This window comes from Malus sylvestris, chromosome 10 (assembly GCF_916048215.2).
Source record: "Malus sylvestris chromosome 10, drMalSylv7.2, whole genome shotgun sequence".
Classification (NCBI taxonomy): Eukaryota; Viridiplantae; Streptophyta; class Magnoliopsida; order Rosales; family Rosaceae; genus Malus; species Malus sylvestris.
In genome coordinates, this window is record NC_062269.1 from 1,730,115 (window position 1) to 1,802,203 (window position 72,089).

Consider the following 72,089-nt stretch of genomic DNA (forward strand, 5'->3'; position numbering starts at 1 on the left):
CTAAACATAACTTCAACTTCGGCATATCTACGATATATCAAAATTTGAGGGTTCATCTGCAAATGCATTTAAAATGACTAAAAATATTTTCGAGGGAAATATTTTTAGGACTAAACTTAGTGAAAACTCAAAAGAATTCTGAAAAAAGGTTTAAAGTGCTCTCTCAAAGAAGCACACTACTGGAACTTCTTCCAAGAAATATTTCAAGTGGTTTTGAAATTTAAAAATATTTTCTTCAAAAACATTTTTAGTCATTTTAAATACTTCTAGAAGATCCTGAATCGTTTACTCATTAGTAAACTTAACACAAAATTACTTAGGCAAAAACAAGTGCGTGAGTAGAATTAGTTAACCATTGACACATACCTCATAATTCACCAAATATCTTCTCTTTTGCCACTGTTCTTTTCCTCTCTATCTATAATTTTTTAGTAAAATATAATTAGAATTCGTTTGAATATACTTTTAAAATAATTGAGAGCGTTTTTAAAGAAAATGTTTTTGGTTCCAAAAGCACTTAAAGTGCTTTATACAAGAAGCACTACTAGTTACGTGTTTCTTCCAATAAACACTTTAAGTGTTTTTCCATAATTTACTTGCATTTTTACTAAGGATTGGTTCCAAAAATATTTTCACTAAAAACGCTTTCAATTATTTTAAAAGTACATCCAAATGAGCTATTATAACATAGTGTGTTTCTTATGTGTGTGCCATGTAGGCGTCAGGTGGGCAGAAAAATAATATTTTTTTTAAATATATTAACCACAAATTAACAATGAATTTCAACAGTAAACTGGGCCACACAAACATACAAAGAGGGCAAAGTGAGAAAATATAACTATCATGGGGTAAAGTAATACTCAAAGACACTTTCAGGGCCACTAAAGTAATTAAGCCTTTTTGTTTTGACCCCGTACAAAAACGAGTTCTTCTGGTTGTGGTCCGAACACCAGTTTCTCAAACCCTTCGTCTCCTCTCCCTCTCTCTCTCTCTCTCTCTCTCTCTCTCTCTCTCTCTCCCCCGAGACATGGTGGCATCGTCCTCATCGTTGTCTGAGTACTCCTCGGACTCCTCCTTGTCATCTTCGTCTGCATCTCGCCGTCGACATCGTCGCCACAACCGCAGTCGCCGAGACAAAGACCAGGAGAAAGACAAAGATGCCCTCAAGATACGAAAAAAGATCAGTCGTTCCAACACCAAACGACGCCGCAGACACCGCCACCGCTACTCCTCGTCGGATTCTTACTCTTCCTCCTCTCCTTCCGATTCCAGGTCAATTGACAAAACCCTTCTTTTGTTTTCTGGGCTTAGATGTAAATATTTGTAATATACGATGGCTTTAATTTTGTTTTCAGTTTTATCCTCTGTTTGATTAGGGTTTTGAATTTTGTGAGTAGTTCTGAGAAACCCTAATTGGGTTATTTTATTCCGTGTTTAAGATGGTTTTTGTAATTTATTGCAATTTGTATGCAATTTGGTGCGTTGTGTAGTTCCTGTAGCTAACATGGAAAGTATCGAAACGACCCTGATGGGAAAATTCGTTTGTTTTCAGCTCAAAGTTAAGGTCCCTTACGTTTTAATTTAGAAAAAAAAAATGCATCAGTTGATTAAAATCAACAACAACAACAACAACAAAGCCTTTTCCCACTAAGTGGGGTCGGCTATATGAATCCTAGAACGCCATTGCGCTCGGTTTTGTGTAAACTGAAGCATGGTTTTCAATCCGGAACTTTAGTTGTCAAAGGGAAAGTAGTGGATTATATCGATGATGTGCGGACCTTGTGAGGTGCGTCGACTAAAGGAAATTGATAAGGGGTATATGGCAATTAGGCAAAGATTTTGAGTTGCTTAAGTGAATCATATGCTTTGTTATTGGTTTTTCTGCTTTTAAAATTTCAATTTGAAATTATTATGTTGCTGGGCAGTGCGGTTTAGACGCATGTTAGAAATATTAACGGGCGACGATTGATGGCTCTGCTTTTTGACATATTTCTTTGTTTGTTTAATGCAGAAGTGATAGTTCTTCGGACAGTGAGCTTGAAACATCTAGTAAGTCAAAGAAGCGCAAGAAGAGTGACAGACATAAGAAGGTGCTTGTTCGGCATTTCTTTGTGACGTAATTATATTACTTTACATTACATTTTCTGCTTGTCCTTTGGTCTCATTTAATTGATCCTTTCTATCTAGAGCAAGGAAAAGGACCAGAGCAAGAGTCATCGCCATAAACATCAAAGGAAACTCAAAGAGGTAGGCCAGTATGTTTTATGTTGCTCTCTTGCCTCCATATGATTGCTCTGTTAAATTGTCTTAAGGCTGTTATCATCGTCCTTTTCTAGCTTATTGCTTAAACAAATTATTTATTGTCAACTCTGCACCATTTGTTAAAATTGCTGTACATCCATTGTGCTCCAACTTCAGAGAGTAATAGAAAGATTTAGAGACAGTAAGACAAGACGTGGAAGTTGATCATGCATCTTGCCTCCATTTGATTTTTTGATAAAATTTGTGATAATTTGATTCATTATATGTTCCGGACCATGGCTTAACTAAGATATATGCGGGAACTCTAATGCATTTATTTATATAGTTCTGGATGCATCTTATCCAGCTTCAGAGAGTAGTAGATAATTTTAGGATGGCTAAACAAAAATTGCATGAGGAAGTTGTACATAGGAAATTTTCTTTTCAAACTTGCCTGTTCTGTTCTGCTAATTAAACTGTGACACGCACACACAGTTTCTTGCATTCACAGTGTTGGGCACTGGATGCATATGATGTTATGTTTCAATTGCTGAGGTGCTTATAGTACTTTCTGCCTGTTTTATGGATTGGCTCTTCGAAATTGGAGCTGGGGTCTGTGGCATGGTGCTGGGTACTTATTGGCTTGCCTGGATAATGTGTCTGGATTGTGTTTTTTCCTGGCAATGGGAGCCATATATAGAAACAGAAGAATGAGAGAAGTAGCGGCCCTGTTCAGCTTTCAAAGGTTTTCATTTCACTCTCTTACATGGACACGTGGGCAGGGAGACAGGCAACTATGGAGGTTTTCATGGTGGCCATGGTTTTGGGGAGAGAAACGAGGATGGGGAAGCTATCTTGGATTTTGCAATGGCATATGATCTCTTCTTAGCCAACACCTTCTTTAAGAAGAGAGAAGAACATGTGATCACCTACAAGAGTGGGTCGTCAAAAACACAAATAGATTTTCTTCTAATGAGGAAAGGGGATCGTATAACTTGTAAGGATTGCAAAGTTATACCAGGAGAGAGCGTGGCTAATCAACATCGCTTGTTGGTGATGGATGTACATATCAAAAGAGTAAGACAAAAGAACAAGACTTGGAAGTGCCCAAGGACTAGATGGTGGAATCTAAAAGAAGAAAAACAAGTCATTTTCAAAGAGAAGGTAATCACCCAATGTGTGTGGGATAGAGAGGGGGAAGCTAGCCAAATGTGGGATTCCATGGCTAGTTGTATCCGAAAAGTAGCAAAAGAGGTATTAGGAGAGTCCAAGGGCTTTGCCCCACACCAAAAGGAATCTTGGTGGTGGAATGAGGAGGTACAAACAAAGGTGAAGGCTAAGAAGGAATGTTGTAAAGCCTTATACAAGGAGAGGACCGATGAAAATGGTGAAAGGTATAGAAAAGCGAAGCAAGAGGCGAAGAAAGCTGTCAGAGAAGCTAAGTTAGCGGCTTACGACGATATGTATAAACGACTAGATACCAAAGAAGGAGAGTTGGATATCTATAAACTATCTAGAGCAAGGGAAAAGAAGACAAGGGACCTAAACCAAGTGAGGTGCATCAAGGATGAGGATGGAAAGGTTCTTGCTACAGAGAACGCGGTTAAAGACAGATGGAGAGGTTATTTTCATAATCTTTTCAATGAAGGACATGAAATGAGTGCTTCTTTAGGGGAGTTGAGTAACTCAGAAGAGTGTAGAAACTACTCTTTTTATCGTCGAATCCGGAAGGAAGAAGTGGTTGTAGCTTTGAAGAAGATGAAGCATAAAAAAGCAATAGGCCCAGACGATATACCAATCGAAGTGTGGAAACTTTTGGGAGAGACAGGTATAACATGGCTCACTGACCTTTTCAATAGGATTTTGAAAACGAAGAAGATGCCAAATGAGTGGCGAACGAGCACTTTGGTGCCTATCTACAAGAATAAGGGCGACGTACAAAATTGCATGAACTATAGGGGTATTAAGCTAATGAGTCATACAATGAAGCTCTGGGAGAGAGTCATTGAGCATAGATTGAGGCAAGAGACACGGGTTTCGGACAACCAATTCGGGTTCATGCCAGGGCGCTCAACCATGGAGGCAATCTATCTCTTACGAAGATTGATGGAAAGATATAGAGATGGGAAAAAGGATTTACACATGGTCTTTATAGATTTGGAAAAAGCGTATGATAGGGTCCCAAGAGACATTCTTTGGAGGATTTTAGAGAAGAAAGGAGTACGAGTAGCATATATCCAAGCTATAAAGGATATGTATGAAGGAGCAAAGACTGCTGTAAGAACTCATGAAGGACAAACCGAAAGCTTTCCCATAACTGTAGGATTACATCAAGGCTCATCCTTAAGTCCTTACCTTTTTGCGTTGGTAATGGATGAGTTAACAAGACATATTCAAGATGATATTCCTTGGTGTATGCTTTTCGCAGACGATATAGTGTTGATAGATGAAACTCAGGAAGGGGTAAATGCAAAGCTTAACCTTTGGAGAGAAGTGTTGGAATCTAAAGGTCTTCGCCTAAGCCGATCAAAGACAGAATATATGGAGTGCAAGTTCAGTGCAAATGGAGGCCAAAACGAGTTAGGGGTGAGGATCGGAGATCAAGAAATACCAAAGAGCGACCGTTTTCGTTACCTAGGATCTATCTTGCAAAAGAACGGAGAATTAGATGGAGATCTCAACCATAGAATACAAGCTGGATGGATGAAGTGGAAGAGTGCATCCGGCGTGTTATGTGACCGCCGTATGCCACTGAAGCTCAAGGGAAAATTTTATAGGACGGCAATAAGGCCGGCGATGCTGTATGGCACAGAATGTTGGGCGGTGAAACATCAACACGTACACAAAATGGGTGTAGCGGAGATGAGGATGCTTCGTTGGATGTGTGGGCACACAAGAAAGGATAAGATTAGGAATGAGGATATCCGGGGTAAAGTAGGAGTAGCCGAAATTGAAGGAAAGATGAGAGAAAATCGGTTACGGTGGTTTGGACATGTGCAAAGAAGGCCTACTGACGCTCCGATTAGAAGATGCGACGATGGGACAGAGGTTCAGGGCCGAAGGGGTAGAGGAAGACCTAGGAAAACTTTGGAAGAGACTCTAAGAAAAGACTTAGAGTACTTGGATCTAACGAAGGACATGACACAGGATCGAGCACAATGGCGTTCTAAGATTCATATAGCCGATCCCACTCAGTGACTTGGATTTTCCAAGTCTCCAACCGAGAAGTTTTCCTCACTCGGAAAATTAAGGGAACACTACCCCAACCTACATGCTCCACTCAGAAAGCTTCAACATACAAGCTTCAACAAAAGAAAATTCAAAGAACTTAGCGAAGAAGGCTTTGGTGTATTTAACACAATACGTTGAAATGAAGGAAAGCTTATTTATTGATATCCCCGATAAGCTACAAATATGTACATATACATGAGTCAAAATAAACACACAAGAGGGAGCCTTCACAAAGGTTGCTTAGGAGAAGTCTTAGCAGTCGGTAGAGCCCCAGAAAGAGAAGGCACCGGAGGGGGATCATTTGGAGCCTCAGTACTGGACAGAACCCTAGAAGGAGGAGGCATCAGAGGTTGATCATTTGGAGCTTCATTACGCGGTACAGCCCCAGAAGACGAAGGCAATAAATGCCTTTGGAACAAACCTACAAATCTCTGATGATCAAGTAAAACCTGACCATCAGTTTCCTTCATCTGGTCAAGCTTCCTCTTCATGTTTGTAGCATAGTCATGTGCGAGCCGGTGCAACTGTTTATTCTCATGCTTGAGCCCTCTAATCTCCTGTTTGAGACTCATCACTTCAGCCGCCAATGATTCAACTTGGCGGGTTCGAGCAAATAGGCGTTGGGCCATATTAGACACAGAACCTGCACACTGAACACTGAGAGCCAGCGAATCCTTAACAGCTAACTCATCAGACCGTTTGGAAAGTAGTCTGTTATCTTTGGGAGTGAGAAGGTTCCTGGCCACCACCGCAGCGGTCATATCATTCTTCATCACGGAATCCCCAACGGTAAGAGGACCAGTAGGGGAGACGAAGGATGGGCGCCATATGTTGTCTGGAGAAGGCGGGGCTGCCTCTTCAACAAGGTTCAAGTCAAAACGACGGTCGGAGGGGCCAGACATTTTCAAAGGTGTTGAAGAGAGAAGAGGTCGGACAAATCAAGATCTTAGAAGTGCAAGAATGAAGCTTCTACTGGTGGAGATTCAAGTGTGCTTTGGAACTTAATGCCAGCCCTTATAAAAATCTGCACTCGACGGAGCTTCAGAAATCGAAGAGGCGCCTGCTCAGAAATCGAAGAGGCGTTTGCTTTCTCAAAAGCTGGGCTGCTTAGAGATCACGAGGGTTGATCTCAGAAATCTAAGAGGCGTTTGCTTTCTCAAAAGTTGGGCTGCTCAAAGACCACGAAGGCTGGTCTCAGAAATTGAAGAGGCGCTCGCTTTCTCAAAAGCTGGGCTCCCCAGAGACCACGAGGGCCGATCTCAGAAATCGAAGAGGCACCTACTTTTCCAGCCTTGTCAGCACCTGTCACACGCACACTCAGCTTTGCGGAAATTATGGGCATTCTGTCGAAGACTTCTGGGGAAGTAGAAAACACATGAATCTTACTGTTCAATCACCCACTTCCCACACGCAACAATAGCTCATGGGTACCACAGAAAACTTTGCCAAAGTTCTCTGCCAAAGTTGAGCACGTGAAGCTTGCAGCTCCCACTACATCGCTCTGACCAAGAAGGGTAAAAGAATAGCAAAGAAACAGCACTAACAAAGTTTAGACCCATAAATTTTGAAGGTCTAGCTACCATATTATTACCCACAAGGGTAAAGGAACAGTACCACTGCTGGATAATTGGACAGTCCCTGTGTGTCAACCTCTGTGCTTCGTGGCAAGGTAGACTAGCAAACATGCCCAACCTTTACTCACATTCGAGAAAACACTCCCAATAAGATTGCTTGCTCCAAAATCGAAGAGGCACCGTCCTCCGAATCTCGAGAGCCAGACTCCCAACATGACTACTTTCTTAAAAATCGAAGAGAGGGTAAAGGAACAGTACCATTGCTGGATAATTGGAAAGTCCCTGTGTGTCAACCTCTGTGCTTCGTGGCAAGGTAGACTAGCAAACATGCCCAACCTTTACTCACATTCGAGAAAACACTCCCAACAAGATTGCTTGCTCCAAAATCGAAGAGGCACCGCCCTCCGAATCTCGAGAGCCAGACTCCCAACATGATTACTTTCTCAAAAATCGAAGAGACACTGCTCCCCGAATCTTCGAGAGCCAGACCCCCAGCGTGACTGCTTTCTCAAAAATCGATGAGGCATCGTTCTTCGAATCAATCGAAGAGGCGCTCGCTTTCTCAAAAGCTGGGCTGCTCAGAGACCACGAGGGCCGATCTCAGAAATCGAAGAGGCACCTACTTTTCTAGCCTTGTCAGCACCTGTCACACGCACTCAGCTTTGCAGAAATTATGGGCATTCTGTCGAAGACTTCTGGTGAAGTAGAAAGCACATGAATCTTACTGTTCAATCACCCACTTCCCACACGCAACAATAGCTCATGGGTACCACAGATAACTTTGCCAAAGTTCTCTGCCAAAGTTGAGCACGTGAAGCTTGCAGCTCCCACTACATCGCTCTGACCAAGAAAGGTAAAAGAATAGCAAAGAAACAACACTAACAAAGTTTAGACACATAAATTTTGAAGGTCTAGCTACCATATTATTACCCACAAGGGTAAAGGAACAGTACCACTGCTGGATAATTGGAAACTCCCTGTGTGTCAACCTCTGTGCTTCGTGGCAAGGTAGACTAGCAAACATGCCCAACCTTTACTCACATTCGAGAAAACACTCCCAACAAGATTGCTTGCTCCAAAATCGAAGAGGCACCGTCCTCCGAATCTCGAGAGCCAGACTCCCAACATGACTACTTTCTCAAAATCGAAGAGAGGGTAAAGGAACAGTACCATTGCTGGATAATTGGAAAGTCCCTGTGTATCAACCTTTGTGCTTCGTGGCAAGGTAGACTAGCAAACATGCCCAACCTTTACTCACATTCGAGACAACACTCCCAACAAGATTGCTTGCTCCAAAATCGAAGAGGCACCGCCCTCCGAATCTCGAGAGCCAGACTCCCAACATGATTACTTCCTCAAAAATCGAAGAGACACTGCTCTCCGAATCTCGAGAGCCAGACCCCCAGCATGATTGCTTTCTCAAAAATCGAAGAGGTATCGTTCTCCGAATCTCGAGAGCCAGATACCACAGACCACTTTTTCAAAGTGCTCTGACAGAGCTCCCACTACCGTGCTATGACCAAGCAGGGTAAAGGAATAGCATTACTACTTGTTAGGGAGACTCCTATATATGTCAACCTCCATCCCCAACGGACAGGCAGACCTGCAAAAATGCTCAACCCTTCATCATATCTGAGAGGGCACTCCCAACGAAGCCTTTCGAAATATTCAGCTTTCTTTCCCCCCGATAATACCTCTGCAAACAAGCTATACTAGAGCAAGAATATCTCATATCATCAGGGTTAAAAGCAAGAGTATCCCATATCATGCTTTTTCCCTGTCTTTTCCTTTGGCCTTGTTTTTACCTGCAAGACAAGGAGAAAGAGAGCAATCAGTCAGCACTTGGAATCAAGCTTCCAGCCAAGAACTGACTGCCTGGAACCCCTTACCTGATTACTTACCTGGCATTGCTCTCGAGTACTCATCTTCAACATCTTATGTTTCCAGGGAAGATTCCGCATCTGCTTGAGGAACAGATAGGGCAAGTGCGAAGGATACAAGGAAGCATGTGGAGACAAGCGTAACAGCACACGTGCCGATACATCCATTACTCTGTCAAAAGCAAAAGTATCCCATATCAGCAGGGTGGAACGTACTCTAGATTTGATGGACTTGTTTTGACCCTCAAATTCTTCAGTAGGCCTTATACTCTGGAGGAAACCAGAAAACCCTCCAGCTCAGTTCAAGAATAAGCCTGTGGAAAGTTACTTCTTCAAAAGCAAAAGTATCTCATATCATCTCTTCTCATTTTTCTTCTCTTTATCCTTCATGCTGCTGCAAGATGGGGAGAAGGTGAACAATCAGTCGGAGCTCTGATTGCTTACCTTGTCTGTCACCTCTTTCAGCAGACCCCCTAGCTCGGCGACTTGGGGGACTCCTACTACATGGTTTGTATCGCGCTTGACCAAGCCTGAAACTACAAGTAAGCTTCAAGTGAAATTGATACATTACCTTGTGCATCTCCACCAGTTAAAGATACCACCCCTGGATGGAGGAAGAGTACTTCCAGAGAAGATGCCACATCTACCTATGAGACAGATAAGGCAAGTCAAGACGACTCCACACTCCGATACTTAGAAGTTTCGTGATTACGAGATCATTCTCCCACAATATTTCTTAATGTCATTTGTACTAAATCATTCACTTGTACTCACTAAAGGAGAGCTTGAACCTATGTACTTGTGTAAACCCTTCACAATTAATGAGAACTCTTCTATTCCGTGGACGTAGCCAATATGGGTGAACCACGTACATCTTGTGTTTGCTTTCCTATCTCTATCCATTTATATACTTATCCACACTAATGACCGGAGCAATCTAGCGAAGATCACAAAAAGCGACCGTTTTCGCTACCTAGGATCTATCTTGCAAGAGAACGGAGAATTAGATGGAGATCTCAACCATAGAATACGAGCTGGATGGATGAAGTGTTAGAATGCATCCGGCGTGTGTGTGACCGTCGTAGGCCACTGAAGCTCAAGGGAAAATTTTATAGGACGGCAATAAGGCCAGCGATGTTGTATGGCACAGAATGTTGGGCGGTGAAGCATCAACACGTACACAAAATGGGTGTAGCGGAGATGAGGATGCTTCGTGGGATGTGTGGGCACACGAGAAAGGATAAGATTGGGAATGAGGATATCCGAGGTAAAGTAGGAGTAGCCGAAATTGTAGGAAAGATGAGAGAAAATCGGCTCCGGTGATTTGGACATGTGCAAAGAAGGCCGAATGACGCTCCGGTTCGAAGATGTGACTACGGGACAGAGGTTCAGGGCCGAAGGGGTAGAGGAAGACCTAGGAAAACTTTGGAAGAGACTCTAAGAAAAGACTTAGAGTACTTGGATCTAACGGAGGACATGACACAAAACCGAGCGCAATGGCGTTCTAGGATTCATATAGCCGACCCCACTTAGTGGGAAAAGGCTTTGTTGTTGTTGTTGTTGTTGTTGAAGTAACATTTTGCTTCCTACAGTTATTGGGGCGTGACAAAGATGATGGAGTTCGTCGCAGTGCTGTCTCTGGAAAAAAGGTAAGACTTGCTCGGTAATATATATGTTTACTGTTTATCAAAGATTTATTAGAGATCTTAGGGGCATCTACGCTGGTCTATCCCTTGTTCTTTTGTCGTGGCTAAAAATAGAAAGAGAAATCCGTGTTCTTTCTTTTTGCAGATTCTACTGAAACTTGAGAAGACAAAGGAGGACAAGGCGGCTGAAGACAAAAGGAATGAATTGCTGAAGTTCTTAAATGCTAGTTTTGATTGATGTTGTGGAGTCCATGCATGGAATCAACAAGTGAATGAAGGAGTTGAGTAAGTTCCAGCTACTCGCTTATATCTTAATGATTTTGAAAGGATTTTCTCCGAGTTCGAAGTGCAGTCATATCTTGTACTTGTGCTTGCCAATTAGAGTGGTTGAAAAGCTGTGGTTTGGGCGTTGTATTAGTATTCATTTGGTACTGTCATTATATATTATTTTATATCGAGGATTCACCGAAGTAAGCTTTCAAATTTGATCAATGTAGCAAACTTATTAACTCTCCTTGATGATTTGCCAGTGCAGCATGCTACCAACGAGATTAATTGATGTATTTGTAAGGAGTACTTTACCGACTTCTATTATTTCTAGCGATTTGCACTACCGGTTGGTGAAACTTTTCTGGTAGTTCGAATCGCTATGCTTTGCTTGTTTCTATATGATAATATGTGCCTTGGTTGCTGCGATCCCTGCGGATAATATAAAGAGTGAAGAATGAACGTCCTCTAAACAAAAATGTGATTTGAGTGCGACTCTAGTGTGTGAGTGAAAGGCGTGACAAGAGCAAGTTGGACTTACGAACGATCGACAAGTGGATGACCGATCCGTTTGGGTCAATACCGAGAAAACTCAATGAAATTAGAGGCTTTTCAACCCATGCAACTATGTTTTAGTTTTAGTGATGTCAATGTTCAACAAACATTTATCATGTATTCAAAATAAGTGGTAGTCCACTTGGTTCGACGGTAGCCCCAAACTTCCAAACCAGCACTTCTATGGGCTCCAGCTCTCAAGAAATCAGTCTAGGATTTCTGTTTTCAGTTCGCTGGGATTCTCTTTCCACACCTTTCTTAACATAGCACATCTGTCTATCTTTTTCATTCTCAGCTTAGCCAAAAGATTACTTACCCGTGCTTGACCTGCTGCCTCTGGCCTTAACGTAATATGCACCTTGGTTGCTGCGATCCCAGCGGATAATATAGAGTGACCAACGAATGATCCATCAAACAAAAAAAATGATCGAGTCTGACTCAAGCGAGTGAAAGGCGTGACAAGAGAGTGGGCTCGACTCACGAACGATGGACAAGTGAAGGATTGATCCTTTTGTGCCAGTATTGGGAAAACTCAATGCAGAGAGATTTCTCGTCTCATGCAACTATATTTTAGTCTTAGTGATGTTAACGTTCAATAAACGTTTGTCATGTATTTAAAATAGGGGTTTTAACGAAAAGCCTACGGTACTGTTCATTTTAACGAAAAACTATATTTTTACACTAAAAAGTCAAACCTGGTACTATTTATTTTACCATTTATTTTGTCTTTATCGTTAAAACTCAAAGTTTTCAAACAATTTTCATTAGTTTTATTTTTTTAAAAATGCACTACCATCCAATAATCGATTGTTGGATACAAGTGACAGTCTACTTGGTTCCACGGTAGTACACAAGAATTTGTCTTGCTTGATGGGTTACAACTTACAGGACTCCAATAAAAGGTCCCATTCCCAAAGTCTAATAATCCTAGGCATTTTAAGAAAAAAAGATAGTTTTCCAATTTGTGGGACAAAATTACAAACAAAACAAAACATTATAAAAGGATAAATCGTCTTATGGAATTCGTGGGGACAAAATAGACATTTAAGATCAGCCTTAGCTCCTATATAACTCCCCCTTGCGATATTAGGGTTAACAACTTACCCAATGGCTTTCAGCCTCCACCCTATCTCTCTATGCCGTTTAATATGTTTGATATAGGGTTTGTGTGTTGTTTAAATATGTGGCACATAGTTCTTCTCGGAATTTTATTCTCAGTGAAAATTGGTTTCAGGATTTTATTTGTGCGTAAATCGAAATATCCTTTCTGCTTGAACCTTCTCCTTCCAATGGAGATGTGTTCCAATGTTTATTGGATTACAACTTTTATTCTTTCTACATTTTTATTTTTTTCCTTTTACCTTGTATTCTTCGTTGCTACCATGTTTTTTCCTTCTTTTTTTCGCAAAATATTCTGCTTCCAAGATTGTGTTTGCAAGAACTAAAATTATCATTATTTTTTATTGGGAGATTTCATATGAGCAACTACTAATTCATCTTGCAGTTTCTTGATAGGAGGATTTTTGTACGGTGAAACTAATATTTGGACCACAATTGTCCAGCCCAGGTTTAAAAAAGGTGAAAAAGAACAAATTTGGTTGGACGAGAGTTAAAGGAGATCCTGAACTAATTGTTATTTTTTCGAATCCCTCTGTCTGGATAGTAGAATAATTTGCATAAGAAAAATGCTAACGAGAGACCCTCCGACATTTTGTTTTTTGCACAATATTTTATAATATTGGCACGAAGAATATGAGACGGCAAAGAGTTTATGAATTTTCACTTTTGAGAATCTTCTTAGTATTTCTCTTTGCTTAATTCTAATCCAACCATCTCTAAATTATAATTTTCAATAGAGACGCTAGCTACCTTCCTCATTTGCCCTTCTATATCTACTTTTCCTACTCATCACTTAACACGTGTATTCTACTAATAAATTAAACTATATAATTCATGCTTTTAAGGTGGATATAGTAAAACACAAGGTTTATTTTGACATTTAAGCCTTAATAGAATACACGTGTCAAGTGATTACTGGGAAGATAGATAGGGTGCATTAATTATGTTTTATTAATTGAATGTACGTGTGAAGTAATTAGTGAAGAAAGTAAATAGGAAAATGCATATGGAAAAGGTAGCTAGCATTCAAAGAGAGTGAGGATGGGACGGGACGGTTGGATTAGAATTCAATACTAAAAAATGATAATTGCTAAAATAAATATTAAATAAACGTTAACACAAATAATTATTTACAATAATTATAACTATATAATTATAATTTAAAATGTATAGTTTGAATATTTTAAGAACCGACTCAAATTATATTTAAATGAATTTAGAACGTATCAAACAAAATTTCGTATTGTTCATGTCTAGTCTCTATCTAATGACTAGTGAATTTTGTACCCGAACCATATGTTACTAATTAACACTAATATAGGCTATTATATTAATGGAGATATTTTTCAATGTACTGAACACGGGACGGTACGCTGTAGGCTATTATACAAGTGGAGATAAGTTTTTTTTTTCCGAGTATCACTCCACTTGTATAATGCCATAGAGCGTATGTACCAATTTTTCAAGCCCACTGAAAAATCTCTTCAATGTGAGAGCTCAGCAGAAATTAACACTAATATAAATTAATAATTGACTACTCGCTCCATAACATATCATGAGAAAAAAGTTTATTGTATTATATTAGTATTTATGTATATGCCTGCCATGGTATTCCTTTCCATGGCAATGTAACAGTACTAAACTTCTAACTATATGGGAACAAAAATCGTAAATTAAATGAAATTGACAACAAATAATTAATCAAATGCTTGTAAATTTGTATCCACTTAAGATCGTGAGAAAACTTCAAACCCTGAAAATTCAAAGGAGCTCCAATTATCGCCACACAAATTGGTTGATATCTTCATTTGATCATCGTCGGATGGTAGTGAACAGTCCAACTCTTGCAGATCCATCATAGGTTGCCATGTAAAACTAGCAGTGCTGCTCGTCAAAGACGTCGTTGCATCATCGGACCAAAACACATCTTGCACCACTTGTTCATCATCGCCTAGTAAACCCTGTAACTCAAATTCATGAATGTTCATATCATCATTGTGATTAATTCCCATAAAAGTTTGAACATTTTCTTCTTGTGATTGATGTCCTTCAAGTAAATAATGATGACCAACTGCTTCAACAAGATCATCAGCAGCCTTTGAAGAATTATGCGAGCCGTCACGATCGTTCAATGCTGAACTTGAAATTACCAAGTTGGGGTCATGGTCATGACCATCAGGGGTAGTGGAATTGTGGTTCAAGAATTTGGCAAACACCACAGCTAAATCAATATCTGGTACATTAGATCCACCTGGCTGAGTATTTCCGGCCAGATCATCTTCAGTAGTAGTTGATGAGTTGTGATGCTGAAAATAACTTAATGAACCGCGGTCAGCCTGTGAGAGCCTGGCTGCCTTACCACGGCGGTTCTTGCGGCAGCCACCACCAACGGGGACGTTGCGTAAGGAGCCGCCTTTAGTCCAATATCTCCTGCACCCTTTGCAGAAGTACCTTGGCTGTGAGAGGCTGTAGTTGTTGTAGTAGCAAAATTTTGTGTTGGAAGAGGCACATCGAGGGCAGTTTGGGGCAATCTCAATATGGGATTTGTTCCATGGTGTCTTCATCTCCATCATCATGAATTGCTCTTGCCCAGAGGGAGGGCATTGTAGTATTTGTTTAACGCTAGGAGCTATGAACATTTTGCATAACCAGTTGTGATCACAATTTGGAAGTGGGGTTATGAGGAGAGAGTTTTGGGGGTATATAAAATATAAGAGGGTTTTGGAGTTTGGAGGGTATGTGTTGGAGTTAGTGCAAAAGCATGTGTGTGCGTGTGTGTGGGAGTGAAATTTGTATGTGAATCTCTTACTAATTTGGAAGGTGGGGTTGGAGATGAACGTGGGCGGTTGGGGAAGCGTTACGACCAAGGAAGGGTGTGAGATTGAGATTGTCTCTAAAATCATGATAACAATCACAATCACAATCTCAATCTCACGTGATTAATATGTTATTTTTTTAATATAGGAAGTATTTCATCATACATTGATGACCGAATAATTTATCTTCCCATGTAATTCTGATACCATATAAAGTGATATCGTACTTTTGTTCTCCGAATCAAAATGATATGCAAAACAAAGCATGTGACCCAAAAAAAATGCATACCTTTAATTTGATCTATTTCCCACTAGATCAACTTCATGGCATTATGTAGTTATATGGCTCGTTTGGAAGTATTTTTAAAATAACTAAAACCGTTTTTGTCACATCCCCGCCCAGGTCCACCACATCCTGAGCCTGTTCCACCACCGTAGCACGATATTGTTCGCTTTGGGCTTACCATTCCCTCACGGTTTTGTTTTTGGGAAACTCACGAGCAACTTCCCAGTGGGTCACCCATCCTGGGAGTGCTCTAGCCTCTTTCTCGCTTAACTTCGGAGTTCCTACGGAACCCGAAGCCAGTGAGCTCCCAAAAAACCTCGTGCTAGGTAAGGATGTGAATATATATTTAAGGATCACTACCCTGGGCGATGTGGGATGTTACAATTTTTTGTGGAAATATTTTTGGAATTAATTCTTAATAAATATGCAAGTGCTTTTAGAACCCAATAACATTTTCTCTAAAAGCGTTTTCCATTATTTTAAAATCACTTCCAAGCAAGCTCACAATTCTATTGAAATTATAACACAAAGTTTATTGTGTATTGATAACCCTAGAAGTGAGGCAAATCAACTATGTTAATATCACATATTATAACACTTAAATAATACATTACATTACAAAGTATTCCTTATACACATAACAAATTATCATGATTTTGATATTGTGAAGTGAGTTAATTATCTTCATGTTTACATGCATGTTATGGTATGCTCTTTACTAGGCGGGTTAGTCGTGGTTCTTTTGGACTCATGTGTTGTATCTTCATTGGGGAGTTGATATGAGGGTGATTGAGGTTGATGAGTCAAAGCTTCTTCTTAGTTGTCATGGTTAGCTGTGTCTCCAAATTATAAAAATGGCCTTGCCTTGCCTCAATAACGTATAGAGAAATGCTAAAGAGACTTTCTGTGAACTCTTCGCCACCTCATGTTTTTGGCACAAATTTGTGCCAAAATTATAAAACATGAGGTTGTAAATAGTCCATAAAGAGTCTCACTTTGAGAGAGTCTCCTTAGCATTCTCTAACATTTATTATATGGTCCCTAGGGATTAGAGAACTTGGAATTAGGGCAATGAGTTTGAGGAATAAATGATTAAGTATAACTTAAGAGGGTGAAGGTTATTAGAAGCATGATTAACATGAGGAGCAAAATTACAAGTATACCTAATTAGCTTAATTAATTAAAAAGGATGAGGGTTATCACTAGCTTTAATGATAGGAATAAAGTTACAAGTATACCTAATTTGGCAGTGTATTTTGTTAGCATCATGTGGACCATGACATAAACACAGTAATTGAATTCAATGGAGGCAATATGATTATGGTTATTACGCATATTCAAACTCAAAGCATCTGATTCCTATATTTGTATATAAATCAAATTCACTGTGAAAGACCTCCTTCAGCAACGTATAAACTATAAACAGGGTGACTAAACTAAACAGTCATGATTTTTTTTTTATTTGTATTTTATCCCTCTGAGTTTGTAAAATCAATAAAAATAATTCAAATAATATATATATACATATATATATATATATACATATATATATATATACACACACACACACACACATATATATATATATCAATCTTAATAACATATGTGTGTTTTTTTTTTTTAACAAACGATATTATTTACACTAAGGGAAAGAGGATGAGCTTAGCTTCACAATGTGGTAACAATAATATGGTTCAAAATAGCATGCATGCTTAAATGTAAGAAAATGTTGCAAATGGTGAAATGCTCTGATGATTATGGCCTTTTTCTTTAATTATTGTATTTCGGGTTCAAGCTTTTTCTTAATTAGATTAGTGCATATTATTGCTTGTATTTAAAAAACAAATTGTAAAAAAAGTTAAAATTAAAGTTAATATGTATTAAAGAAATCTTCATCAAAGTCAACAAATTAATTGTCTGCATGAAATGCATGTATGGATTATGCAGTGTACGTTGCTTTGCTTCTCGTGATTAACGAGGAATGAGTGCAACTGTGCAAGGAGATTTCCCTTTCATTGATCAAATCATAATTCATAAGGCTAACGTCGCGGGTGCGTATCTTGCACATACGTTGCATTTCACGTCCCATAACCCACATGCCCCACTCTGTTAAGTGGCACCATTTCATTTCCTCTCAAATTTTTAATTTTACGTTAATTAATTAAAAGCATTAATATATTAGGTCATCTGTATGTGCTGGTCCACAACTTTATTTACGATTAATCTTTTAATTTCATAATCTTAATCACAGTCAACGTATTTGCTGCTCTTTATATATACCAGCCATGCATTTACTTAAGTAATCTAACTACCTTTAGTTGCTACTGCTGCTAGTTGTTTGTATATTAGCTAGGTGTGCTTCATAAATTTCAAGTAAACATATTATATAAAGGGAAAATAATGAAATTTACGAGTTTTTGTTAATGCAATGGAAGAGAAACGATCAATTTTGTGAGTTTTTAATAATGCAAGGGAAGAGAGAAATCGAATTTTGTATCTCTTCCAATATTTGGAACTGAAATATAACCAAGAATTAGTTGGTAACATTTTTTTGAACAAATTTGTAATTAAGTATCACTAGGGAAGAGCTAATTTTAATTAGGATATCAAATTGCACTCATCATGCATCTAAACTTGCAATTCTTTTGCTAAGTTAGAAATCGACCTTGAACTTATATATCATTCTCATTACCACATCCTCCCTCGCCAATACTTGAAATTAATATCAAAGACTTACGCATTCCTTTCCGGTGTTCGGTGCCAACAATACTTCTAATTCAAACTAACAGTGTTATAACATAACTTCTGTGCACATAATCAGAATATAAAAGAACATTACATAATTTAGGTACATATATATATATATATATATTTCAATATATAATCTCAATTCTTTTTTTGTTAAGTTTTTAGTACCTACGTGGAGAAGGCCATTGGCCCAAACCTCCATATATAATGTTCCAAAAAATTTATACATGTAGAAATATAGAGAAAGTTTTAGAAACCTACACTGGTCCCCCAAATATGACAGTATCTGCATTATAGGCATCCCTAAACGTATAATGCAAAGACTTTCAAGAACTTACATCATTTGACAGCATATGCCTACCAATGTTCACACGCGCGCGCATATATATGTGCGTGTGTATATAACATAAGAACACAACTTCACATCCTTCGATCGCCTTTAATTTCCTCATTTGAATTTTTCACAAATGCTATTTCTAATTTGAGTTGTCCAATTTCCTATCAAGCACATTCATTTCATTTTCATGGCCATATACATAACATGCTGTATTATAATATTTTGGGTAGTGTTATCCACATACCCATTTTTACTTCTTACACACTCCTCTCAACTTTTGGTCCTCAGATCGAATGAATTAAAGAAGATCAATGACCAAAAATTTAACAAAGAATGTGTGAAAGGTAAAAATGAGTTTGTGAATAGCACTGTGATAATATTTTGCGTTTAATTTCATTAAAGTAAAGATTTGACGGGGTTTCATTTGCGAAGAGATTTAAAACTTTTTACGGTATTCATGCATGTATCACATGATAATTATACTTTGTTGATGCACAAAACCGGAGGTCTTGGAACAACGTAAATCCGACCGTGAATCTGCAAGAAATGTAAATAACACAAGATGTATCGTGGTTCACCCCAAGGTTTAGGCTACGTCCACACTGATTATGTATTTATCTGAGAAGTGAGGGAGAGAGATTCAGAGCCTCTGAGGGAGAGAGTGAGGTCTCTGATGGCCTAGGAATTGGCCTCCCCTAATTGTGAGGGTGAAGAGTCCTTTTATAGAATAAGGGCTCCTCACTTATTACATATTTGCCACTTCCTTTATTATATAATTACATTTAAGTCCCCCGAGTATTTGTGCGAGATCTAAATACAGAGGCCCTAAATATGGTATAAACAGTAGTCCCCCAAGTCTTCAGTCAAGAGAGTCTTTTGGCTGGAGACTTGAAATTCAGTCCATGTGTGGGCCGAAGTAACTAGATGTTGTCTTGAACTGACGCTCGATATTAGGCGGTGCTTAATCTGAAATGATGCTCAACTAGAAGTAGCACATGCTGCAAGGCTTCTCGGCTCGTGGCTTATGTTGCCTTGGTTGACTTGGCTTGTGGCATTGAAGGTGAGGGAGTCCCTTTTATAGAATAAGGGCTCGCTCCTCAATACATGAATGATGGGCTAGAGTTGAGGCTCTCTAATGATGGTGTGGGAGTCCCTTTTATAGAATAAGGGCTCGCTACTCATGAGTGATGATCAGTACATGAATAATGGGTTAGAGTGATGCTCGCGGCGAGGCGGTTGCTCAGCAGGCGGCGGTGCTCTCTAATGATGGTGAGGGAGTCCCTTTTATAAAATAAGGGGTCGCTCCTCAATACATAAGTGATGGGCTAAGTCCCCCAAGTATTTTTCATGAGGCCCAGTTGAGGCCCAATATATGGTACCTAATGTAGTCCCGCAAGTATTCGGTCAATAAAGTCTGTTGGCTGGAGACTTCAAATTGAATCCATGTATTGGTCGAAGTGGCGGTTGTTCGGATGCGGTATATGTATACCCTGCATTGAAGTTTTATAGGTAAAGTTTTGCAAGTGAAGCTTTGAAGCTGGAGCTCTGTAAATGAAGATTTTGAAGCTAGAGCTTTGTAAACGAAGCTTTTGAAGCTAGAGCTTTTGTAAATGAAGCTTTTGAAGCTGGAGCTCTGTAAATGAAGCTTTTGAAGCTAAAGCCCTATAAATGAAGCTTTTGAAGCTGATTGACATAAGTGATGCTCATGAATGTTTATGTTGATTGACATGAGTGATGCTCATGGATGTTGACATGAGTGATGCTCATGAATGTTGACATGAGTGGTGCTTATGAATGTTGTCATGAGTGATGCTCATGAATGTTTATGTATGATTGAATGAGTGATGCTCATGAATGTTTATGTATGATTGACATGAGTAATGCTCATGTATGATTTTGGAGTACTGGACGTACTTTTGATCACCTGGTTGGTGGTAATAGCGGTAGGTTGCTGAATAATTGTGGAGTACTGGGCGTACTTTTGATCACCTGGTTGGTGATAATAGCGGCATGTTGCCGAATTTTGGGCTTATGGGCCTTCACCTTCTACATTACATTCCACCCCATTTATTTTGGACTTTGCCGTTTTTTTTTTACCTTCTGATGGGGTTTATACAGATGTCTCCGAAAGATATGAAAAATAAATTACATGTTTTTAGCATGTTGATGGGCATCTTCCGGTCCAACAGAAAGTGGAGACAGGAAACCTTGGTGGGCATCTTCTTACCTTTAATCATGTTATCCCGTGGGATAGTGGAGTAGTGGAATATGGGAGCATCTTATTTTCGGCTTTTCCTTTTCTGCTTTCTGCTTTTCTTTCTGATTTTCTTTCTGTCTCTTGACCCTGATGAATATGGCAGACAAGAAATGATAATAGATTTAATAATAAGAAAATAATCTTATCTTCGCTTTTGCTTTGCAAAAGCGTTTGCTTTCTTCTTTTCACTTTCCTCTCTTTCTGTCTATGAGCTGTCATGCATGTGCACCCTTGAATCTGCAGGTTGGCCACGATGGTGATGCTTCATATTTTAGGGACAAATCTGCAGACTTCTCACTAGATTTTCTGATGAGTTCATTCATTTTCTCGGAAGTTGATGCTGGCAGATTAATCAGTTTTTCCATGCTCTTTTCCATATCATATTCGCAACCATCAAGAACTTGCCGAATCCGATCCCTCTTTAGCTTGAACCCAACTCCAACCATATTGAACAGAAAATCCTCCATGCCCTGGTGGAGCCGTTCATCCCTTGAGGAACGAGAATGAGCATGGCATCGGGAAGGGCCCCGAGGATGGGAAGGAACAAGCCTCCGATGATACCGGGGCCGAGAATCTCAAGCAAGAGCTCGCTACCAATTCCTAATGCTAAACCAAGTAGAGCTCCAATAACGACAAGTGACTTGAGCAGCATTTGAGCCTTAGGCAAACTACGCTTTACTCCATATATTAACTCATGCATAAATGATTGTGCAGTTTGAGAGATAGGTTCACCCCCCACCGTGCAAATGAAGAATGTTTGAATCATGACTTGATGAGCAGCAATGATGTTTGTTTATACCACCTGTAGATAGGATTCTAAGTTCTGGTAACTCGAAGCAATGGCAGCAATAGATGCATCAGTGATTTCAGACCCAAGGACAAGAGAAAGTATTCTCAACCCCCTTAGCTTTGTCGTTGTAAGAGCAAGCACAACAGCGTTGGAAAGCCGGATTGATGCAATGTGTATGTTTTGTAACCTTGGGAAATTCCTTCCCAGCACATCAGCCATGGTAACAAGATCAGTATTATCATTTTCTTCGTGAGAAAAGTCATATGTTCCACCTGAGGTTGTTGCTCTGCGGGTGCTGTTGCATCATGAAAAAACCATAGATCCCGAAATGGGATCTGAGAGTAGGCAAGCTTAAAACTGGGAGAAGATGCACCTGATTTCCATCTTTTGCACACTGAAGTAAGGCGGAAGAAGGCAGATGTTGGTAGTCTCGACAGCACCCTTTCAAGAAGGTCTTAACCCATCCCCGCTATGGCCCCTTCGCAGTGTTAACATTAGTAGACATTGCGCCACCTGTCTAACTCATCGACACCGTCGTTTAGCTGGAGAGACGAGATTCCTTTGTCGACCTAATTGACAGTGACACCATTAGAGTGCAGCTGGGAGTGGATTGGGATAGCTTCTTTTCCGATCTGGTCTTCGTCGTCTTCGGAGTCGACGGCGGAGACTGGCTGGTAGAACTCGACGGCGGGTGCATCGTCGTTGTCGTCGATGTTGGTGTCGGAATCGCTCCCGTTCTGGTAATCTGTGACTTGGATGACGTCAGGCGGAGCTGTGGCGTTCATCGTTGTCGTTCCAACTTCCAGCGGTGAAGAGAACCAAAAATCTGAGAAGAGTGAGAGCGTTTTGGGGGAAATGGATCGGAAACAAAGCCTTTTTCCATTTCCCCCATTGCAGTGAGTAGCGGATGCTCTCAGGCTCAGATCTGAACCAGAACCTCTCAACTAAAACGACTGAATGGGACTCCCCTCACTGAACCAACTTTTATATCTATACATAAATATATAATTCGGTGGAACAAACTACAAAGCAAAGGGAAAGAGAAGAAAAGAGGAATATTTGGTTAAAGAATTATGACAAATTGCTTCTTAAGAAAGAGTGAGTGAGAGAGAGAGGAGAGAGAGCTCTGTGAGGATGAGAGCTCTCTGAATGTGAGTTCTCTATGTCTGTGTCTCTGTGTGGGTTTTTGCAGATTCACGGTGGAAGTTAAAAAATGAAAGAGAACCGACACAACTTTTCTTATCGATTCCCACAGACGGCGCCAAATGTTGATGCACAAAACCGGAGGTCTTGGAACAACGTAAATTCGACTGTGAATCTACAAGAAATGTAAATAACACAAGATGTATCGTGGTTCACCTCAAGGTTTAGGCTACGTCCACACTGATTATGTATTTATCTGAGAAGTGAGGGAGAGAGATTCAGAGCCTCTGAGGGAGAGAGTGAGGTCTCTGATGGCCTAGGAATTGGCCTCCCCTAATTGTGAGGGTGGGGAGTCCTTTTATAGAATAAGGGCTCCTCACTTATTACATATTTGCCCCTTCCTTTATTATATAATTACATTTAAGTCCCCCAAGTATTTATACAAGATCTAAATATGGAGGCCCTAAATATGGTATAAACATACTTCACACAAAACTGGCACTCTAACAATTGGCATTTTTGTGTTAGACAACACTATTACGCACTGGTGAGGCTAGAAATTGTTAGGCAGAGGGGGCGGGATTTTAAAGGGTTGGCCTAAAAAATTTTAGACAACCAAATATTTTTAGATAATAGACAGTATTAATGTCTATTATAACCCGTACCTAAAATAAATGTTTTTAGTGTGAAGTGACCAAAATACGCCTGGTAAGAGTGTCTTGAATAAATATAGGTTGAGTTGTGATTTTTGGGAAGAGCAAAGGGGCGGACCGTCACTCATGGGCTTGATTTCCGGCGTAGCTTCGCCACTCCTATTACATGAAATTAAAAATTAGCATTTTCGTGTTATCTAAACAGCATTATTCTTTATGTATTGTACATACATCAAACTAAATCTTAAATGGGTTTTCATCATATGTGATAATATATGAAATAAATAATATGTTTGGGACTCTGATGAATAAAATATTAATTCAGGGTTTAATGATTTTATTGCGATACGTGTGTCATAGCTGACAGAGAGAGTGATGAACCCGTCCATTTACCAGCTACAACTTTGTTTGGCTAATAGATAGTGATCAACCGGTCCATATACTGCCTAGATTTTTGTTTATAAGCCATGGAAAATCCTAAATAAAAACCCGCAAATGCAAGTAGAAAAATTGGATTAAAAATTTTCAAAACAACAATGCTAGCCAAGAAAACAAACAAAGTCAATTCAGATGACGTCCTCGTGAAACATTCTGGATTTCCTTTGCATATTTTAATATTCCCCTCCCTCCCCCCCCCCAAAAAAAATCAATACAGTTGAATGTCACTATTACTGCAAAACTTAAGTTTAATTGTGGGCAGCTATCAATCTCACACGATCAGGAATTGCAATATATCAATCAATTCTATGGGATTCAAACCTTTGATCGTGGGTTAAATCACGTGGGGGGTTTGGCGTCGCTTTCACGATATAGATGCGAAGTAGAGGATCAATAGCTTCCACGTCTCTACCTCTCCTTAGTTTTTTTATTTTTCAGATACACAATATCACAAATGATCACGAAACAGAGTGCTTCATATCTTCCTCGTTGCAAGTTGCCAAGGCTGAGGGGAAGGATTTATATATCGTGAGCAATACCATTATCATGATGTTCCGGACTAATAACATAATAATAATATACATAAATTTTTATTTATATGTCTTTACATTATTAATACGGAACACGTGCATGCATATCATGAAAGTTGTTGTCGATCCTTCTTTTAAATTAATAAGAGATCATGATCAATGTGCCTTAAACTAAACGCAGCTACAACCGGCGGAGTAGCACGTGCACAATATAACAATCTGTTGCATGCATGACCCGTATGACTACAGTTCAAGTAACCTGTGTGATGATGATTCATTATCTTCTATATATGAAAAAGTAGCTAGACATGTATGCATGCTTAACGCAAGCCAGATAAGGTTTTGGGTAGGACATTATATATGTATTACTATATGACCTGGACCAACCTGGTGAAATGAGTAGTTATGTCTTTCAATGTCACCACTTGATGGTTGCCTAAACGCATGCAGTTGATGTATTCCGATTGAGATATCAATTAAGCTCTTGGTGCAAAATCCTTTACAAGTTTTTCATGTTGGATTATTTATTATAAGAACAATATTTGCATCCATTCCATGAGGTGCACTATCTTGTCCACTTCTTTGTATTAATGTATTTTCACCGCAATTTTAATAATAGAAACTGTAGATCAATTTCAATTTCATAATTATAAACAATTAATCAAACCAAAGTTCCTTTAATTATCTATATGTAATAGTAAATGGATAGTTCATCGTGAATATCTTACTCGGTGTCAACATTGTCTATTTGTACAACACATATGGATGATTAAACAATATATCTCCGATTTGATTAAGTTTTTGTAAAGATGATATTTTCATGATAACTAAAAAAAAAAAATTCGATTTGAATTTGATATGGTGAAAATATGCTAATCATAAGTGGTAAACAGGATGAATCACCCCCATTGGATTGTTGCAAGTATTTTATTATGAATAGTTGTTATGTAAAAAGTATAAGTCTAAATAACAAGCTTTGAAACGTCAAAATTAAGATTTTAGGAAAAAGAAACTCCCACATCACGGATGTGACACTAATTTATAAGTTGTAGCCTCGAAAATCAATAACCATGCATGCAACTTTTTCTACTTCTCCATTGCCTCCTGGTTAATCTTGACAACTGATTTTCAATTCCAGTTAGCATTCACATTTGCACTTGCCCCTGCAACAGTGGTGGCTTTTGATATGTCAGGTTCGTTACTTACAATAGTTCTTACTTCACCGGGATCAACTTCATGGTGTTTTTCTCTGGTCAACGAGGACAAATGGCATTCACCGTGTTGACTGAAATATCATGAAAAAGATCAATGTCAATGCCCATGAGGAATTGGATTTTTTTAGCATCAAACTGTCCATTTTTATAGGGCTCGCTTAAAAAATTGAAAACATTTTGAATGAAAATATTTTTAGAACCAATTTTTAGTAAAAATGCAAATGAATATTGGAAAAGCATTTGGAGTGATTTTTGCAAGAAGCACATAACTGGACCCACTTCACGTGCTTTTGGAACTAAGATTTTTTTTTCCTTTCTAAAAGCGTTTTCAGTCATTTGAAAGCATTTCCCAAACAAACCCTAATCACCATGTAAATTCGGGGAGAGTGCTAGCAACCTTTGTACTAACCTTTGCATTTGGACTTTTTCACTTTATCAAAGTCATGTGAGTCTTCCCAGAAGAGGCTAAAATTTATCTATGAGTCTTCCCAGCCCCTGGAATGGTGGACTGCCGTGGCAAAACCACCGGCTGGTCCACTTTTTTTATTAAAAAAAAATCATGTGTCAATTTTTATTGAAAATATGCCCCAAGGGCCATTAATGAGATGATACATTGCATATGTTTCACATATTAAACTAATTTACTTTAACCTAATCAGGGCAAATATTATTGTTTTAAGCTATCTCGCTAAGTGTTGTATGCCTAAACAATAAGTTCAAGGAATATGTAATAAAGAGAATGTAATATAAAGAAATTAGATTCAAGAGACCTTTCCCTTCCATACACATACCCCAAATGTCCTTGACCATAGAAGTTAATTGGGTATTAACAATCTGGTAAGATCAGTACATACTATGTCATTTCTTTTCAGAAAGTGACTGGTCTTGTCACACTCCGATCCCGAGAATACGTTCAAAATTGACATGTGACACCAAAACGTTCATGTTCCACTAGCATATCTTGCTTCCGAGACATGAGAAAGAAAACAGAGACCAACAATTCAAAAGCTTAATAACTTTTATTTTTATTTCATGGCTGCATCTAATCCTTAGATTAGACTGCCTACGTACCCTAAACGGGAACCATTCGTAGTTCATCTTTTTATTTTATTTTTTTATTTAAGGTTAATCCCATGAACCATAGTCAACCCAATTTTCATATCCAACAACTATTGAAGGTTTAATTCTAATTCTACACAAGAGTGTTAATGGTCACAGACATATAACATAATAAAAATGATTGAGTGAAATTCCAAGTTCAATTATATATTATAAACCATAAGCAATGGTAGAAGAAGGCACACGGATTTAATCAATTATAAATTAAGCTCAATGTAAAGAGAAATTGATGGTCATGATCAGTGATAGCTGATCATCAAAAGCCACGAACTTCAAGTAAGTTCAGCTTACATTCTGATGAACAGTGAGTCTTAGCTCAGACAATGAAGATCTACGTAGTCACATTCTGATGAACAGTGAGTTGCCTTCTTTCTCAAGTATATGTGCCATTATTCAACGTGAAGAAACTCGAAGGAAAGTGATGAACCTTGAAACCAAAAACAGCTTGCCTGAATCTAGGGCATATGTTTCCAATCACAAGTTCTCAGATGATAGAAGAGACAAGGGTACAAGGTTTGACCTGAAGTGCAAACATTGCAACTATGGTGGACATACCATTGACAAATGTTAGATTCTCCATCCAGAGCTCAAGCCAAACTTCCAGAAGAACAAGAGGTTCTAGAGAAACTCACAACCATCATTGTACAAGGCTAATCATGCAGCTTTAGCTGCTCATTCTTCCTTAAGCGAAAGCTTGCTTGACTTCACTTTAAATCCAATAAGTTTGATCAACGAGTTTGCTGTTTATTTACAAGGAAAACAAAGAACTGGAGATCTATAGAATACAACTGAGACTGGAATCGAAAACCTTACTGCATTACTGAGCAAATTTGTTGGGTTTCTTGCTGATTCTAATCATGGAGGCTCAAGTAACCAGATTCCAAGTATATTGAAAGCTTTCTCCACTGCTTTAAATGCTAGTCTTGTGCATGATTATTGGATAATAGACTCAGGAGCCACATACCATATGATAAACAAATCTTCACATTTACATAACTTCGAAAAAATGAGAAACTCTTCACAAGTGTCAATAGAAAATGGTAAGGGTGTTTGAATTGTTGGAAAAAGGGAAAATTAAGTTAATCTCCAATAAATAGAGTCAACAGCCTTGTATGTTCCTTCTTTTCCATTTCAACTTTTGTCAGTAGGAAAAATCACAAGACAACTAAATTGTCATGCTATTTTTTGTCCTGATCAGGTCGCCTTTCTGGACATAGTCACCAAGAGGAAGATTGGTCTAAATGGGTTGTACTATCTTTCAAAGGATCCCCCAAAACCTAAGAGTCTTTAAGTCAGCTCAAGCCTTTCTCAGGAACAACTACTTTGGCATCACCGATATTCTCATCCTTCAAATCATGTTTTGTCCATTTTGTTTCCCACAATGTGTAAAAGTAGTTTGGAGTGTGATACTTGTCACTTCTCAAAATCTACTAGGTTACCTTTCAATTCCTCAGTGTCGAGCTAGTAAATTGTTTGAACTTGTTCATTCAGACATCTGGGGACCTACATTTGAATCTTTTGATGGTTATAAGTACTTTGTAACATTTGTGGATGATTATTCAAGAATTACTTGGTTATACCTTTTAAAGTGCAAGAGTGAAGTCATGACTGTTTTTAAAGATTTCCATAAACTTGTAACAACTCATTTTGGTTGTCATATTTACACTTTAAGGTCTGACAATGGCACTTTGTACATGTCAAATAACATGTCTCAGTACTTAAGTTCCCATGGGATTTTTCATTAAACAAGTTGTGTTGGCACTCCTTAACAAAATGGAGTGGCCTAGAGGAAAAATAGGGATTTGCTTGAGAAGACTAGAGCCTTAATGTTGCATATGAATGTTCCCAAGAAGTTTTGGTCCCAAGGTGTGCTTTCTTCTACCTATTTGATCAATAGATTGCCTAGTAGGGTGCTGAATCAAAAATCATCCTACGAAGTAATGAAAGGAAGAAATATTGACTTGTCTTATTTGAAAGTGTTTGGTTGTACTTGTTATGTTCATATTGCTTCAATACATCGTGACAAACCTGATCCAAGAGCTAGCAAATGTGTTTCCTTCGGATATTCTTCAACACAAAAAGGTTACAAGTGCTACAATCCTTCTTCAAGGAAAATCATTGTCTCAAGGGATGTGAAGTTTGATGAAACTACACCTTTCTTTAAACAATCAGTGGAAGATTTAAATCAATGGAAAACTAATGAAAAGGGCTTGAAAACTTTGAGTTTTAATGATAAGGACAAAATAAAGGGTAAAGTGAATAGTACCAGGATTGACTTTTTAGTGTAAAAATGTGGTTTTTCATTAAAGTGAACAGTACCGGGTGCTTTTCGTTAAAGTTCCCTTAAATCAAGGGGAGAATGTTTTTGAAAACTTCCCTTTACCAAGTTCAACAACCAGTGATGAAAGTATATCCGTGTCCACTAACAGAGAATATAGGAATCCTCTAAGTGATGAAAAGGAAACTTTGCTAGAGTCATCAATTCAATCACCTACATCTCATTCACCTTATAAGGATCCAGAACCATCACTTGTCTTTCCTTAAGGAAGAAGAAATCTTCTCATGATCTTCACCCTCCTTCAAGGCTGCTGGATTATGTGACTTACAATGCAAGGTATCCAGTTGCTGGGTACTTTTCATACCAAAGAATGACACCTAAGCATGCAGCATTTCTCAATTCCATATCCAATGCTTCTGAACCAAGAAACTTTCAAGAGGCAGTACAACAAGATGAGTGGAAGAATGTTATTGAGGAAAAGTTGGAGGCTTTGGATGACAAGAAAACTTGGAGTGTTACCAAACTACCACCAGGAAAAAAGGTAGTGGGAAGTCGATGGGTGTACAAAAACAAGTTTCACTCTGATGGCACCTTGGAAAGACATAAGGCTAGACTGGTAGCTGGTGGTTTTACTCAAACTTTTGGGGTGGATTACAAGGAAACATTTGCTCTTGTAGCTAAGATGAACATAATCCGAGTATTGTTATTTGTTGCTATTAACCATGCATGGCCTTTATATCAAATGGATGTAAAAAATGCATTCTTGAATGGTGAACTTGAAGAAGAAGTTTACATCAAACTCCCTTCTGGTCATCCTCAATCCAGTGACTCTGAGTTGGTCTGCAAATATAGCATCTAATCCTGTTTTCCATGAGAAGACCAAACACATCAAGGTTGACTGCCATTACATCCATGAAAAGGTCCATCAAAGTTCATACAAACTCCTTACACCTCGAGCTCTCGACAGTTTGTTGATCTCTTCACCAAGCCATTGGCAATTGTTGTGTTTCAAGGCCCTTTGTCTAAACTTGGATCAATCCATCTCCTCGATCCAAGCTTGAGGGGGAGTGTTGGAATAGATCAAATCACAAGTATGGGTTGTAATTATCACTATAGCTAAGTTATGGGTTAAAGTGATGACTACAACCTTCCAACTTGTCATCTCATTTCTTATTCAACCATACTTCTCATTTGTCAATGTTTCTTTCCCTAAAATCTGGGATTTCCTTACTTGTATATTATTTTTGTTTAGTCCTTGTTTTGTCTGGTTGTTAGGGAAAAAATCATGGGATTGTGTAATGGTTGAAGCCAACTGTTTGTAGTCAGTTTCTTTGGCTCTTTAAAGAGCTTGGATCTCTCTTTGTAAAAGTTTATGATCAATTTACAAACCATTGAAATTCAATATCATCAATTATCAAAATATAGCAGATCAAGGTGGAGAGTGAAGAGGAAAAAGAACCTTGCAAATTGGACAGCGGATTATGAGAGCAACGACTTCGGCCTCAAACTGAGACCCTTTTTTCCTTTTGATTATTCTCCGCATTTCGTTCTGGCTTCCCTCCTCTGTTTTTTTTCCGTGCCTCCCTTTTCTTCCTTTCGCCTTTCTTTCTTTCCTTTCTTTCCTCATTTCCCGTTACTTCCAGAAGCCTCCCTTTATTTTATTTTTTTCTTCATACTGATCAATGCTTGTCGAGTTCTACAAAGTCGTTCTGAAACTCTATTTTTTTCTTGCTAGATAGCCATGAAGGGTTTTAAAACCTAGCTATAAAGTGTACACTTCGAGCCAATGTTGCCTTCATAGCCTTATAATTTTATACTGAAAACTCTTCTGTTTCCTCTTGAATTTGGGTTGAGTCTTTGTTTGGGCACACTACTAGACTTTGAATTTCTTGGTTAAGAATTGTTTTGAGTGCATGTATACAAATTTCTGCCTTTTAATTGTTAATTTCTCTTTGTATGTTGCTCAAATGATCTTAGTTTTGCCAAAATTTGCCTTCAATTTTGTACCCAAAAAAGGACCTTTCAATGATTTTAGCTAGGGATTGAAGATGAAAAACATAAAATATAATTTCAAATGCAAAGGCTAGTGCAAAGAGGATGCTAACATTTTTCTAAATTTAATTCTTGAATTGGACACCTTTTTAGTGGAATGTGCCTAGAAACTATGCCAATTGAAGTATTTTCTTTTAATTTCTTAGAGCTTAGGCACCTTTTGGTTTGAATCAGGTTTAATCACTTTATGGGCCGTTTGGTAATTATCTTATTTTCGTTTTTTTTTTTTTTTTGAAAACTGAACTCTTCTTTGATAACTACCTTTTATTTTCAATTAAAAATATAATAAAAACTCAAAACCAAAAAGTGAAAACTCAATGCTAAATTTAAAAATCACAAAAGAGTAATTTTAGAATTTTGCTTTTCAATTTTCATTTTCTTGAAAACTAAAAAGTGAAAGTGGACACACCCCGACCTGGGAAGTTCGAAGCATGTTGGCCATCACTGTGAGGTGACATAATCATAAGGGTAAGTGATGTAAATAAGTGAATAATTTCAAGACTAATTGAAACTAATTATACTAAATAGTGAAAGAGTGCGCAATCGTGGGAAGAACCCACTTCAATTATTCAGAGCGTAATAGATAGTGAGACTACAGAAGAGTAGTCAAAGTAACTAAAGTACACTTATTACATAACATTGATAAGGTCGTACATCTAAACAGAAGAGAATGTCAGAACTGCCGAGATTCCTCGAGTGCCACAAAGAGTACAACTATCTAGGTCCTGGAGGGGCGAAAAACAAAGTTGAGTGGGTCAGCAAAGCAATGCTTATATGAAATCCTATATTTTCGAATATACTAACCCCTCGCCGTAAAACAAGTATAGTTTCCTTAAAACATACTACGTAGGTATGTAAACAATAAATCAACAACATTATAGTAGTATTATAACCAGAAATATGCCAAGTCATGATGTATCAAATGCCACAATAATATAATCATGTGATAATCAAGTATAGCTAAGTGCTCATCCATCTAGGCTAACACACGAGTTCGAACAAATAATTTATGACACAAACAGGACTGGATGTAATCAATATGCTCTAGTACTACGATCATGTGAAGGCTGGTGCAGGAGCACGGTCACATACAAGTCGGATTGCCTAATGTTATCTACCCGACATGACTGGCACCTAACTTGGATCAAAGGAGAGCGAATGGTGCGATGTGAACATACACGTGAAGGACTGGCCCTGGCCCTGGGGCTAGTATTAACACCGGTGCAGCAAGATGAGCATGTACAAATATGTATGAATGTCATGACTGTAATATCTCAACCATATAGCAGCATTTATCACAATTATATCGCAGTCATCAATTATTTGGCAATATATACATAAAGTGATGTATTTATGCAATTCTAGAAACTATAAATACGTATAGATATAGAAATAAACTGCTCACTCACAAGTACGTCACTGGGTGGTAGCCCCCGAGCCTAGCTTGGCCTCGAACGTCCTCGGGACACGTTTCCCTTATATGTGAAATAACTAATTTCGAATTAATTAAAGCACATATACGTAAACCTAAATAAAACCCTCATAGTTTGCTCAAACCTAGGGTTTAAATATACCATCGTGACCTACTCGACTCCCTAAATTTTGAAAATAATTTTTGGGCAGCTCACGCGGCCCCACGCTCCAGCAATGGCATGGCCAGACGTGCCTCCACGCGCAGGCACGTGTCGTCAGTGTGACTGACGCCATTAGGAATATTCCATGAAATATTCCATTAAATGCTAACAAAGATTAACGATGTTACCTGATGTCGTCAGGAATATTTCATCAACTATAACGGAATATTCCGTCACCTTCTCCGATTGTCCTCACCGTCCACGCCGCCGTTTGCAACTAAATTTTCGTCGAATTTCTGGGGAAATTTCAAATTAACCTAACTTCTTCATTTCTCATCCATTTTTAATCCACTTTATATGGAGTTGAAGCTAATGAAGTGTAGAATGGCGTTATACCTGTTTAGAGTGCAAAAGTGGATGGAGGTAGCCGAAAAAGCCTAAACAATTCCGGCCAAAAGTGAACTCCTTGAAACTCGGTCGTTTCACGTCGACCTTCTTCCAAAACAAGCCTAGGACCCTTAGAATGTTATGTAGAAGCCTTCCCAAGCTTCAAAACATCCTAACTCGTTCGAAAACACGTCGAACCTTCCGAGTTAACGAGTCAAAACTCGTCTAAACCAGGTTTTAAGGACATAGTTGTGATCGTGGGACTGAGATGAGTACAATGGAGTAGTTTTTAGGTTCGATCTAAGAAGTTTAGGGTTCACTCAAGGGGGTTTGCAAAGAGGAAGAGTATACGGAAGAGAGAGAAAATGAAGAGAGTGTCCATTTTTCTCTTTTTCTGATTGGTGGACAAAAATGAGGGAGATATGAGATTTGGTTGGTTTGAGAATGAATTGAGGAGATTGATTGGTGAGTATAATAAAGGGGGATAGGGCGCACGAGTAAGTTTAGGGAATCTAAAGATACGGTTTTGGATGTTCTCCAGTAAAAGGAAATCGAAGTATATCCGAAACGGGTATTGCTACACTGGTAAAATCTACGCAGTCTTGTAATAACGTGCACAATTTATTTACGAAGACGATAAAATAAAGAATGAGGAAAATAAACACGTCCACTTCATTCGCCACTAAGGGCATAACCGTCAATACATATACTCGGGGAGAAATTACATAGGAAAATTAGGGACGGGTTGTCACAATCTACCTCTTTTATAGAAATTTCGTCCCCGAAATTTCATCCTTGATTACAGATCAAAACCATAGAACAGATGTGGATACATATCTCGCATGTGCTCTTCTGTCTCCCAAGTAGCTTCCTCAACTGAGTGGTTCATCCACAAAACTTTCACCATCCGCACGGTCTTGTTCCTAAGAACCTTATCCTTCCAATCAAGGATAGTCATTGGAACCTCATCATAGGTCAAATCTGGATTGATCTCTAGCGGTTAAGGAGGGATCACGTGTGACGGATCAAATACTTACCTCCATAGCATCGATACATGAAACACATTGTGCACTCTAGCCAACTCTGGTGGCAAAGCGAGGCGATAAGCAACTTCACCAACTTATTCAACTATCTGGTACGGTCCGATGTACCTAGGGCTGAGTTTCCCTTTCTTTCTAAACCGCACAACACCTTTCCATGGCAATAATTTCAAGAATACCCAATCACCGACCTTATAAACTATGTTGGTAGAATGTTTGTCGACGATACTCTACTTCCGATCTTGTGTCGTTTTTAGGTTAGCCTTTATCACCTGAATGTTCTGTGTCGTTTCATCCACGATCTCCGGGCCCACCAAAACTCATTCACCTACCTCGGACCAACAAAGTGGAGTACGACATGGTTTCTTATACAACGCTTCAAATGGTGTCATACCAATACTAGAATGGAAGTTATTGTTGTACGCGAACTCTATCAACAATAAGCGTTTCTGCCAAGCGTCTCCAAACTGTAAAACTCACGATCTCAACATATCTTCCAATGTCTGGATAATTCTCTCTAACTGCCTATCAGTTTGAGAATGATAGGCAGTGCTGTAGAGTAATCTCGATCCCAAAGCTTCTTGAAAAGCTACCCATAACTTCGAAGTAAATTGGGGGTCCCAATAAAAAATGATACTAACTAGAACTTCGTGGTACTTAACCACTTTAGAGATGAACTGTTCGGCCAACTGACTTAACGAGTAATTCTCACGAACGGGTATGAAGTGTGCTGACTTGGTAAGCCGATCAACTATCACCCAGATACCATCAGAACCATTTTACGTACGAGGTAATTTGTACACGAAATCCATCATAATATCTTCCCATTTCCATTGGGGTATCAGGAGTGGTTGTAACAATCCAAATGGCTTTTTCCTTTCCGTCTTAACCTGCTGGCAAACTGCACAACGACTAACATACTTTGCAATTTCTCTTTTCATACCTAGCCAATAATAGAAGTGTCGGATGGTATGACACATCTTGGTACTCCCTGTATGCATTGCATAAGCAGAAATATGCACTTCATCCAATATGTCTCTCTTTAATTCCTCAACATTTTGTACATACATCCTCTCACCTTTCATAAGCATGCCATTAGGATCTCTAATCCTGAAGTCTTTCTTTTTCTAGTCTGACACAGCTTGTATCAATTCTTGAGATTCTGTATCATTCATCTGGTATTCGAGAACATGATCTAGCAGAACCTGTCTGACTTGAAAACTAGCAATTAGGGTTCCTCGTCGCTCGCTTTCAACGCTACTCCAGTGGATCTTAGATCGGTCAAAAAAGGAATGCGATTTGTATAAAGAGCATTAAGTTGGCCATGAGACTTTCTACTAAGAGCATCAGCTACCGAATTGGCACAACTTGGGTGATACTCAATGGTGCAGTCATAATCACTGAGCATCTCTACCCACCTCTGTTGCCAGAGATTAAGATCTGGCTGAGTGAAGATATACTTAAAGATCTTATAATCAGTGAAGTTCTTACACTTTTCCCCATAAAGATAGTGCCTCAAGATATTTAAAGCGAAAATGATTGCTGCCAATTCGAGATAATGAGTATGATAGTTCTTCTCATGGGGCTTTAATTACTGCGATGTATAAGCAATCACCTTATCATGCTGCATTAACACACATCCAAGACTATTCAGAGACGCATCACTATAGATCTCGAAGTTTCCACCATCATTGGGAAGTGCTAAGATAAGTGAATGAGTGGGAAGGTACTTCAATTACTGGAAACTTTGTTCACACTCATCACTCCACACAAATGGAACATCTTTTCTAGTCAATTTTGTCAGAGGTAGTGCTATTGTTGAAAAGTCTTTCACGAAGCTTCAAACTTCCATAACTGTCTGAGGTTGTTCCCAATTCTCCACAGTTGCTACTTTCTGAGGATCCACAAGCACATCCTGAGCTGATACCACGTGCCCTAAGAATGACACTTGATCCAGCCAAAACTGACATTTGCTGAACTTAGCATACAACTGATTTGCCTTTAACGTCTTTAGAACCAAACGTAGATGCCTGGCATGATCAATATCATTCTTCGAATGCACCAAAATGTCATCTATGAAAACAATGGTGAACCTGTCAAGGTATGGATGAAATACTCGATTCATCAGGTTCATGAAAGGCGCTGGTGCATTAGTCAATCCAAATGGCATCATAAGAAACTCGTAAGGACCATATCGAGTTCTAAAAGCTGTCTTCGGAATGTCGTTGCTTCTAATCTTCAATTGGTAGTAACCAGACCTTAGGTCAATCTTCAAGAACACACAAGAACCTTTAAGCTGGTCAAAGAGATCATCAATACGAGGTAACAGATAATAGTTTTTAATCGTCACCCAATTCAACTGCCTATAGTCGATGTATAACCTCAAAGTTCCATTTTTCTTCCTTACAAACAGAATTGGAGCTCCTCATGGGGAAGTGCTTGGCTGAATGAAACCCTTATCAACCAACTTTTGTAACTAAGTTTTAAGTTCCCTTAACTTTGCAGGAGTCATACGGTAAGGTGTAAGGGAAACAGGATTAGTACCTGGAAGTAGATCGATGGTGAACTCCACTTCACGATCTGGGGGTAAGCTAGGTATTTTTTTGGGAAAAACATCGGGAAAGTGTCTAACTACTCTGACGTCTTCCACAGATGCAGTAGTTTATTCCGTTAGCACAACATGAGCTAAGTAATCTTGACAACCCTTACTCAACGGTCGCTTCGCCCTCATGGTAGTGATAACTCCATGCTTTAGACCACCACGTTCATCAACAAAAGTGATAGTTGGCATGCCGGGTCGGTGAAAAGTAACAACCTTTTCATAACAATCCAACTTGGCACAATTGTAGTGTAACCAGTCCATGCCTAAGATAATGTCAAAATCAACGATATCCAAAGGAACAAGATTTAGCCAACATGACTACATCTTCGATAAGGATGGGACATCCTTGATATTCCCAACCAACATAACAGATTTCACCCCTAGGCATCGATAATTCTAATTCGTAGCCGAGTGAAGTAGGGTATGGTTGAGTCGTTTGAGCAAACTTATGGGAAATAACTGAATGTGTAGCACCATAATCAATTAAAACTTTAGCAAAATGGCCTAGAACATTCAGCGTACCCACGATCAAGTCCGAATTAGACTGAGCATCTTGTAAGGTGATGTTGTTGACTTTTCCCTGAACTTGTTGCTTGCCTCTACGACCCATGTTTGCTTGAGTCTGATTACCTCGGACCTGATGGGGTAGGTCTGCCTGTCTGTCTAAACCTCCACTGCTAGACGCTACGTCTAGATTCCGATATTGTCCTCCAATATACATATGTGCTCCACCACCCTGATACGGTGTATAGTCTCCTTGAAACTATGGATAACCTCACTTAGTCTGCTGATAACCTCCCTGATAGTAAGGAACCTCAGGTGTGTACTGGTATGGTCCTCCTTGATACGGGGCTATGTCTCTTTGGTAGTGGAAAGCTCCACCGTAATCTGTCTGCTGACGATTGCCAAGTGTTGGAAACTGCTGTAAGGGGACTGTAAGTGGTAGAATAGTAGGCTGATTCTTCCGATTCTGAGGACAATTATAGGCCATATGCCCTGTCTGTCCGCAAGTGAAACATCTTCTGTTTTCTCTCTTACACTCGCCTTAGTGACATGTGTTACACCTGTGACAAAATTGAACACCTGAACTGCTGGAGTTTCCTTGATTCTGAAAATGAGAACCACCAGCGGATCTATCTCCTCTCTGAGGTGTACCGGAGGTAGAACCCCCGCTTGACGATCCAGAGCTATTTCCACTCTTTTTAAAATTCTAAGCCCTTTTTAGACTAAGTGATGATTGCCCTTTTGGGCATTCCTACCAACATCCTCATCCTTATAGTCATGAGCATTCTCCGAATCTTCAACCTGAAGCAAGACCTCGAAGAATTCCTGATACGTAGCATAGGGAGTAGTGGTTGCCATAGAACGTCATTTCTTGCAAGTTCATCTCTTAAACAGACGAAGCATTTCCTGGGGATTAGCAGCAATCTCGGGGTAATAACGAGATAAGTCTATGAACTTTCGATGATACTCAGTAGCTGGCCGTTTTGACCCATCTCTTTATGGGAAGATTACCGTGTCGATGCATGACTCGAAAAGTCTTCTCAACATGATCGAACCATATCTCTGGTTTCTCCAGCCCATCATTACCAAAGAAGTCATTAATCTTCAACGAGATACAATGTCCAGAGTATTCCTTGGGGCAGGATGGAATGAAGACTGAATAGCATTGGCAATATCCTCACCAAACTATTCAAGGTCCGAAAAATTATTCTCAGCTGAAGTACGTGGCTCTCTACGAGATGGGCATGGTTCTGACATAAGAAAAAAAGAGTTAAAACACACTAGGAAGTGCAAGACTGTCTAAACGTATGCTATGATACCAAGTTGACACACCCTGACCTGGGAAGGTCAAAGCATGTTGGTCATCACTGAGAGGTGACATAACCATAAGGGTAAGTGATGTAAAAAAGTGAATAATTTCAAGACTAATTGAAACTAATCATACTAAATAGTGAAAAAGTGTGCAATCGTGGGAAGAACCCACTATAATTATTCAGAGCGTAATAGACAGTGAGACTACAGAAGAGTAGTCAAAGTAACTAAAGTACACTTATTACATAACATTGATAATTTCGTACGTCTAAACAGAAGAGAATGTCTGAACTGCCGAGATTCCTCGAGTGCCACAAAGAGTGTAGCTATCTAGGTCCTGAATGGGCAAAAAACAAAGTTGAGTGGGTCAGCAAAACAATGCTTATACGAAATCCTTTATTTTTTAATATACTAACCCCTTGCCATAAAACAAGTATAGTTTCCTTAAAACATACTACGTAGGTATGTAAACAATAAATCAACAACATTATAATAGTATTATAACCAGAAATATGCCAAGTCATGATGTATCAAATGCCACAATAATATAATCATGTGATAATCAAGTATAGCTAAGTGCTCATCCATCTAGGCTAACACACGAGTTCGAACAGATAATTTATGACACGAACAAGACTGGGTGTAATTAATATGCTCTAGTACTACGATCACGTGAAGGTTGGTGCATGAGCACGGTCACATACAAGTCGGATTGCCTAATGCAATCTACCCGACAGGACTGGCACCTAACTTGGATCCAAGAAGAGCGAACGGTGCGATGTGAACATACACGTGAAGGACTGGCCCTGGCCCTGGGGCGAGTACTAACATCGGTGCAGCAAGATGAGCATGTACAAATATGTATGAATGTCATGACAGTAATATCTCAACCATATAGCAGTATTTATCACAATTATATCGCAGTCATCAATTATTTGGCAATATATACGTAAAGTGATGTATTTATGCAATTCTAGAAACTTTAAATATGTATAGATATAAAAATAAACTGCCCGCTCACAAGTACGTCACTGGGTCGTAGCCCTCGAGCCTAGCTTGGCCTCGAACGTCCTCGGGATACGTTTCCTTTATATGTGAAATAACTAATTTCGAATTAATTAAAGCACATATACGTAAACCTAAATAAAACCCTCATAGTTTGCTCAAACCTAGAGATTAAATATACCATCGTGACCTACTTGATGTCACGAACATCCCTAAATTTTGAAAATAATTTTTGGGCAGCGAGCAATGGCACGGCCAGACGTGCCCTCACGCGCAGGAACGTGCCGTCAGCGTGACTGACGCCATTAGGAATATTCCACGGAATATTTCGTTAAATGATAACAAAGTTTAACAGCGTTACCTGACGTCGTCAAGAATATTTCGTCAACTCTGACGGAATATTTCGTCACCTTCTCCGATTGTCCTTGTCGTCGCCGCCGTTTGCAACTAAATTTTCGTCGGATTTTTTGGGAAATTTCAAATTAACATAACTTCTTCATTTCTCATCCATTTTAACCAACTTTATATGGATTTGAAGCTAATGAAGTGTAGAATGGTGTTATACTTGTTTGGAGTCCAAAAAGTGGACGGAGGTCCCCGGAAAAAGCCTAAAAAATTCTGGCCAAAAGTGAACTCCTTGAAACTCGGTCATTTCATGTTGACCTTCTTCCAAAACAAGCTTAGGACCCTTAGAATGTTGTGGAGTATCCTTCACAAGCTTCAAAACATCCTAACTCATTCGAAAACATGTCAAACTCAGTTTGCCCGAGTTCGGACCTTCCGAGTTAATGAGTCAAAACTCGTCTAAACTAGGTTTCAAGGATATGGTTGCGAATGTGGGACTGAGATGCGTACAATGGGGTAGTTTTTTAGGTTTGATCTGAGAAGTTTAGGGTTTGCTCAAGGGGGTTTGCAGAGAGGGAGAGTATACGAAAGAGAGAGAGAGTCCATTTTTCTCTTTTTCTGATTGGTGGACAGAAATTAGGGAGAGATGTGATTGGTTGGTTTAAGAGTGAATTGAGGAGATTGATTGGTAAGTATAATAAAAGGGGATGGGGCACACGGGTAGGCTTAGGGAATCCAAGGATAGGGTTTTGGATTTTCTCCAGTAAAAGGAAATCGAAGTATATCCGAAACAGGTATTGCTACAGTGGTAAAATCTACCCAATTTTATAATAAGCGCACAATTTATTTATGAAGACGATAAAATAAATAAGGAGGAAAATAAACACGTCCACGTCATTCGCCACTAAGGGCATAACTGTCAATACACATACTCGGGGAGAAATTACATAGGAAAATTAGGGATGGGTTGTCACAAAAGTAGTTATCGAACAAGAATTCAGTTTTCAGTTTTCGAAAAAATGAAAACAAAAACTTAAAAATGAAAAGATGTTGCAATCCTATTAGATTAGGAATGTGATTGTGTAAATCCTAGTAGATATGAGAATTTATCTTATATTACTATTAGGAGTTGATTACCTATTAAATGTTGTAATCCAAAAGGGAAAGGTTTTTACCTATCCTACTACTATACATAAAGGCACAATGGGGTGGAATATAACACACCCACAATTACAATCTCTCTCTCTTTCTCTCTACTATTGCAACACCTTTCTCTCTCTTTCTATGGCCTCCATAATTGTTCAGTAAATTATGCCTACAGTACGTTATCAGTACACTCTTGATGCTGCGCTAACAAGAAAGTTTGATCTTCAATCAGTGGAGTATTACGTTTTTAATCATTCTTTTTGTGATTAATTTATTATTTTATTATATTGATCTACATGTTATTGATTCAATTTAATTTTTCTATGTTGAACATGGTACAACGCATTGGAGATGCAATTATGGCTTTCCGAGCTGGATCTTCTACAAATTCAAAGGCTTTTATTGTTTTCTGCCAATCAGGTACGCTTAAAATAAAGTAAGATATTTGAAACGACCTTGAAAGATGAAAACATTCCCCATGATGCATGAACCCCCTATGTTTATATTTTTCTTCTGATATATATTATATATGTTTCATATATATATATATATATTTGTTCATGCAATACGCAATTATGCTATGTGGAATTTGTGAGTCAAAGAATCGAAAGAAATTAGAAGCAATTAGGGTTGTTCAAATCCTTGAAATTTCGAGGAAAAAAAAAGAATGGGAAATTTTTTGGGCTTGGCCACAGCCTGGGTTTTTGAAGTTACTGAACCTGCATGCTTGGGTTCCACACGGTTCGGCATGCAGCCTCAATCTGTGCCCTAACCCATCTCAGCCTTAATGAAGCTTCTGCTTCTTGGCCTAACATCAAAGCCAGTGATAGCTGGGCCTCCTCTCGCGTGACTGCCCAAAATCGATAACCCATGGGCTTCCTTCATGCCCTTACCAACAAGCCTAGCACTGCTAGGCTCTGTCTTTTTCCCTGGCCCGCTGCACTGCATGGGCTTGTAGTCATTTGCTACAAAGCTTGTAGCTTGTATTCATATATGGGCTGCCCAATGCAGCTGACCTGAGCCTAAAGGCTTGCAATTTTTGCAGGGCCGTGTATTGCAGCCAACCATAGTGTGTTGGGTGTGTTGGGTTGCATTCTTTTTTTGACCCAATGCTAATTTTTGGCATTCTAAATAATTTCAACCCAAATGTTATAATTATTTTTTGCTTCTACGATCAACCTTGTTTGGGCCCGATCTATTGAATTAATTAAATGTGACATCCAGTCTATTAATCTGATAAGGAATCCAAAGTTATTGACCTAAATATAATTTTTGGACATTAACGATTCAATATTTTATTTTTATACTTTGAACCGTTGACATACTTTCGTAGTAACGAAGCTCTAACACTTGAGTTCCTGAAGAAACTCAAATCCACTACACTTAGTTGTATATTGCATTTTATGTTCTCACAGAAACCTCTCTTTTATGAACTCAACGTTCATAAACTAAATTGAACTTGTAGTTCCAAATTTAGTGTCTTTGAAACCCAAAGTTTTCATAAAACAATACACCCATGAAAACCCGACACTTTTCATGAAAACCATGTCTTAGAACTCGAATGTTCTAACTTTGATGATTATGGATGATTCATTCCTTTAGCATCAATCACAATCTTGTTCCCTCCAATTTAGTGGATTGTCGAACCGTCACAAGTTTGATTTTCCCTGATTTAGATGTTTCTAATAAAAATCACCTAATGTGGGGTACAAGACGTGAATCTCCACTTGACTATCAAGAAGCTGAGAAACCATTGAAGCCAACAATGGCAAGGAAGAGCTGAATAAGCATCTGCCATGATCTTTATTCGAAGACTTATGCCGAAACCATTACAAACGGAAGCACCTCCTAAACAAGGATTCCATGGCTCTTTAGCTCACCCCTACGGACCATCTAATCATGAAAGACATTGCCTGAAGCACACCATGATTACATCCATGAATTAGTACAATTCTGAAGTTTATAAATCCGATCGAATTTTGATTGGAGAATACTTTTCTTGTCCTTCCATGTTTCTAACTCGCCCCTGAAGTAGTAGTGTAGAAAGTGAAAGTTTACCAAATCCTCGAATCTCATTACTACCACAACATATGGTAGAATCAGGGCCTGCCAAGGTGTGGCATCATGCCCGGAGCATGATCCTTGGCACCTAAGACCTAAAACTTCAAGAATAAGGGATAGTATTCCCAAACCTTAACCCTGCAGAATCTACTTCGTATCGATGCAATAGACCATTGGTTATGCACATGTTCGTGCCCCTACCAATTTTGTTAAAGAGTACCATTCTAGTAGTCAATATGTGAGATTAATTTTGCTCTACCGAACACCGTTGGAAGAGCAGAATTTTGACATGAATGACCGTGTTGGCCGAATCCACCCTAGTAACTTTGGTTTACTTTGTGAACATTTTCCATGTTCTTGGATTCAAGTTTGGTGTATGTTTTTACTTATAGATAATCTTATTGATATTTTCCTCGAATTTGAGTTAATTGAATCATGTTTCTTAATACATGTGACTGATTCAATTAAACATGTGATTAGGTAGGAATGTGGAAAGGTTAGTTGTTTGGACGAATCCGTACTACGCACACAAACTTTACACCTAAATCACATCTCTCACAACGACTTCAGGTCTATCCAACCTGATTAAGAGCATTGACACACTCCTCGTTGTATGAATGGTACTAAATTATCATTTAAGGGACCTTAAATTATCCCTGTTGTTGAGTTTTTAAGGATATTCGAGATGACAATGATCATAAATGAAACCACTGAATAAAATAGAGTGAAATATGTTTGCACCACCTCCAAGAATGAGCCTCAAGCTTTGATTTGGGGCTAATGGGTTGTTTCCAACTGGGAATACGCCACATGTGTCTGGCTTGGAGCTAGGTGATTGATCAATTTACTTGTTTTGGCACGACCATTTGGGACACTTAGGTCAAACAATGATGTTACAACGCATCTTCTTACCCGAAGTAAGGATCTTGTGCCTACAAGCACACTTTGCCAAAGCCTACTCATTAGGGAAATTGATTTTCTAAATCATCTCTCACAAAGATACGAAACGACTCTCTTTTCACAATGGATTCAAGGGAATATATGTGGACTAATCCAACCAAAATGCGGACCATATAAATACTTATGGTTTTGGTTGATGAATCGCCAAACTGGTCACATGTTTGTCCACACACATTGCTGCTAAACCTCCTGGCCGATTAAAGGTTCACCACCCTACTTATCCCTTAAGGTCCAGAAGATTGGATAATGCCGGATAGTTTATATCGAAGGTTTTCGATAAAGTATTGCATGTATTTTGGGTTTATAATTGAACATTGAATTCCCATGTTCACCCCAAATAGCCTCGCCTAGTGATCATAAAGTGCAATTTAAATGATCGCCCAAATTTTGGTAAACGTACCAAGTTTTAGGTTTCTGCCTAAGGCTATGCAATCTTGTACGCAATTATGTCAATCCGCATTGAGGCCCATTGCCACCCAACCTATATGACGTTACAGTTGGTTACTGGGTACGAACTTGATGATTTTCGTATTACGCATTTGGGTGTGCATTCCATGTGCCAAGTTGTGCCGTCGCAACGTACCAATATAAGTCCTCAAAGAAGGATGTGAATATATGTCGATTATGATTCTCCTTCACACTAGCTCTCTTTGATCTCTTGCACACGATCTCTTTACCGCTCATTTGTGGGTTGTCACTTTAATGAAACAGTTTTCCCACCGTTAGGTGGAGATAAGAACGTCAATGTTCCTGTAGAAGGCGCAAAGTTGCATCGACGTTGCCCACTATGTCTCATCTCGATCCCCGTACCGCACAAGTGTGATAAACAAGTGTGATGAATTCTAGCTTTCAGAATGTTGCCCCAGATGCATTCCTCTGATCTAGCTAAAGTGACAAGATCATATACCAGCTGCAAACATGCCTGCAAGGATAGACGTACTTAACGGACGTCAAGTCAACATCCCTGGAGGGTGTACCGCCCTTGTTGGACGGTTTGGATGCCCCTGTTGGACAGTCCGGTTACCCGACGAATAGTCAATCAATCTGTCTTGGCTTGAAGCACGATAGATCACTTGGTTCGTAGGATTCACTTTCCTAGAAGAGGAAGACACGGCACAACAATGGATCCATTCTTGATCGTTGTCTCAAATCATTTCCATCTCATGAGATTAATCCGGATTACTCTCGATACTTGAAGTTCTTTGTCCAGTATACTAGTTTGGATGAGCTAAATGGAATTGAAATGAGATTATCATCGATAATGTTTTCACTTATATGGTATCCACCGACATAAATGAAAAGTGACGATATCAAACCGTGTTCCGTTGATTAAATGACAACGTATAACTAATTGGACAACCGAAATTACAATCTCGGTCAAATTCCTTACCAAAGTGTGTTTGGACCTGTCGTTCCTACACTGCCCAAGGTAACACTATTATGTTACAAGTGGGAAAGGAAGCGTTATGAGATGAATGAAATAATGCGATATGATGCACACCTTACGACACAAGGTTTCTCTCAAACGTCCTGTGATTAACAGCAACATTATGAAATGTGGTTAGTGTTTTCTCCATGGGGATATAGATACAGAGATTTACATGTAAGTTCTCGAAGAATTACATGGACTGTTTCAAATAGTTCCAAAACCACATAACACTCTCTTAACTCGTTTTGAGGTGTTCACTTATGGATTGAAAAAGCCGATGGATGTGGTATACCCATCTACGTGATTATTTGATCAGTCAAGAATATGAATTATGCCCTTGCGTGTTAAACTATAAAGTCTTATTCCGAATTGCTAGAGTTACAGTTTATGTCGTTGACAAGAATCCCACTAAGACTCCGGAAGAGCTTGAGAAAACTGTCTCGCACCTAAAGACGAAATTTGAGATGAAGGAACTTGGGAAAACTCGTTTATGCCTTGACCTGAAGTTTAAGCATTGTTCTGACGGTATTTTGGTCTACCAGCCAAACTACACCCCGAATGTGTTGCTTTTGAGTATACCTTTGATCGTCCATATGTTATATGCAAATAAGACCCTTGAAGAGGTTATGGAATCTGAAATTTCATATCTAAAGTTCAACTTTGCGCTTCGTTGTACTTAGCTTATTGTATTTAGACAGGACATTTCCTTCGCTGTTGATCTTGGTAAAGATGCAGCACCGCACCTACGCACATCAATTGAATTGATATTAAAGACTACTCTGAAGGTACTACGAATTTGGGCAAATCCCAACACATCTCAAGCGGATCCAACCCCCCTAATCCTCGAACTAATGCTTGCCTTATTTGTTATGCTGACGCTGGTTACTTATCAAACCCACACAAGGAAAAATCCCTGAATGGTTATGTCTTTATTGTTAGGGATATCGCAATATCTTGAAGGTCCACAATATGACCTTAGTTGCAAAATCTTTGAATCGTTCCAAGATTCACCTTACTTCACTATGTCGCAAGTGAGACATGGTTAGGAGTTCTTGTTGAGCATATTTGAAGTACTTGCTGTTTTTCATCCATCGTTAAAGTCCCAACGACAATCCATGAAGATTATGTCATATGTATCAACCCAACCAAGCCATGATACAACAACGAAGTCAACGTCAAGACATATTGCGTCTACATCTACATCAGCAAAGCATCAGGAGATTGAAGTTATGCAAGTCGATCCTAGACAACCTTACCAACCTCTACACCACGTCACTGTCGAAGCCAACCTTCCAGAAGCTTGTCCGAGGAATTGGTATGCCTAACTATCATATGCAATGCTTGTAGTTCTCATTTGGAAGTTATGTCAAACTTAGGGAGAGTATCCAGAAGTATATTCACTTGATCTTAATGTTCTCTTTTTCCCTACAATTAGTAGCATTTTTCCCACTGGGGTTTTGCTATCTAACTAGGTTTTAACGAGGCACCTATCCTAGGCTGATCATACCCTTGTGAGCTCTTCTACTTGCCTCTAAAAGACGTATAGTATTGATTTAATGCAACTTCTCACCTTTCTCCTTAGTTATGGGTTTTTCTCCCACCTTGGGTTTTACCATAGCGATGTTTTGTGAGTTTTACTTCTTGTGCATTCTTCCGTTGATTTGAGACTCGCATTCACTCATTGTGCCGACGACTTCATCAACTGTACTTACTTCATCGCTGAAGACCTAATGCGCCATTTACTTGAGTATTTACAGACTTAAGGAGGAGTGTTGAAGTCCTATTAAATTAGGAATGTGATTGTGTAAATCCTAGTAGATATGAGAATGTATCTTATATTTCTATTAGGAGCTGATTACCTATTAAATGTTGTAATCCTAAAGGGAAAGATTTTTACCTATCCTACTACTATAAATAAAGGTACAATAGGGTGGAATAGAACACACCTACAATTACCCATCTCTCTCTTTCTCTCTACTATTGCCGCACATTTCTCTCTCTCTATGGCCTCCATAATTGTTCAGTAAATTATACCTACAACAAAACATTATATCTAATGGTCCCTTACATTTCACCAATCCATCAGATTACCTTTCGTCAAATCAAATGGAGTAGTTCTTGAACGTTGCGGCTTCTTAGGAACGTAGCCTCCTAAATGTTGGACCGGTTTATACTATTTCACTGGCTTCGTTAAGGTCTTGACTTTCACCGGATTCTTCATATTGTTGATTGCAGCAGCAGAGATTGAAACTTCTCATCTTTTTGTTCGCTGTCCATAAAAAGTATCTTCTATTTGTTGTCAACTGTCGATCGATTTGGGTAGTAGATTAGAATACCAATGAAAAGCCTTGATTGATAAAGAATTGTCGAAAAGCCTAAGTTTGAAGAATTGGTTATCCTCAGTTGCGATGCACTGAGCTAAGAAGTGAAGGTAGGCTATTATACCACACGAATTAAAAACATGAAAAAGTGCTCAAGTTACTTTTATCATGTCGAGTCTTATAGTATGGGATTGTAACTAAATAGGGCATTAAAATACTTCATTGTGTGGCTGAGGTAGATTCGGTCTGTGAGGTTATTCTAGTCTATCCACCGTTGCCTCGTGTTATGATTGCTATAAGCATATGCCTTAAGTCCTCCGGTTAGAAGGACACCCCACCCATTACAGATTAGAAGGGAACTTCAGAAATTTTAAATCATAATTAATAAAATAAAAACATCAATTAAAGTATCTTATTGTCCATAATACAAAACGAGAACTGGAAATTGAAATACATAATTCATAAAATAATTCTCCTTTTCTGAATCAGATTCTTCAACATGAGCAAACTTGAAGATAATAACTTAGTTCCTAGTTTATTGGAAGGACAAAGTACTCACATGGCCTCAAATGTCGAGAAGACACTTAAACTACATGCAAGCTGACAGTTTTATTTTTTATTTTTGGAACGAAACTCAACTAATACTTTTATATTGAATGGAACATATTAGCAATGGAACTTTCTTCCGTGGACAGAAACATTCGGAGAATCTAATTTTTCAAGTAGATATCGTCTAGAATGGGAGACTATATCATAGTCCTGAATTTCATTGCCCTGAGAAATAAATAGGCTAGTAACCTGTACCCAATGATCATCACAATCATAGCTCCAACTTCCATCACACCTGAATCCAGTCTTAATTCTTTGATTAATTGAGACTCACATGTTTCATTTCCAGAGGTACCTGAACCTGATGGGCAACCATACTGAATTTTCAGGAGTAGCCTGTAAGTGTGGTAGTTGAACGAGATATAGCGTATCCACGAAACATTTGATGGAACTTTCTGCAACCACATATAGTTTATAATGTACTTGTCACGCTATATTTAACAAATCCACAGTGAGCTTATTGGTTTAGGTTATATATTTATCTGACCTTGATAAAGAATCCACCAGATAACATAAAGGTCATAACGACGATGGAAGCTAGCGTTGATGCCTTTTTCACATCGACAAATGCTGCACCTATGGTCAATCCAAGACCCTGTAATTTTGATGTTTACAGTGTCATACAATATTGTTTTCATTTTGCTTCAAGGAGAAGAACAATTATTTACCAGAAAATATCCATAATTTTTACCTGAGAGGCGACGATGCTGAGGAAAATTGTTAGCATTGTTTGGATAAATGCAGTAAAGGTCAGCTTCAAGCCTGTCATTAAGTAAACAATGACGAGGAAGGCTAACGGCAGCAGGAGATCCAGAGGAACATCACTAGTGTTTCTAGCTAAAAAGTATGCACTGAGTTTGTACATCTCCACTGATCTCTCTTTAGCAAGTATTGCTCTTTCTTGCGGAAATGTGAAAACTGCAGTGAATAAAGGGAAGAAGGTCCAAAAAACTGAAATGAAGAATAACAATCCTGCCTGATCTTGAAGCTGTCTTCGGGAAGAAGTATCAGACTGCCACCATAGGAGTCCTATTATTATAGCAGTTGAGACAACTTGAAATACACGCAAACAACTTAAGTATTCGTGGCGTCTCTCCCTAAGGCCCCTCCTAAAAAGAATTGAAAACTGTTCGCACCAAGTTGCATTTGATTCCCTCAAGTATGTCATCCCCTTGCCTTGCAACATATTCTCCCCCTCTGTCTGCACAGAACTTAGGAGCTTTGTTTTTTTCATTTCTGCAAGTCTGACTTGATTGGCCTCTACCAGAAACTGCAAAATTATGTAAAATGAGATTCTGCGCTGTGATAGCTATTAGAAATTTATAATTGGGTTTTGAAAGTTCAGTTTTTATTAGCAACCTCGTGGACATCAACCGCGGAAGGCCTTTCATCCTCCAGTTCTATTGGAAGTGATTTGTCATTTGTGTTACCATTTGCAAGATCAACGAGAAACTCTGCGGGGTTCATAGCTATAAGCGGTGCACAACCGATTGAGGAGAAGTATGTCATCGATTCAGAGGCTTTTCCAAAGTACAAGGAGCTTCCTCTACCCAAGAGGATGAGTTTATCAAACTTGTTAAATATTCTACTAGACGGTTGATGTATTGTAGTCACCACTGTCTTGCCAGCCTACATTTATATAAACACAATCTAACTTGATTTTTTTCTTTTTGATATGATATTCATATGATCAAGTAAGATTGTTCATATTACAAAGTATTCAATCAATAATTCCAGTACCTTTGCAATAATGTGGAGCATCTGAAGTATTCGAAGTGCTGCGGTTGAATCAAGACCGGAAGTTGGTTCGTCTAAGAACAGAAGTGATGGATTGAGCAGGATTTCATTTCCAATGCACACTCTTTTCCTCTCACCACCAGAAACTCCTTTAACAAATGGGCCACCAATAAGTGTATCCTGGCACCTGAAAAATTAGTGAATCTTGCTATATGAGTAACAAATAGCTTCATAGTGACTGAGTTAGCTTGGAAGTTAACTAAGAAGATGATTTCAACAGTGTTGACGAATACAAGAATCTTACACCGGATCACTGACATGATCAAATATGACGTAAATTGAGGGGTTTTTAATTATACCGATGTCTTTTGTGATAAAACTCATACACTTGCCGTGCTGTGTAGGTAGTAAAATGCAAGGTGGGAGGCAGTATCGGCGAGTTAATCTTGACAAATAGATGGATACTTAATGTTAGATGGAATTATATATATATATATATATACCTTTCGAGGCCTAGCTCATTAATCACATTCATGGCCCTTTCTTTTTTCTGATTTCTGGTTAAGGTAAGTGGAAGACGGAGTAGAGCAGCATAAGTTAGAGTTTCTTTGACTGTAAGATGGGAGAACAGAAGATCATCTTGCATTACAAATCCAATCCTGTTCCATGAAAACCAATATCAGAAAAACAAAATTCCCATATTTAATATGTTAAAATAAATATGCAAACTTTTAGAGTATATCAATTATCAACTCCATCAACTCTTAATATCAATTATGTTTTTTCAAACCCCAACTCACGCGACAACATTTCATTTGTTTACATATATGTAATGAAAATTTTGGGTAATGGTCAGTGTATTACATAGTAAGCAACTGTCGTGTTATGTATCATGTTATATACCTCTGTTTGAGAAACTTGGTGTATGGTTGGTCATTGTAAGTGATGGTACCAGTTTTGAGTTTTACTCTTCCACTGAGGAGATTCAGCAAAGTGGTTTTGCCTCCTCCAGAAGGTCCCATTAGAGCAAGAACCTCTCCTGGAAGCACTGAGCCAGTGATTCCATGCAGTATGTACTCTGCATTTGAGCTTTTCATACCCTTTGCAGCAGCAACCTTATGCTTGACATCTTGGAACTACAACACAATTAATAATTTACACACACACACACACATTCTGAGACAATTAAATAAGTTAAATTTCCTTTGCTTGATATATATATTTAAGCATCTCTAGGGTTAATAATGTGTTACCTTGAGATAAATTGGTAAGCTGGGTTCCACATGGAGTTTTCTCCCTTTGTCTGCATCTGGACCTCCTTCTTCAGTTGACATAGACTTAGCTGTTGGAATATTTTCTTTTAGTATAAAGATCATAACAATTAGTCATTGAAAGTAATACAAAAATTAACTTGATTTGAATGTAAACTGTAATAGTAAATATATGATGGATGAAATCGGGACGGAAAAACAAGAAGAGAATATGTTTCGGGATAAATCCTTACCATTACAACCTTCTCATGTGATGAAATAATTCGGGCAAACATGAGACTTTTGCACAAATGAGGGGTTGTGGTTTTAATGGTTAACTATTGTAGTATTTTTTTCAGAAATGGGAAACTTGAGACATTATACAAAGAGAAGCATGACTGCACAAGAGCTAGTTGGTTTCTAATGGTAATTAAGCATGTAGTTTTAGAGAAATTTTTATATATACCCGAAACAAATGTAATATTTCATAAATAAGTTAGTTATGCTTTGTTTCAAGACAAGTCTATTAAATATAACTTGAGATTGGCATCAGTTTCGTACTGCGTTTTGGACTCTGCACTCTCAAGGCAATATTGTCTGAGATGTCTCCTTCAGCAAGAGAGAAAGAATTGCCCAAGCCAGTGCTAGAAGTCCTGCTTAATATGGAACCTCTCTTGTCAAAGCTTTCAGTAACAGTATTGCTAGTAACTTCATCCATATTGATTAGTAGGTGGGAGCCAAATGACTCTGTTTTGTGAATCATTTTCCCACTTGGTGGTTCCATTTTCTTCTCAAAACTTCGTCTTCCAAGTTTGCGCAATATTCCATCTTCATTATTTTTCTTTTCTTCATGCTGAGTTATACAAGTTGAAGTTGTCATACAGCAGCCAACGTTTTCTTGGATTACACTCATGTCGTTGTTTCCGGTACTTTTGGGTGTTTTTGTAGCTTCATTCAAACCCTCCTCAACAAAAGGAGAGTCACAGTCGAACTCACGATGATCTCTACCAACCTCCATGGGTAGCGCAACTGCATGAAAAAATATAAAACGTTGTACAATTAGTCTCAAACACAGAACGGGACTTGGCTGCTGAAAAATCAGCAGCAGCAAAGTCTGCTGATGACCAATCACAGCTGAACACGTGTTCAAGTTAGTGATTAAACACGTGTCCAGTTGTGATTGGTCATCAGCAGGGGTTGTTGCTAATTTTTTCAGCAGCGAAGTTCTTTCCTCAAATATATTAGCAAACCAATAAATCTTAAAAAAAAATTAAAAAAATATTCTAGTAATAATTAAAATCATAATTATCGGTGGTACTCTTTGTCCATGTAGTTTACTGATTACTCCATTTTTTTCACTTTCTTCTTTCTCACAAATTCGAATTCTTTGAATGATAAACTAACATCAAAACAATTAGTAACAAGAAATTGAGTGAACTAGAGAAAGTTGGGAAGAAGAAGGTTAATTACTTGAGAGCTGGAGAACTTACAAATCGAGTACGCACTTAAAAAAGAGAAATGTGGAAAGCTCAAGGGATGGGAATATGGATTTGGAAAGGTTGGTTTGGAAGATCTTTATAGGCCAATTCTGATAGTGCGTGACAGTGTCACATCATTTTCAGTCTATAGGTTTTCAATTAATGAGCCCTTATGTCACATGTGGAAGTGACTTAGTGAAAATTTTAATTTCATTTTAAGGTAGTAATTGTCTTACGCAGTTTTTCTTTCTGCAATTTTTTATTTTGTTTTCATTCTCCTGTATTTTATTTAATTATAAGTTTGAAATGTGCAGAAAGAGAAAAAAATGATTGCAAAAATCATTTCATTTGTTGGATTCTATTGTCTTCCTTTTTATCTTCTCTTTTTTTTTTTTTTTTTTTTTTTTTTTTGTGTGTGTTTCAAGTCAAACGGAAAGCGGGAGATTAAAACCCTAGTTATAGGCATATAAGAGTAAATATTCGCCACCACTAAAAGTACAACGCCCCTGTAATATTATTACTCCTTAATAAAAGTAAATGATAAACGCACATATTTTTTTAACTTTTCACGTACTTTTGTTTAATTTTGACTGTTATTTCTATTTAATTTATTCAATTCGATGACTGAAAATAAAAATTATGTGTGAAAAGCTAAAAGTACGTGTCACAGCCCGTTCCGGAAATGTACATTATTTTATTATCATTGATGTGAAAAGACTAAAATGCCCTTGAGCGTTTGTGACATTGTGGGGCATGTGTGGTTAAGGGCCAATGTGTTAAGTCCCTATTATTTTGGACCCAATTGGAAGTAAGAAAATTATTAGTTGTGATTGGTGACTTTTGGATCACACACACACCCATAACTCTCTCTCGCTCTCTTCCCTCCCGTGTTCTCTCTCTATCACTCAGACTCTCTCTCTCTTCTCTCTCGTACGGACTCAAACCCAAAGTCCTTTGAATTGTGATAGATCGAGGATTCTAAGACCACCATTGTGTTTGTGAGGACCATACGAGTCTTGGGGTACACATTTCAGGTGAGAACTCCATCGTTTTCACGTCGAAACCATAACCCTGATTTGAGGTACTATTCATGCTCATGTAAAATGTTGATTTTTAGGGAAATCTAAGCTCGTAGGAAGCTTAATGAGGTCCTCACGAGTCTCGAGGTAGTTCGTTTAAGGAATTTGGACGTCGGGATCGCAAGAAACGTCGAGTTGCAGTTTTGGTCGGAATTTCGAAGCTTCCCTGACATGATTTCGTGAGATTTGAAGCTTCAAATAGGTATAACGCCATTCTTCTCACTCTAAGCTTTCATATGGTTCAAATTTCATGAAAAATGGTTGAAAAATGAGTGAGAACAAAGGTTTTAAAGTTTTACCCAGTTTTCCGGCGATCGGCGAATCGCCGGGGACGAAGACGGAATATTCCTAACGTTGTTTCTGTTCCGTTACACGTGCCAGGCACGTGGCCGCGCGTTTTGCAGTGCCCTTGCCGGCGCGTGAGGGGTCGGAAAAATAATCTTAAAATATGGGGATGTTCGTGGAGTTGTGTAGGTCACTGTGGTATATTCATATACCCATTTTGAGCATTGTATGAGAAGTTATTAGCTAGTTTTTCCTATGTGCTTTAAAATAAGGTTTTTATAGTTAATTCGCATATAGGTGAGGCTTATCCCGAGACGAGCGTATCCACGTGCGACTCGGCGGCTACGACCCTTCGACATACCAGTGAATGGGCATTTGGTTTTCAGTATATATTTATATACTTGATATTTTCCCAGAAAATGTGTTTAAATGATAATATGCCATGCATATGCAATTATATTTCATACATGAATTGGTATGTGATGCTTTATATATTCAAATGTGGTGCTGTGGACGCTTAGGTAAGCTCAGGTAAGTTGTGTTTGGTTATGTGAATCATCGATGATGTGATATGTGATTGATTAATGCTGAGCTCATAAAACTGCACCTAGGGTGATTGTGATTTAGCCAGAAATATGATACATGTTTGTTTATTATGTCACCCTTGCACTATATGCTCACATTGGATCCAATTTAAGTACACAATCTTGTCGTACAGACCTATTTATGGTTCCGACTCGTAGATGACTAGCGATTTATCACCCGGCTATTATGTGAGAGTTGTATTGAGCATGATTATATTACACCAATTATTGTCGTACAGACCTTTTCATTTGATTCCGACTCTTGTGCAATATATTGCCGTATAGGTCATTATAGTGACTCTAGCTAGATTGACTTTTGAGCTATGATTTCAGCCGTACAAACTACCACAGGGGTTCTGGCTAACATATCACATTTCTATAAAATCATTCTTACCTGGATTGTTTACTTTGTTATATCTTGGCATGGCATACATATGTTTATGATTATGTGAAGTATGATTGAATTGATATGATTTCATATATATATTTATGTATATGCTTATATTCTGATTCTGGGAAAAATTATACATGTACAGCGAGGGGTTAGATATGTTGATAAACGAAATGGTTTTGTAAAACATTTGTTTTTGCCCACTCACATTTTCTGTTTTGTGCCCCTCCAGGTTTTAGTAAGCTTGTTGTTGGTGGCACAAGGACGTCGGCAGTTCTTACCTATCTAAATAATAGTAGGACATTCCTGGTACTGTGTAACTAGTACTTGTCCTACTGGACTGCACCTAGACTTTTATGCTTTGATTATGAGTGTTTACTGTTGTAACTAACTCCTATCAATTCCTGTTTAGTAGTGCACTTTAGTATTTGGTTTTTAATTATTCATATAATTCTTATTTTTATTGCTTCCGCACTGTGCACGTGGCTATGTCACTCTCACGTGACGGCCAGCATACCTCGATCTTGGTTGGGGTGTGTCAGTACGTGTAAAAATCATTTCCCTCAAAAAGTGGGAGACAATCTATTTGTTTTCTAGTGACATGAAAAACTTTAGGAATGCATGAAATCCAATTGTCCCCGCATCAAAGAAATAATGTTTTAGCATAGAGTGAAAAAAGCTTCAACGTTTTAATCTTTATCTCTACTAATAGAATGCCAAAAGTGAGTTTTGGTGTCTTAAAGCTTCACAAAAAAAAAAAAAAAAACTGGACACAAAAGCCCTTGAAACAAAAAAAAGTAAAACTGAAGTAAATTATGAATCTAAATGTTCCGTGGGCATTTGTGTAAATAAAATTAAAAAAAAAGAAAAAAAAAAGAAATTCAAACGTGGGAAAAGGCTGGAGAAAACTGCACCACATTCCATACAAAACAGTTTCCCTCAAACTATGTAACTTCCGTAAATCCCATTTCAGACCTCACGCTTTCTTGGCAGTTAGAACTTAGAACCCTATATTTATTTACCCAATTGGTAAAATTTAATTCGCAATACATTGCAGTGGAAGCTTTTTTACTAACTATTTTTTATGTTATTTTGGCATGCTTTTTCAGCACTGGGTTTACTTGAGTTTAGATTGTAGAAAGCGAGGATAAGAGAATAATTAGAGTTTGCAAAGGTGTTGGATGCGTGTGAAGAAGAAAGAGGGAAGAAATCCATGATTCCCATATCCGAAAGGTACTACAATTTTCCGTTTTGCAATGTTGCGAAAAGTTATTAACTTTCTATAAGCCAATGTCAAATAGTTAATAAGTTGTGTTTTATTGTAATGCTTCAGGTTCATGGGGATGAAAGCTGCTATTTACAAACAATTCAAGTTTGAAATCTTTTGGTACCAAACTTGATTTCAGCATGATCCAAATTGACGGTTTTTTTTTTAAACAGTCCAGCCAGCACTGAATAGCCAGTTGATTTCGGAGCATCTGAGTTTTTGGTTTATCTTAGCTGAAGGAAGATGTAGGTTGTTGTTTTGTTAATGACGGTGGATGATTTGGATGAAAGTATGTATCTTGAGAATTTTTTTGCTTTCATTTGTGTAGGCCCGAATTGAAGTTTTGTGGAATGAGATTCTTATCATATTCTTATACCAAATTGTTTCTCCGTTCATTGCAGGTAATATAAGATTCAACGATTTTTCTCTGTTTATATGCCTTCATCAATTTTCTTGGACCAATAAATTACATATTTATAACTAACTTTGATAGGTGGTTCAACAAGTAGCTGATTTCCTTTTGCCCAAGCTTGAGTACTCTCAAGATTATTGCTCAAGTTAGAACAGGGCAAGTTGAAGACTATTTCTAAAGTATGACGTGATCCCCTCTTCCCTTCTCTATTAATTTTTATTTTACTAGATAAAAATATCAATCCTTGCACGTACATTATTTCACTAGAACAAATGTTTACCTGTACCAAAGGATGCAAGGCCAGCAGTATTGGGGGATCTGGAGTGAAGAGCAAGTCTTAAATACTTCACTGCATTCTTAAAATTGTCATTAAAAATTGCCTTGCGCAAATGCATGAAATCCTCACTATTTGTAGAGTATGGCAATGGTATGGGCAGGAACAGTGACTTCAAAGCCCTCTGGTATGGGAACAATGTGTTATAGTAGAAATATTGCTTTCAGATTCAATCAGCTATTATAAGAACATGAACTGAATTAGTTGGTGATTTCGAAGTAATATGATATCATTTCCAACTTTATTGTTGTACTCCATGAGAACTAAGTCTCTTTCTACATGGTGACTTTGAAAATAATTTGAGTTCATTTTTGTATTCATATTTGACACCCTTTTAATGATTGGAGTAATGAACTTATTTCAAGGGATTAATGAGGTCAAGTTAGTCTTGAATGGACTAGAAATGTTAGATAGATGCCCTACATAATTGTTACAAAGGGCATAGGAGTTATGAATGACTGATACCTTCATTCACAAACCTTTATAATGCCTACGAAGTGCAGTTATTTTCTTCTTTAATAGTTTGTAGTTCATTCCTTACTAATTTGACCTTAATTCTTTGGAACTTTGATGTCCCTCTCATCCAAACATATGATCTTTTGGGCGGTCTTTTGCATGCGCAAGAGCAAAACAATTAACATGAATAAATATATTTACTTCGTTACGTATTATGTCTTTATGCGTTAGTGAATGTAAAAAGAAAAAAATGACTCTAGACGCTGCGCTTAGCACGCTGTGATGTAAAAAAGGCATTTCGCACGCGCATAAGCGCGTGCAGAAAGGCTAGTTATATATAAAGCCAAGAACCCATTTTGGGGTCACAAGCTTCACCAAAAAGTTTTGGACAAAAATGCCCCCAAAACAAAAAATTTCAAAAGCAACCCAAAATAATGAACTAAATGATGCAGAGGTATTTTCGTTATTTTAACAATGTTTTTTTAATAATGAATTCTTTTTGTACAATTTTTTTTTAATTAGTACCTCACAATAGGCTAGCAATAATGTGATTCAATCAGTTGTTCATTAAATATTATTTTCTCATCTTTAAAAATATTCAAAACATCTTAAGACTCGTGTAATGTCAGTTATAAAAAAATATATATTTTGCACGCGCATAATAATGTGATTAAATTAGTTGTCAAATAATTTTTTTTTTAACAAACGATATTATCTACATTAAGGGGGAGGGAGTGGCTTAGCCTCACAATGTGCTAGCAATAATGTGATTCAATCAGTTATTTTTTAAATATTATTTTCTGTAGTCTTAATGTAAATTCAATAGAATGTAGATGGAAATCGAAAGACCGATTTTATTATGTGAATTGAGCTGCTTTGATTGGTTTGTGAGGGGTTTTTTCTAGCATGATCTAAGATTATTCATTTACTTTAAATCGCCCCTACTTTAATGCTTCAACGACAATTCTAGCTCCATACCTATTCATGGAATCTCATGAGTTGAAAATTAGATTACGTTTAATAGATGAACAAACAAACGATGAAACTTCATATATTATTTTATTAGTTATTTTGTGGATTGGATTTCCTGTCTACGCTCCATTGTGTGTGCTCGCGGTAGATGTATCGCCATGTTATTAAGTATTTTGATTTAAATTCTTTTCTTTCTAAGAGGTGGAATAAAATATCCCGGTTGAAACGTAATGATCATACGTCTGTAATGGATTGTATGTCCCGTAATAGTGCCCATACGTTTACCCTTTGAGTCAATGCGATTCATAGCTCTTACCTTGACACCAAAGAAGAGTTCGAAAACAAATTGTTATGGCCCATCTCTAATTTGGCGTATTTTATTTTTTTGAAGTTGTAAAATGACGAAACTGTCTATGTTGGGCTAAGTAGAATCCTAGAATCCTACAAAGGTTATAATAAAACCTTATTTTTTGCCCACTCTCACTTTCTATAAGGCACCCTTCCTGAACTTAGTAGCTGGATTTCGATGGCGAGCGAGGGATAACTAGTCATTATGACATTTACTCCAGTTAATGTCAGAAATTTATTTCTTGTTTGTAATGTAATATCCATCCTACCCAGGATGGGAATATTCTTTGATGTATTGTACTGTTATCTATGCTTTGACACTGCATGCAATTGAAATAATGGTTTCATCCCGCACTGCACACTCTCACTCTTAGAATATATTAGTCTAGACTTTGGTTTTAATTTATTGCACTTTTTATGCACCAATTGCATATTATGCTTAGTCACCTTTCAGGTGTCGACCATCACACCTTGATTCTAGTATCCACTTGGATATTCGGGTTGAGATGTGTCGCAAATAAACAAGATTATCATGACGACTACAAATTGAGGGCTACATTTTGATTAGCTTACCTCTCAAACTAAATTACAAGCCATATTTATGGAGAACTAAATTTACAAAATCTTAATACGTAAAACACCAAAAATACCCTAACTCCAAAATAAATCTAAAATACAAATATTTTCCAACGTCATGTCCTTTCTAGATGTTGGATCGTTTCTTTGTCTTAACTTGGAGCAACTTTCATTAATTTCAATTTGTTTTTATCAAATATTATTTCAATTTCAGTTGCTAATTTAAGCATGGAATGATATGATATTTTCTGTTTTTGGATCTAGAAAGTGTGAGATCAAAGTACGCTCTACAAGTACTTCTGAAATTTGGTGGCAGCAAAGTATTGGGCGGTGCCCCAACTGGCAAGGCACATCGATAACCAATCAAGATTGGTGAGTGGTCCGTCTGTACGGACCGACTCTGAAGCAAACCGAAACCGATTAGATATCATATAAATGCAGCTACTTAATTAGACCTGTTGTCAGTATTCATGCAGTCCTGTTGTCACTGGTCATGCATGTTACTGTCTATTTGCTAAAGAGTCAGGACTTGTAATTGGACTCTAAAGTTTACATAACTTGCACATGCAGGAACCAGAATGCGTGTTACTTTCAGTTTACCTTGTAATTTTGATATGCAACTAGCTACATTTTAGAATTAAAAAGGGGTTGCTTAAGCAACTTGGATAGTCATATGGAGATGCTGGCCGTTGAAATTTAAGTACAGTACTACATATATACTATAAATGATTTAAGCAAATTTAGTAAAGAGGAGCCTTAAGTTGTCATAGGAGCTAAAAGGCATTTGACTGTCGGATATAGAAAATTTTCTTCTTTGAATAGTGATGAAAAGCTCTAAGATGATTTTTTTTTTTCCTTTGTGGGAACGTTGCTCAAAGTTACCGAGTTCATGGGGCACGTCGGTATGTGAAATGAGTATAGGGTATGAGATAAGTTGGGAAGGGGCGATCATTTTGACTAGCTCATGTTGTATGTAGACAACCAGACTTTGTATTATATGTCGTACACAATAATTTCTCCGAAAGTGACCAAGCTTTGGATTACACATCAAATTTTGAATTTCCCTGAAAACTCACATGAATACAAACGTGGAAATCCAATGAAACACCCTCAGCTAGAGGGTGTTGAACAGCACTGGGGCTAAGTTTTTAGGGCTTTGAAGAAAGGGACATTGAAATATATTGAATACAAACATGCAGAATAAATTCACTGAGGTAAGGAAAGCAACACAAACCTGCCATTCATGGCCCTTATCAAAATTTAAAGGTGTAGGTTAGGTACACTTTTGTCCGAGTTCCCCAGCTGCGGCTTGTCCTCACAGACAACAGAAACAGCTCATTAGTGATCATAAGTATACTCTTGGAACGTTTTTACTATGTTGCCCCCTATTTTTCTAATCGAATCCATCCTACAGCTTTAAACTTCCAATTTAAGTGCAAATTTATTCTTCAAACTAAGTTATAAGTTGAAAAAAGTCTCTCCTATGACAGGGAGGAGAAAAACTTGCTTAGTCAAGTAGGTTTATTCGTGTCACATGGCTGTATTTGAGTTGCAAAATAGTAACACTAAAATATTTGGATGTGTCGAAAAAGCTAATGAAAATAATATATTTTACATTTTCTATACAAGTTGTCTTTTATCTCTATCATTTTGCTACTCAACATTACTACGTGACATGAACATGTAAAACAAATAAGAATTGCATGTTTATTCAATGCAATCAGAGAGATCATTAAAAGGTCATTAAGAGATCGTTAAGCAATAACCGCATTCAATTCCAACTTCCTAAACCACGTATTAACAAACTATAGGTCATAGTTTATGCAACAATGAAAATTAGTGAATCTTACTTGCATTAGAAGACGTGATGGTCCAACAATGGCTTTGTCTTCTCTTCTTTTGGACTCAGAATTGATTCTAGCTCTCAATAGGACAAGCTATATTACATAATGAACGTACATGTCTAAGAAGAACCGAAACCATTAACTTATATTTGCAAATCCTCCCTCCTATTAAGGAAGTAGTTGCCGGCAGTTCCAAGTGGTTTTAATTCCCCTTATTCAAAAGTTGTTCAATAAACTTTCCTCCAATAAGGTTTAATCCGGGTTTAAACCTTCATAAAGACCAACATAATAATTTGATAAAACTCTAAGTAAGAAGACTCTTACACAGCGCCCTGCACAAGTTTCTGCATTGGCAAATCTAGTGTCGATCGGAGCTCATCGTGTGTGGTCTTGGCTTTGTTTTCTTGCATGTTGTTTGGGGTTTGTGTGTTCGAGTTGGGTTTTGTGTCATTCCAACTTCTTGGGTTGTGTTTTGAAGGCCCATAATTCAGGAGCTAAACTTCTAGTTTGCCAATTTCTCACCTCCCATGGTCTTCTACTGGTGCCTCTGCCACAGTCGCGGTCAAGTCACCCTCAGTCCACACCCACTGCGTTTGACCAAGCCTTGAGCTTTTCCTTAGATCAGTTATGGCAAAGAATTTGGCAGACTACTTTTCCCATTTGGTTCGAGGATTTTCTAGAATCTCTTCAATCACAGGGGACTCAAATTTATTAACGCGATGTTGGACTTTGTTTACTAGTTCAATTCATGAGTCCATCATCATCTCTTCATGCAGCATCGAAATAACATGGAGGAGTCGAAGTCCACGATAAACATGCATGTTCTTTTGATTAGCTTTCTTTTTTTCTTTTTTTTTTTTTTGGTCAAGCTATTTTTTTTTTTATAAATATATATGTTTTTCACAAAAGCTTAGGTCATTTGATTACGTTCAATAGTATAATGAGCCTAGCGAGTCTAGATTATATCATCATGCAAGAGAGCATGCACCCAGAAATTGCAACAAATACCTCTAGGTTGAGAATAAATTACATGAAATAGATTTACCGTTATTGTGGCGATCAGGGTTAATATTCTTATGTTATGTGTAAATTTTTCTCCACATAATATGATATTATTGAATTAAAACGCTACTTGTCATTGAATCTACTCTGTATAAATTGTTCTTTTTATTGGTTACGGAAGAAAATACAATCCCTTTAATTGGGGACTCACAGAAAGCACTGTATACCATTCCACATTGTATTTTTTTCCGAAAGAAGCCTCCAAATCCGACCAGACCTAGAAAACTTTTGATGTAACGTACTAACGTAGCTTCATTTGTGTTGACCTTGACAAAGTGTGTATAGAGCTAGTAGTAGGACCCTAACAACGTTCAAGACAACATGATGCTTTAAGGACTAGCTAATTTATTTATTTATTTTCAAAGATGGGGAAAAAATTATATATATATATATATATATATATATATATATATATATATATATATATATATATGGTATAAACCCAATGTGAATTACGATGTGCAACACAATTGTCAATTGTTTTTTTCCTAGATTTAGGATCAAATCATTAATTTGGTTTTTGGAGCCACACTCGCTTGCAAGTTATATGAGTTAAATTGCAACGATAAGTCTTTTTGTATTGGTGAATTACACGTTAGTAGTTTAAATGAGACTAAAATGCCTCTGTGAATTTTCTAAATTCTCGAAATAGTGAACTACAGTGAAGAAATTATCAGCTGATTTAAAAAAAAATGTGTAGACTTGAGTCACACTGATGGATCTTCCAATCACGTCCCACTTAATATTATTGAATTAAAAAACTATGTGTCACTGAATCTATTCTGTATAAATTGTTTTTTTTATTGGTTACGGAAGAAAATACAATTCTTTTAATTGGGGACTCACAGAAAGCACTGTATACCATACCACATGGTATTTTTTTCGGAAAGAAGCCTCCAAATCCGACCAGACCTAGAAAACTTTTGATATAAGGTAGCTCCATTTGTGTTGACCTTGACCAAGTGTGCAGAGAGCTAGTAGTAGGACCCTAACAACGTTCAAGACAACATGATGCTTTAAGGACTAGCTAATTAATTGATCTACATTCAAAGATGGGGAAAAAAATACATCTATGGTATAAATCCGGTGTGAATTACGATGTGCAACACAATAGTCAATTGTTTTTTCGTAGGACAAATTTAGGATCAAATCATTAATTTGGTTTTTGGAGTTATATATGGGTTAAATTGCATTGACAAGTATATTTTGCATTGGTTTATCACAGGATAATAATTTAGAAGAGACTAAAATATCTTTATGTTTTTTAAGTCTTTGAAATAGTAGAATGCCTTAAAAAAACTATCAATTGATCCCTATTTTAAAAAATCAAAAAAAAAAAAAACATTGCAGACTTGAGTCACACTCCCATGGATCTTCCAATCATGTCCAACTCATGACCCCTAGCTACTTGATTGGACATGTCCAATCATGTCCAATTGAGGGCAGTCTTCAGATGCACGGCAACACACGATTTCCTTTATTTAGCTGTTAATTACCAATTATAAGTCATCGATCTGAATCATTGTAAAGTTGCACAAAAACATATTTTGTTGTGTAAAATCATGTGGATATTTTGCACTTCGCTTTTACGTATATTACTGTAGCTATTTCGTGTACATGTCAAATCTGAAATCATACTAATAGTGATTACGACCCATAATATGTACATACATTATTGATATGTTATAGGGTATGTTTGGAAGTATTTTTAAAATAACTAAAAATGCTTTCGTATTCTCTAAATAAAGTGTTTCTGACTATGTTCGGCAAAAACAAAAAAAATACTTTGAAGTGCTTTCTAGAAGAAGCACCTGACCATATGTTTGGTAGAAACTTCAAATACAATTCCAAGAAGCAGTTGCATTTTTATTAAAAAGTAAAGTGCTCCTAATAAAAGCATACACTCTTCAATCGACTACTTTTGATCATTTTTCACATTTTCGTACACAATGGTCTATTTTTTAGACCACATTTGAACTATGATTTTCTACTCCTCTCACATATATCGCAAAAGAAATGTTGCAGACAATTTTGCTAACATGGGCTTATTTTCTCCAACTTTGGTACGGCATGATTCTTCTTTGATTACGGTTCGTGCTACTTTGTTTTCATATAATGTTCGCTTGCCTAGCTTCCGTTTCTCAAATTAATGCATCTCGTCATATAGGTTTGTCTCAACTTTTTTTTCCCTAACCTTGTGGTGTTGTTCAACTTATTTTGCAGGTTTAGGCCTTTGAAGTTTGGCTTTAGAGGGGTTAGGTTTCATATTCACCCCTCTTTTCCTTGTATTTTTTTGCTTTCGTTTCTAAAAGAAGGTTTAGGTCCCCCTTCTTTTTCAAGTTCTTTTTCTCCTTTTCTTGTATTATAAGGGATAAGGTTTATATCTCCTCTGGATAGATGTAAATTCTTTTTTTGTTATTAATAAAATTTCTCTCATACCACCGATGTTTTCTAAAAAAAAAAAAGCAGAGAAATAATTTTGTTTATTCTACTAACTTTTCATATGGTAATTTTTCTTGTTCTATAGTTGGAAGCTGGAATTCCTGCTTCCGAATTAACTTAAACTATTATATAAAAAAAGGTTTCTTAAAAGAAAAAAAAAATAACAAGAACAAAGAAAATTGCTTTATTAGTAATCAAAACTACAGAATAGATAAGTTAATTACATGGGCACATATACAACGTCACAACCTCTGAGTCTGACGAAGCACACAAAGACACCTTCCAAGTCCCACATTAGAACAAGCTAAATTCAAACACCACCCCACCACGAAACCGGCCTTTGCCGATCCCCTCGCGTCTCCTCTCTCTTACTAAAATATCACTTTCACAAGCTAAGCTTATTGCTAGTAGCCAATTTTTACTAATTTCATGATTGTTGGAATATTAATTAAATCCCCTTCAAATCATTGACTTGCTCTCTCCTTTTGTTAAATATTTCATCTCACCACATTTCTTCCTCTTTATATCTATCCCTTGCCCTTTGAGTTCTGACTACTAATATATAACTTGATAGAGAACTATACTACTTAAGATTCCCAAAACATCACCATAAACCCAGTAGAGTTCAACTCCCGTGTTCTTTCCATCGATCTTCACCTTCATCGGCATGGATTATTCAACAGGAAAATCTCCAAGAAGAGAGCTTCAACTCCAAGGTCCACGTCCAACACCTCTCAAGATACACAAAGACTCTCACAAGATCAAGAAACCTCCAGTTGTACCACAACCGTCAAAACTACCAAACCTGCAGCAGCAGCCCCATCACTACCAGCAGCCACGTCAACCGGTCATAATCTACACGGTGTCCCCGAAGGTCATCCACACAAACCCTAGCGAGTTCATGGACCTTGTCCAACGCCTCACCGGGTTACCACCATCGAATTCTTCTACTATATCTTCTTCCCCGCCTAGAAATAACAATATTCATCCTCCGAATTACGTTAACTATAATAATCCTCCAGCTCATGATGATCAAGGGATGAAGAAAACTAGTACTGCTCAAGATGTTGTGGAAGAAATGGAAATTATGGATGGTGGTGGTGGTGGTGGTGGTGGTGGTGTGAGGCAAAAGGGTTTGTTTCCAGGGATCTTGTCGCCTGGGCCCGCTTCGCTTACTCCGATTCCTTCAAACTTCTTCTCTCCACCTGCGGATAGCTTCTTTCATGATTTGAGCCCCGTGCTCCATGGCAACAGGAACTTCATAGAAGGTAGTTTCATGCCTAGTCCGTCAAACTTCTTTTCCCCGTCTACATCCATTGACTTATTCAACAATTTTCCATATCAATAGTTTTTCTCATTTATTTTCTTGTTATCAAATTCTTTTACTTCAAAGAAAGAATGGGAACACATTGTAGGAGAATTATTCAGAGATGTGGATTCTCTTGGTTTAATTTCTTGGAGTTTTCTCGGTTTCTTGAGGTTCTCCTTTTTTAGGAGAGTTTGAGGGTTGAATTTCATTAGTGAAGACAATAGAATATTAAGGGATTGAGCTGGAATTTTGATTTTCTTTTTGGTGGGAAGGCAGGTGGGTAAGTTATTGATTAGTAGGTAGTTTAATATTGTGGACCATAAGATGGAGAGTGCCTAGCTCTCATATATCTTATGATACCCATCCTTTTGTTTTTTATACCATTTCTTGTCATGTTCCTTTGGCATGTAATTTGCAATACATATATAGTTGACCTTTCTCATTGCTCTTTTCAGTTTGTTTTCTCTGTGCTGTTGAACTAACTTATACTAATGTACTTTCGCATCCTTCTGCTTGCAACACATATATAGCTAACACAAGTTTAATGTATAACTGTACATGTATGCATGTTTCTTTTGTATACATAAAAGCAACATTTAGGGAGAGAAAATCGAACGTATACAAATGCACACACATATTAGTTATTGATAAAACTTGACATGAAAATGACAAGGAATTTTTGTTTTTCTTGAAAAGTATATCATATCACATATGCATTGTTAGCTGCCAACGATTGAGTTGTAATTGATAACTCATTATATTTACGCTATGTTTGGCCAAAAGAATTTCGAAATTCTAAAAGATTAAGGTCAAGTTAGTAAGTAATGAATTATAGAATGTTAGATAGAAGGATTAAAAAATGCACTCCATAAGCATTAATTGCAAAGGCATTGTATGGAGGATTCGTAAATGCCCTCACTCAAACAAGAGATTTGCAAATCCCCTCACATGTCTTTGTAATGCTCACGAAGTTGATTTCTAATCCTTCTAACATTTTGTAGTTCATTCCCTACTAACTTGGCCTCAATCCTTAACATAGCCTTAAGTATATTGAATGTAGAGGTGAATGAGTTTTCCTTTTGATAGCATTAGTCAAATTACACATAAAGAAAATTTATCTCTTCCGATCCTTCAATTTTGAGGGATTATAATAAATAAATTTTCTTAGTGAGTAATTCATCTTCTACTTTAAATTGCAGCATCAAGTTGAACACAATTTTTTCATTTCAGCCTTGAACATATCTTTTCTCCCCTCTTCTCTTGTAAACACCAATACCTGACAAATTATACTTGGAAAAGAACAAGAAAAAAAATACAAGGGAGACATGTAGCCCAAATTCTGTGCGCGATAAAAAAACACAAGAAATGTCGAAACAAGTACAAACCTATATGAAATGAGGATGCTAAGTACTAGACCAATTTTGTTCACGGCTGAAATGAAAAAAAAATAAACACAAGAAATGTCGAAACAACTATGTGATGTTTCAACATATGCTTTGAATATAGTGAGATATATTTTTCAATCCAATCCTAGAAACAATGCCTATAATAAAGAATTGGTATCCTCCAACTATTAAGGAAGGTCGCAACAAGTAAAAAGTTGTGTGAAGTACACGAAGGGTCTTTCAACATATTTAGAATACTGTGAGTTATATATCCCAATCCAACCCTTATCAACATACAGGGATATATATCGAATCTTGGACTTATACCAATTAAGAAGAAAAATATCATTAAGCTTAATTCCTTTTTTTTTCTTGCTCCCAAAATTTATGTATTCGACAAAAAAAAAAAAACTTCTCGGCTGGAGGGGTACCTCTATATGATTAAGGGAATTTTACACAAATGACACTAACTGAATCTTATCACTTTTGTGTATTTACCAACTGCGACTACAAAATTACAGTTAATTACCTAGCTAGGCTTGAAACACAATATGCTACATTCAATTACCTACCATGCACACTTTTGTTTTGTTAGTCGCGTGACTTGCATAGTCTAACTTTTTGAGGTCAATTTCGTTAATTTACAAGCAGTGGCAGAATAAAAGTGAAAAGAAAATTCTTATTCTTGCTATATGTAGAGAGTGTAGAAAGCCAAGACTCACAGTTTCTAAATATCTCTCATATATTGATTCAATGTAATAATCTTACAGTATGCAGCAGTGTATATATAGACAGTACACTGCTCTAATTACAATTATATCCTTGTCTAATCTATCTATTTACATAAGAAACTTAACACACATCTAACTAATTTTACTTGACTCTTTACACCCCCTCAAGCTGAACTTGGAGGCATCGAAAGGTCCAAGAGCAAGCTTGGATTGCAAATACAGAAATCTGGATTTAGACAGAGATTTAGTATGAATATCAGCTAACTGATCATGAGAACACACATACTGGACTTTGAGAAGATTAGCAAGGACCAACTCTCGGATATAATGGTAATCAAGTTCAATATGTTTGGTTCGAGCATGAAAGACTGGATTAGACGCAAGAGAGATGGCAGACAGATTGTCACACCAGAGAGAAGGGACTTGAGGAAGATGAAGGCCAAGATCTTTGAACACTTTACAAATCCATGTGATTTCAGCAGCGGTGTGCGCTAACGATCTGTATTCGGCTTCAGTTGATGAACGAGCAACCGTAGGTTGCTTCTTAGCACTCCAGCTAATAAGATTGGATCCCAGAAATATGCAATAGCCACTAGTAGATCGGCGATCAAAAGGGCAGCCAGCCCAATCAGCATCAGAATAGGCAGTAAGATGAACAGTCCCTTTCTTGAACCACAAACCATGACTCACAGTGGCTTTAAGGAATCGGAGAATACGTTTGGCGGCTTGAAGATGGGGTTCTCGGGGAGCATGCATAAATTGACAGACTTGATTGACAGCAAAAGATAAATCAGGTCGTGTCCAAGTTAGGTATTGCAATGCACCGACAATAGATCTGTATTCTGTGGGATCATGCAACAATGGACCGGTGTGATCAAGTTTATGAGAGCCAAGAGGAGTGAGACATGGCTTAGCACCAGCCATGCGGGTCTTGTGAAGTAAGTCAGAAATATACTTGCTTTGATGTAAGAAAAGACCATCAGCAGATCGCTGAACCTCAAGACCCAAAAAATAATGCAAGGGGCCTAAATCCTTCACAGGGAAAACAGTACTGAGTTTCTGAATGAAACGTTGACAAGCTGCAGTATTAGGACCTGTGACAAGTATGTCATCAACATACACCAAGACAATAACAGGAACACCGTCTTGGAGCACAAATAAAGAAGCATCAGATTGAGATTGATGGAAGCCCAAGGACTTAAGGACTGCAAATAATTTTTCAAACCAGGCCCGAGGGGCTTGCTTCAAGCCATACAAGGATTTGCGAAGCTTGCAGACATGATGGGGATAAGTGGGATCACTGAATCCAGGAGGTTGCTGCATGTAGACATCTTCTTGAAGGTCACCGTGCAGAAAAGCATTACTGATATCCAATTGATTGAGAAACCAGTCATGTTGAACTGCAAGAGAGAGAAGAATGCGAATGGTGACTGGTTTTGCAACAGGACTGAATGTTTCCGTGTAATCCAAACCAGCTTGCTGATGAAATCCTTTGGCCACAAGCCGAGCTTTGTATCGATCTATAGTGCCATCAGGATGTTTCTTGACCCGAAACACCCACTTACATCCAACAATATTTTGTTGGGAGGTAAAAGGAACGAGAGACCAAGTGCCAGTGGACTGCAGGGCATTGATTTCATCCTGCATAGCAGACCGCCAATGGATATGTTTAGAGGCCTGAAGATAAGTAGTGGGGATAATATCAACCGTATCAGGTAAAGGGTGTTTGGTGGCTGAGTAGGCCTTGGGTTTAGAGATACCAGCTTTAGACCTAGTGATCATAGGATGGGTATTAGGGACGGAAGAAGGCTCATGAGTAACAGGAAGATCCTCTGGAGGTACCGAAACATCAACAGGTACTGGAAGATTTACTTGAGGTACTGGAACATCACCAGGTGCAGGAAGATGCACTTGAGGGACTGTAGAGGAACCAGATTGAGCAGCAGGTATGGTAAATTGTAAATTGACAGAGGAATTCACTGGAGAAGGATCAGTAAGAACATGAGATGCACCAGGAAAGGCAGAAGATAAACTCTGAAATGGAAAGGTAGTCTCATCAAAAAGGACATGCCGAGAGATATAGACACGTTGTGTGACTGGATCAAGACAACGATACCCCTTGTGTTGAAGACTATACCCAAGGAAAACACAGGATGTACTTCTGCTGGCCAACTTGGACGTAGTATAAGGTCTGAGCCATGGATAACAACAACAACCAAAAATTCTGAGCCGAGAATAATCTGGAGAAGTGCCGAAGAGAAGTTCCCAAGGGGATTGCAGTACACCACCAAGGGGAAGTCGATTAATCAGATAAGTAGCAGTGGAAAAGGCTTCAACCCAAAACCTATGAGGCACTTGAGATTGCACCAAGAGTGTACGAGCAGTTTCAACCAAATGACGATGTTTCCGTTCAACACATCCATTCTGCTGAGGAGTATGAGGACAACTAAATTGTTGGAAAATGCCATGAAGTTTAAGAAAATGCTGAAATTGGTGACTAGTAAACTCACCCCCTGAATCAGAGCGAACAACCTTTATTTTATTACCAATAGCGTTCTCTACATAGGACTTGAAGTCCACAAAGGTTGAAAATACAGAGGACTTGGACTTTAAAGGAAAATACCAGCTATACTTGCTGTAATCATCAACAATAAGCAAGTAATATCTATAGCCACTCACTGATACAACAGGAGATGGGCCCCAGACATCACAGTGCAACAGTTCTAGACTTGCAGTAGATACAGATTGAGGAGAACCAAAAGGAAGCTTGTGATTCTTTGCTAAAGCACAGTCTTTGCAGAAGAAGGCCAGAGAGGATGTGCCATGGACAACAACTTTATTGGTAGACAAAACTTTACGAAAAATAGCAGAAGATGGATGACCAAGTCTGCTGTGCCATATGCGAACATTAGCAGCAGTACTTACAAGGGCAGTAGGAGAATGAGAGACAGTGGAGAGAGCAGGTGAACCATGAAGCGGAAAGAATCCATCTTTAACTTGGCCCCGCAAAAGCGTCCTCCCCGTAAAACGATCCTTGACAGAGGATCCATTAATATCAAGAGTCAAAGAACAATCATTATCTTTAATAAACTGATAAGCAGAGAGAAGACTATGCTGCATTTGAGGCACATGAAGAACATTGTGCAGTTTAAAAGAGTGAGCAGGAGTATGTAAAATAGATGTGCCAATATGATCTATAGACAGACCTTTACCATCTCCGATGTACACCTTGTCTTCACCATGATAGGGAGTAGGAGATTGGATATTGGATATATCATTCGTAATGTGAGAGGTAGCACCCGAGTCGATGAGCCAAGAATTGGAGGACTTTGCAGTATAATGAGCACACATGGCAGCAAGTTTAGCTGGAGAAAACTTGCCTGAGATTTCTGGATTCATTCGGTCGAAGCAATCAAGAGCTTCATGACTGGTAGAACCACAAATTTGACAAGAAGTTTTGTGACCTGAAGAAGAAGCAGGACGATTGAATCCAGAATTATAAGATCTCCGATTGAAACCAGAGTTGAAATTACCACGATTGGAACCACGATTGTAGTTGCGATTAGAACCACGGGAAAATCCTCGGTTAGAGCCACGAGTGTAGCTTCTGGTAGAATTATACCGAAAAGAATTCTGAAGTGGTGATGCGCCAGGATTTGGAGCAACCAGAGCGTGTGGT

At 38.1% G+C, this 72,089-nt stretch overlaps 4 protein-coding genes across 6 annotated transcripts; 2 read left to right on the top strand and 2 right to left on the bottom strand.

Moving 5' to 3' along the window:
• The first annotated feature begins 940 nt into the window (after nt 1–940).
• Nucleotides 941–11,148, top strand: LOC126587896 (peptidyl-prolyl cis-trans isomerase CYP63-like). 2 transcript variants are annotated; one of them, XM_050253011.1, is made up of 6 exons: nt 944–1,272; nt 2,012–2,090; nt 2,188–2,247; nt 2,942–2,986; nt 10,519–10,575; nt 10,718–11,148. In XM_050253011.1, exons 1-6 carry the CDS (start codon nt 1,028–1,030, stop codon nt 10,808–10,810), a joined length of 579 nt encoding a protein of 192 aa, XP_050108968.1. In that variant the 5' UTR covers nt 944–1,027; the 3' UTR covers nt 10,811–11,148. The 2 variants fall into 2 exon arrangements, 1 of the variants encoding a protein (XP_050108968.1); XR_007611242.1 differs by lacking the exon at nt 10,718–11,148 and having other exon boundaries at nt 941–1,272; nt 2,807–2,986; nt 10,519–10,558.
• A 2,916-nt stretch (nt 11,149–14,064) lies between these two features.
• LOC126587882 (dof zinc finger protein DOF1.2-like) lies at nt 14,065–15,269 on the bottom strand. Its single transcript, XM_050252969.1, has one exon. It carries the CDS (start codon nt 15,150–15,152, stop codon nt 14,241–14,243), a length of 912 nt encoding a protein of 303 aa, XP_050108926.1. The 5' UTR covers nt 15,153–15,269; the 3' UTR covers nt 14,065–14,240.
• Nucleotides 15,270–48,219: 32,950 nt separating this feature from the next.
• Nucleotides 48,220–52,983, bottom strand: LOC126587866 (ABC transporter G family member 22-like). 2 transcript variants are annotated; one of them, XM_050252949.1, is made up of 10 exons: nt 52,946–52,983; nt 52,017–52,484; nt 51,459–51,547; nt 51,109–51,341; nt 50,709–50,864; nt 50,209–50,392; nt 49,828–50,097; nt 49,160–49,738; nt 48,956–49,063; nt 48,220–48,863 (listed from the first exon to the last, which is right to left on the bottom strand). In XM_050252949.1, exons 2-10 carry the CDS (start codon nt 52,471–52,473, stop codon nt 48,606–48,608), a joined length of 2,334 nt encoding a protein of 777 aa, XP_050108906.1. In that variant the 5' UTR covers nt 52,474–52,484; nt 52,946–52,983; the 3' UTR covers nt 48,220–48,605. The 2 variants fall into 2 exon arrangements, with proteins under 2 accessions (XP_050108906.1, XP_050108905.1); XM_050252948.1 differs by having other exon boundaries at nt 52,926–52,979.
• Nucleotides 52,984–65,463: 12,480 nt separating this feature from the next.
• LOC126587893 (protein MKS1-like) lies at nt 65,464–66,748 on the top strand. Its single transcript, XM_050253010.1, has one exon. The coding sequence runs from the start codon at nt 65,653–65,655 to the stop codon at nt 66,331–66,333; it is 681 nt and encodes a 226-aa protein (XP_050108967.1). The 5' UTR covers nt 65,464–65,652; the 3' UTR covers nt 66,334–66,748.
• The last annotated feature ends 5,341 nt before the right edge of the window (nt 66,749–72,089 follow it).

Excerpts from the sequence above, each read along its gene's own strand:
- LOC126587896 (XM_050253011.1), top strand. The coding sequence starts at position 1,028 with ATGGTGGCATCGTCCTCATCGTTGTCTGAGTACTCCTCGGACTCCTCC. Across the intron at positions 1,273-2,011 it reads TCCTCTCCTTCCGATTCCAG|AAGTGATAGTTCTTCGGACA; the intron begins GTCAATTGACAA and ends TGTTTAATGCAG. Across the intron at positions 2,091-2,187 it reads AGAGTGACAGACATAAGAAG|AGCAAGGAAAAGGACCAGAG; the intron begins GTGCTTGTTCGG and ends CTTTCTATCTAG.
- LOC126587882 (XM_050252969.1), bottom strand. The coding sequence starts at position 15,152 with ATGTTCATAGCTCCTAGCGTTAAACAAATACTACAATGCCCTCCCTCT.
- LOC126587866 (XM_050252949.1), bottom strand. The coding sequence starts at position 52,473 with ATGGAGGTTGGTAGAGATCATCGTGAGTTCGACTGTGACTCTCCTTTT. Across the intron at positions 50,098-50,208 it reads TGCTCCACATTATTGCAAAG|GCTGGCAAGACAGTGGTGAC; the intron begins GTACTGGAATTA and ends ATATAAATGTAG. Across the intron at positions 49,064-49,159 it reads TCAGCATCGTCGCCTCTCAG|GGTCTTGGATTGACCATAGG; the intron begins GTAAAAATTATG and ends TCAAAATTACAG.
- LOC126587893 (XM_050253010.1), top strand. The coding sequence starts at position 65,653 with ATGGATTATTCAACAGGAAAATCTCCAAGAAGAGAGCTTCAACTCCAA.